At 37.0% G+C, this 72,089-nt stretch overlaps 4 protein-coding genes across 5 annotated transcripts; all 4 read right to left on the bottom strand.

The window, feature by feature from the left end:
- Positions 1–21,135: 21,135 nt before the first annotated feature.
- Positions 21,136–24,330, bottom strand: LOC114183743 (uncharacterized). 2 transcript variants are annotated; one of them, XM_028070873.2, is made up of 7 exons: positions 24,174–24,322; positions 23,325–23,504; positions 23,050–23,235; positions 22,829–22,963; positions 22,382–22,498; positions 21,971–22,075; positions 21,136–21,533 (listed from the first exon to the last, which is right to left on the bottom strand). In XM_028070873.2, the coding sequence occupies exons 3-7, from the start codon at positions 23,194–23,196 to the stop codon at positions 21,369–21,371; spliced, it is 669 nt and encodes a 222-aa protein (XP_027926674.1). In that variant the 5' UTR covers positions 23,197–23,235; positions 23,325–23,504; positions 24,174–24,322; the 3' UTR covers positions 21,136–21,368. The 2 variants fall into 2 exon arrangements, with proteins under 2 accessions (XP_027926674.1, XP_027926673.1); XM_028070872.2 differs by lacking the exon at positions 23,325–23,504 and having other exon boundaries at positions 24,174–24,330.
- A 1,869-nt stretch (positions 24,331–26,199) lies between these two features.
- LOC114185897 (glutamate receptor 2.5-like) lies at positions 26,200–31,120 on the bottom strand. Its single transcript, XM_028073840.2, has 5 exons — positions 30,800–31,120; positions 28,532–29,796; positions 28,127–28,424; positions 27,448–27,848; positions 26,200–26,819 (listed from the first exon to the last, which is right to left on the bottom strand). The coding sequence occupies exons 1-5, from the start codon at positions 31,074–31,076 to the stop codon at positions 26,340–26,342; spliced, it is 2,721 nt and encodes a 906-aa protein (XP_027929641.2). The 5' UTR covers positions 31,077–31,120; the 3' UTR covers positions 26,200–26,339.
- A 27,284-nt stretch (positions 31,121–58,404) lies between these two features.
- Positions 58,405–61,025, bottom strand: LOC146886346 (uncharacterized). Its single transcript, XM_085673405.1, has 3 exons — positions 60,960–61,025; positions 59,450–59,748; positions 58,405–59,380 (listed from the first exon to the last, which is right to left on the bottom strand). Exons 1-3 carry the CDS (start codon positions 61,023–61,025, stop codon positions 58,405–58,407), a joined length of 1,341 nt encoding a protein of 446 aa, XP_085529531.1.
- Positions 61,026–69,191: 8,166 nt separating this feature from the next.
- On the bottom strand, positions 69,192–69,878 carry LOC114184572 (uncharacterized). The gene is made up of 2 exons (XM_028071878.1): positions 69,535–69,878; positions 69,192–69,462 (listed from the first exon to the last, which is right to left on the bottom strand). Exons 1-2 carry the CDS (start codon positions 69,876–69,878, stop codon positions 69,192–69,194), a joined length of 615 nt encoding a protein of 204 aa, XP_027927679.1.
- Between the last annotated feature and the right edge of the window lie 2,211 nt (positions 69,879–72,089).

Raw genomic sequence — 72,089 nt, 5'->3', positions numbered from 1 at the left:
TTCTGCAACGACTGCCAGAACCTCGAGGTAAACCTCGGATCTCTATCCGATATGATACTCTCAAGCACACCATGTAATCGGACTATCTCCCTGACGTACAACTCTGCCAGCTTATCTAGGGACATCTTCTGATTAATAGGTAGAAAGTGAGCACACTTCGTTAGTCGATCCACTATTACCTATATAGAATCATGGCCCCTCACTGACCTTGGTAGATGAGTAACAAAATCCATGGAAATGTTGTCCCATTTCCACTGGGGAATCTCAAGAGGCTCTAACGTACCACCTGGCCTCTGGTGCTCTATTTTTGGTTTCTGACACACTAGACAAGATGCCACATAGTCTCCCACATCAGTTTTCATAGCAGTCCACCAAAAAGTCGCCTTCAAGTCCTTGTACATCTTAGTCATACTTGGATGTATGCTAAGACGACTCTTATGCCCTTCATCCAAGAGCATTTTCCTCAGTACCCGACTGTTGGGTATACACACCCTCTCTCTGAATCGCAGGATGCCATCTCTACCCATCCTGAAGTCTTTCCTCTTCTCTATGCCCAACTCACTAATGATATGCTGCAATTCCTGGTCCTTGCCCTGTTCCACCCGAACCTCATCCATGAATTCATTAGTGATCCTCAACATGTTGCACCTTATGTGATCTGTCTCCATATCCAATCCCAGATTCATATCTCGCAGCTTCTCGATTAACTCCAACTCCTTAATCATCATGGCCGACACATGAGATTTCTTCCTGCTCAAAGCGTTTGCTACAACATTAGTCTTACTAGGATGGTATAATAGCTCAAAGTCGTAGTCCTTCAGGCATTCCATCCAGCGCCTCTGACTCATATTCAATTCTTTCTGATCAAACAAGTATTTCAAGCTCTTATGATCACTGAATACCTAAAACTATGCCCCATACAAGTAGTGCCTCCATTTTTTTAGAGCAAAAACCACCGCCGCCAATTCTAAATCGTGTGTAGGATAGTTTTTCTCATGCACCTTCAGCTGACAAGATGCATAAGCAATAGGCCATTTCTCCTTCATCAACACACAACCTAGACCCTGGTATGAAGCATCACAGTATACCTCAAACATCTTGGCGGTGTCAGGAATAGCTAGTATGGGTGCAGTAGTCAACCTCCTCTTCATATCCTCAAAGCAGACCTCACACTCATCTATCCAAGAGAAAGGCTGGTCCTTCCTAGTGAGTTGAGTTAAGGGACTCACCAGCTTGGAGAACCCCTCCACGAACCGCCTGTAATAACCCGCCAGACCCAAGAAGCTCCTCACCTCAGTAACAGTATGTGGTCGTTCCCAATTCACCACTATTTCAATCTTTATTGGATCCACCGATATACCTTGGGCTGAGATTACATGACCCAAGAACTGTACCTCATCCAACCAAAATTCACACTTTGACAGCTTCCCATACAGTTTATGCTCTCTGAGAATTCCTAGCACCACTCTCAGATGATCTGCATGTACATCCCGATCCTTCGAGTATATCAATATGTCGTCAATAAACACAACAAAAAATTGATCAAGTAGTGGCCCTTGAATAGCAATAAAATCCAAAATTAAACCATATTCTCGTTTTTTTTCATTAACCAAGTACTAAGACCTATAAAAGGCAAATTTTGAAAGGAGAATAGGGTTTTGAAGACTGTTTTCTGAGAGCTTTAGAGGGAGAGCAAAAATAGAGAGTGAAAAAGGGAATTGGGAGTGAATTAGAGAGGAGAAATTGAAGTGGCGATAAAGCAAGTTAGTGGAGATCAAAGGAACCTCCCAAAGTCAAGTTTTAAGCAAGGAAAAATTCAGGTTAGGGGAGCTGAACCCGTATTATTAAGTTTTTGTTGGATTGTATGAGATTGATGACCTATTGCCATGGATTTCGTGTTGGTCAAGGGGTGAATTTGGGGTTGGGTGATTGGGTACTGTTTTATTGAGAATTTCCCTAATTTCATGAATATGATGGGTATTATGTGCTGTGTATGCTGTTATGGTGTGAAATTGGGGTTGGGAGTCTCTATTGCGTCAAAATTATGTTGTTCTGTTGGTGCACTATTGTCAAACTGAATTGGTATGTTTTGGGAGTGTGTTGGGTCTCTGGTGTAATGCTTGTGTGCGTGAAACAATGCCAGAGCCTGTAATTCTCGCTCAGGCGAGATATGCAGGGACTCGTACCTTTTCCTGCTCGAGGTTATCGCTTAGGCGGAGGATTTTGGGTTTGGGCGAGAGGTCATCTCGCTTAGGCGAGTGAGTCTTGCCTAAGCGAGAATTCGAGAGGGTTGGTGATTTGGTTTGACATCCCGCTCAGGCGGGAATCCCAATCTTTTTGAGCGAAAGAATGTCTCGCTCAGGCGAGAGCCTCTCGCCAAAGCGAGAACGCGAAGAATGTTTTGTTGTTGGCTTGTGATGAAGGATTGACCTCAACCAAGGATGGAGGCACATGCTTAAGAAGACTAAGCATGTTTAGAAAGGAAGTTCACTAATCCTTCATCCCTTTCATTTGTGTTTGTTATTTTTGATTCCCTAAGTTGACTTAGTTGAATCAACTTTAGTTGACTTAGTTGAATCAACTTTAGTTGACTTGTTGACCTTTGACTAGGTTTGACTTGTTGACTATAGTTGACTTGACTTAAGCCAACATGCTAATCTTTGTTTATTAGCTTTGTAGGTTAATTAGGAGTAAGAAAGCAATGCTAGGTGGCGCATGGTGATTGGGGAGCATAAATGATGTGGAGGAGATAGTAAAACAAAGACATAAAGCATAAAGTAAAAGGCATAAAGCAAGTGTACCTATGTACCTTTGGTCTCCTTTGTTTTTAGCACACTTTGACCACTTTTGGAGACATATGAGACACCTTCTTGGTCTCCTTTAGTGCTAGAACGAAATTAGCCTTGCACACACCATAGTTAGCTCTTTTGTCTCTCATTTTTGTAACCTTATTTGACCTAGTTTCTAGAAGCTAGGGTTAGGTTTTTGTAGAGACATCCTTAGGTATCTTTTATTTGCTTAGAGGCTCCTAAACTCTTCTATATAAGGGGTGTTCCTAGACATGTAAAAGGGTTGAACATTTTAAAGTAAAAACACTCTTGTGTCTCAACCATTTGTGAGAGTTTCCCCCATGGGGAGTGAATACTTTTAAGCCTTATCTTGCATAGCAAGTGGCGGCACACATCCACTCATCTTCAAGGTTGCCATGGCTTCTAGCCTAGCCTTGTAGTGGCGTGCTTCTCACATTTTTACCATTCCTTTCCTTTCCATTTTATGTTTTCTTCTTCCTTTAATTGTTTTTAGGTTTCTATGGTTTTTGTGCTTTCCATTTCCTTTTTTTTTTGAATCAATCCATCATCTTCTTCTCTTGAGCTTTGTGAAAGGAACCTTCACATCTAGATAGCATGCTATCTTAATGTCCAGTGGGGATTTCACTTAGCTTTCTTAATCAACTCACACCATATTCAATAATCTTAAAAGAAAACAAGAGAATCCTTCATCAACTTGACTCGTAGCTCAGGCGAGAGGTTTGATTTTTTGGGCGAAAAGTGATCTCACCCCAGCGAGTGTAACTCGCCTAAGCGAAAATTCGAGGGCTAGTTTTGTGTGTGGTGCTCGCTCAGGCGAGGTAACCTAGCCTAAGCGAGATGAACTGGAATGCCTAGGCAAGAGTTGGAAGTTTAAGTTAAGGATGGATGGATGATAGGTTTAAAGGCAATAAATTTTGAGGTATTGGATGGATTGAAGTTTGAATGGTGATGCATGATTTATAAGGCTTCTGGGGTATCTTAATGGTGAGCTTGCTGGTGTTCCATGGGTTGTGGCCTGGAACGTATCCTTAGGTTATGGCCCAGGATAGGGGTTAAGCATGTGGCATTCTATGGGTTGTGGCCTGGAATGACTTCCCTTGAGTTGTGGCTCGGGATAGCGAATGAACACGAGGAACCTTTGAGTTGTGGCTTGGGTTGGCGAGTGTTGCCGGTGTGAGTGTGCTGGTTGTGGCCAGTACGGATGGGTCCAGATGGATTGCCCTCCTTAGTGTTTTGTTGACGAGTTTGGTAGTCTTGGGACGTTACGGTGTGTGATCCATAGCATGGTTTCTGCACGTGCTCTATCGGTTGTGGCCGATAGATGTGGCAGCAAGGCGCTTTAAGATACTTAATAGAAGATGTAGAACACTGCTAACATGGTTGTGGCCATGTGGAAGAGCTAGAACGAGTCTCCCTGATGTACATTAATATACATGGTTGTGGCCATGTGGAAGGAAGGTAACGAGTCTTCCACGAGGTGCATCGGTATACATGGTAGCGGCCATGTGATAGAATGGAGTAAGTTCTACGGGAAATGAAAGGATATCATATATGGTTGTGGCCATGCGGTATAAGAGAAGAGTTTTGTGTTATTGATGTATTATTTTTATCAATTATACATGTATATATGTGTTTGGTATATTTTTATGTTTTATCTTTTAGCTCACCCTATCTGCTTGTGTTTGGCGATGATCGTGTACGCGGTACACGTGGGCAGGTGATGTTGCAGGTGGAGCTGGTGAGGCTTAGCTGCGGAGAGGGGATTATCATGGGATCTTTACATTTATGTTTTCTTTATTTTATTTGAAATAGGTTGTAAAGGCTCATGGCATATTTTGACTAAACTTGTAGTTTTGTATTTATGGACGTTTTAGTGAATTAATAAAGTTTTAATTTCCCGTGTTTTTGGGAAATGAGGTATTATTAAATGCAGTGTGATTAATTACTTTGTTTTATTTTATTAAATTCGTAATATCCTGACGGGATGTTACATAATGTGGTGGTGTGTATTTTGTTGGAAATCTATAACTCTGATGTGTTGCATGTTGAGAGTATTTTGCATTTCTTGAAGACTCTTAATAAAATTAAGTGTTGTGTGAGGTTTTTCGTACCTAGGAATGGTGATTCTTTCATCTGTGTGAAGCAGTGGAAAGGGATCCTCTTCGCCTGTATGAAGCAGTGGTAGAGGATTGGTTCGAGTGTTGTACCCTCTCACTTGTGTAAAGTAGTGGGGAAGTGAAAAATGTTTCACCTTATTTTGACTCATTGCGAGTATAGTGTTCGTTGTGCGATGCATCGACATTTTTACTCATAATTCCTTGAGGAATAAGGGAAATAATATGGTTGCAATAGTGGGAAACATTAAACCATTTGTTCTAGGAAACTAGATGTTGTTGTGGGGTGAGAGGTCGCGGAAAACCAAAGCTTGATTATGATCACTATGTTTGTGTGTTCAAACCAAGGGTGGATTGTGATCATAATGTTTTCATGTTACTTAAATGTGACGTTGAATATTATTGGACATGTTTTATTTATGAATTTCTTTTATGGATCTCATTGTTTATGGTTAGCTTACCCCTATTTCTTTGTTTGTGTGTTTGTTGCATGTGCGATGATCGTATAATGTGTGCGTTATACGGGAGCATATGGTAATGCAGATGTTTCTGACACGAAGTAGATTGCGGAGAGAATGGAATGGACTCGGGGGTTTATTATTTCTTTAGTTGATTTCAATCAAACAGTGAAGACTATGAAAATTTCTTTTGTTTTCTAGTATTTAATTGGATCTTTGCTTTTTTTTATTATTACTATCAACAATGGAAGTTTTGGACTACCTATTTATATTTAAATTATAAGTTTTTTTTAAGTGCCTTTTTGTGATATAATCGTTTTACTTTTAAATAAAAAGAGCAATGATATCCTAAATTTAGGGTGTTACACATTTTGTGGACCAATTAGCTCCAACAATATTTATTAGGTTCAATATACATGCACCCATGCTTTGAAGGTCACGTGAGTCACTATTAATGGTGAACAATTTGAGTACCCAAAAATCAGACCCAGATGATCTTTTTGTTGAAAAAGTAATGGGCAAGTCACCATGTAATGCATTAGGGGTCACCAGTTAATGCAAGACTTGTTATCATGTGTGTGATGTTGCTATTATGGGCAAATTATTCCTCATCGATTTCTGTTAGGAGTAAATATACCTTTTATACATGTTACTGAGGTATTCTAGGACACTATCAAGATTTTAGTTGTGGACTTCCTTAAAACAGAGCAAGGAGAAAATTGTTGTGCAAAAAGTACAAGGAAGGTCACCACTTATTACTTCATAGGGTCAACACTAGTTGATCTTTTTGTACAAAAAGTAATGAGCAGGTCACCATGTAATGCATTAGGGGTCACCAATTAATGCAACTTTTGTTATCATGTGTTTAATATGGCTATTGTGGGCAAATTATTCCTCACCAATTTCTGTTAGGAGTAAATATATGTTTTATACATGTTGCAGTATTCTAGGACACTATCAAGGTTTTAGTTGTAGACTTCCTTACAACAGAGTAAGGGTGAAACTGTAGTTCAAAAAGTACAAGGAAGGTCACCACTTATTACTTCATAGGGTCAACACTGTGGTGACGTCCAAGAAGACTTCAAACCAAGAAGAACGTGATGAAGGATTATCTTGTTCCTTTTTAAGATTATTGAATATGGTGTGAGTTGATTAAGAAAGCTAAGTGAAATCCCCACTAGACATTAAGATAGCAAGCTATCTAGATCTGAAGGTTCCTTTCACAAAGCTCAAGATAAGAATATGATGGATTGATTCAAAACAAAAAGGAAATGGAAAACACATAAACCATAGAAAACCAAGAACAATTAAAGGAAGAAGAAAGCATAAAATGGAAAGGAAAGAAATGGTAAAAATGTGAGAAGCACGCCACTACAAGGCTAGGCTAGAAGCCATGACAACCTTGAAGATGAGTGGATGTGTGCCACCACTTGCTATGCAAGATAAGGCTTAAAAGTATTCACTCCCTAGGGAGGAAACTCTCACAAATGGTTGAGACACAAGAGTGTTTCTACTTCAAAATGTTCAACCCTTTTACATGTCTAGGAGCACCCATTATATAGAAGATTTTAGGAGTCTCTAAGCAAGTAAAAGATACCTAAGGATGTCTCTACAAAAACCTAACCCTAGCTTCTAGAAGCTAGGTCAAATAAGGTTACAAAAATGAGAGACAAAAGAGCCAACTATGGTGTGTGCAAGGCTAATTTCGTTCTAGCACAAAAGGAGGCAAAGAATGTGTCTCATATGTCTCTAAAAAATGGCCAAAGTGTGCTAAAAACAAAGGAGACCAAATGTACATAGGTACACTTGCTTCATGCCTTTTACTTTATGATTTATGCCTTTGCTTTACTCTCTCCTCCACATCATTTATGCTCCCCATTCACCATGTGCCACCTAGCATTGCTTTCTTACTCCTAATTAACCTACAAAGCAAATAAACATAGATTAGCATGTTGGCTTAAGTCAAGTCAACTATAGTCAACAAGTCAAACCTAGTCAAAGGTCAACAAGTCAACTAAAGTTGATTCAACTAAGTCAACTTAGGGAATCAAAAATAACAAACACAAATGAAAGGGATGAAGGATTAGTTAACTTCCTTTCTAAACATGCTTAGTTTTCTTAAGCATGTGCCTTCATCCTTGGTTGGGGTCAATCCTTCATCATCCTCCCTTTCTTGGAGAGAATTTGACCACAAATTCTTTAAGCCTTTGTAAATGGAGCTTGACTTGATTTGGGGGAGGTTTTGCGACTCCCTTTTATGAGCTCTTGTTCCATCTTTTCTAAGGGTACTATCCCTAGCTTTGGTTAGGCCATCCCTCTTTTCTTGACCACTCTTCTTCTCATGCTTGCGCATTGGGTCTTCCTTTTGAGCCTTGCAAGAGAAGAAAGAATGGTGATGTCCATCTTGCTTTGAAAATCTTTTTTTAGAGGCAAGTAACACTTTGGAGGTAACTTGCTCTTTTTCTTTTTCATCTTTTCTCCTATCTTTCACTTTATTTTGGTCTTCATTTGCTTGATTGGGTGAGAGAGGTAGGAGTGTGAACTTCTTGCCTTTGAAGGAGAAAGCATAGGTGTTAGCATGGCCATCATAAAAGACTTTTCTATCAAATTGCCATGGCCTACCTAACAAAATATGAGTTTCTTCCATAGGCACAACATCACATAACACCTCATCTTTAAAATTTCCAATTGAAAAGTTAATGAGGACTTGTTGAGTTACTTTAATGTTGATTCAACTAAGTCAACTTAGGGAATCAAAAATAACAAACACAAATGAAAGGGATGAAGGATTAGTGAACTTCCTTTCTAAACATGCTTAGTCTTCTTAAGCATGTGCCTTCATCCTTGGTTGGGGTCAATCCTTCATCAGAACGGATGCAGAGACCAAATGTTGCACCAATCCCTGCGTGTTCAAAAGCCTCTTTCAGTGGATTTCACAAGGAATAATTACCATTCGCAGAACGGAACAAAGAAGGTGCCTTTCGTTGGGAGGGTGGATTTTCGACAAAGACGACCGGCATGGTAGATTTTGCAGGCACAATGGAGAGGTTGTAAGTATTTTGACGCCTATGTGAATGGTATGGAAGGGTCAGCGAGGTTTTTTTTCAAAAACCGCGTCCACTCTCACCGCTTCTTTTTTTCACTCCCACGGCTCAATGGTAAGTTAACATTCATTAACAATCATGTGCCATTGCCTCTTTTCAAAGTATAAAAAAATTCTAAACCCATTTTCCACATCAGGGAGTAAGAAAGTAGTTAAAATGGGTAGTCATTCAATCATTTTCCATTAAATAATGTTATGTTATGTTAGTGTTATAGTGTGAGCTTCAGCACTACACTTGTTTCCTTCTCAAGCATGTTTAGTTAACTTTTAACTTTTAAAAACAATGTTTATTTATAACATTTTTAATTTTATAGTGAAAAACTAATACAATTATAATAAAACAAAATATCTTGGAATTGTTCTAACTAAGTTGAGTACAATTACAAAATTTTTATGAACTTATTTATTTCAAGTATTTTTAAGTTATATAATTTTTTGTGCTTAGTGAAATTAGGATGTCATTTATATAAATTATAAGTTTTTTCATGTAAGTATAACTCTTACGAGTTTACGATTCGAGTTTACTGGACTCTCACAAGTTTACAGTTTACGTAAACTCTCAAGTTTGACAACCTTGGATAATTGTGTTAATTCTAGTTTTTTATTGCTAGTGTCTCATTAAATTCTAAAATTGAGTGGATGATTTCTAGTAGTTTTTCGCATCTTGGTTCAATTAATTTCAATAGTTTTTGTAGGATAGAGAAGTGGCATTTCAGTTTTGGCAAACATTAACCTTTGAGAGTTTTTGTAAGACCCGTAAGATTTAATTAATTAAATAAATAATTAATTAATAAATGCGGGTGGGGAAATGATTATGACATTAAATTATGGTTGGTATAACATGGAAAAGTGCTTGCTCATGTGGTTGAGAGTATTTTGATTATGTGAGAGGACTTGGGTTTGAGTCCTATGTATGCTAACTTTTGGGTGTTATTGTTTTATTATTTAAATCTATGTAATCATGTTTTGCTATAATGTGATAATTGAATTATGGTTGTTAGCAAGAAACATGAATTGGCATGATGGTTTGGCATTGATTTGGCAATTGCATGGTTATGGGTTTAAGCCTTGGAGAAATTACATTACACTTTATATTTTTTGGTATTTTTGGCTTTAGCTTGAATATGGAAAGGTGGAAGGAAAACCCTAAGTAAGTGGGCAGCAGGGGCGGATTATACAAGGAGCGGGGAGGGGCCCTGGCCCCCCAAAATTTTTTTGATTTTTTTTAAAATTATATATATTTTTTTATTTTTTTTTATTTTATATATTTTTAAAATTTTGATTTTTTTTAATTATAAGTAATATATTTTAAAAATTGATAAAAATTAAATTGTGTCTTTTTTAAAATTTTTTTATAAAACACAATATTATGTTAATAAATAATAAAACATAAAATTGAATATAATAAAGAGTATAAATATTTATGTTTAATTATTTTTTTATCTTTGTTTTTTGTCAAAAATGTCAAATTTTGACTAAAAAATTAAAACCAAATTGAGACTAAATCAACTAGAGGACCAACTTACATTTTTGGAAACAAAAACCAAAAAAGTAATTAAAACAAATATTTTACTCAACAGATATTTTTTATTTTATTTTTTATTATCTTTTTAGGTTTTCACAAATTTATACTCATCTTTCAGCCTCATATGTTTTCTTTTTGTTTTTGAAGAAAAAAAAAGTTAAACACAGACTCATTACTTTTACTCTCTCATTTTCATTTGTTTTCTTTCTTCCTTGAAGAAAAAAATGTAACTCTCTTGTCTCACTTGATAATAAACTATTAGGTTAATAGTTATTAACATTATTTTTTATTACATGAATCTTTGTATATTTATTTTTTATTAATATAGAAGAAAAAATAATGTATTATGTGTTTTTTCAAATCGATTTTGTGACTTGATTATAATATATTTTTATTTTAATAATTAGTTTTCTCAATTTTTCATTAGATGATGATAAAATATTCTTTAATATTAACTCTTTTAAAAGTATATTGATAAAGAATAAAACGGCTTTTTTGTATTTAGGGGTCGTTTTAAATTCAATTTTGTAAAAATGGGTCCGTTGAAATTTTTTTTGCAAAATAGGGTCAAGTCGTCGTGGTGGAGGACGACATTAAGGTTGAAGCCGTCCTCCACCGTGCCGGTTTCTTTTTTTTTTTTTCTTCCTAAAAGTGAAATCGTGCTCTCAGAGATCGGTTTCTAATTATTTTAAAAGTGAAGTCGTCCTTGGGTCTGACGACTTCACTTTTTGGGTTTTTCTCTTCTTTTTTTTTTACGCATGACAGCGTCACAATCTCTGTCTGGTGAACACTCATCAAGAAGCTACAATGTTCAAAAATTAATTTGAAACCAACAAAAGATTGAAACAAGAAAACATTCAACGTAATAAATTGACCAACTGAATGGAATATTGCACGTTCCATTAGAACAAGCTGCAGCAATATTGTAAAGAAGTGGAAGAATAGCCACAAGCAAGCACAGAAGAGAACTCATTGGGACAATGATCCAAGAAAAAAAAACCACACAGAATACAATTACGATATGAATAATGAGCTTTATTTTGTCTCGGCTGAGAAAACTAAGAAAATTACAGGGGTCAACCGTTTTGGTCCTTGAATTTAAATTAATATTTTCGATAACGCTTATTAATTAATACAACGTCGAATAATTAATTACAACGAAAGTTAAAGTTTTAATTAATACTTATCATGAAGAAGGTTGACAATGTATTTTAAAAAAAAACTAAATAATATATAATTAAAAATATATATATAAAGCTGAATGTAAAAAATAAAAAAAACAAAAAAATCAAAAAGTGAAGTCGTGAGGTCCAAGGACGACTTCACTTTTAAAATAAACAGAAACCGGCTTCTGAGAGCACGGTTTTGCTTTTTGAAAAAAAAAAAAAAAAGAAACCGGCACGGTGGAGGACGACTTCAACCTTAATGTCGTCCTCCACCACGACGACTTGACCCTATTTTGCAAAAAAAAATTTCAACGGACCCATTTTTACAAAATTGAATTTAAAACGACCCCTAAATACAAAAAAGCCGAATAAAACCATAGATTCATTCTTTAAAGATGGTAGAAGAGAAGTTGTTGATAAAGATGAAAAACTAGATAGATTTTACTTTTTTACATATTTTGAAGTATTGTACTAATGATCTAACCTAACGATCAAATTGTCCAATTAGAAGAGTTATTTTTTAAAGCATTATCTAATGATTCAATATAATAATCAAATAAATATATTGCTTTGGCCCCTTCATATTTTGTGGTCAAGATCTGCCACTGGTGGGCAGCCAAAGGAGGCTAGATAGGCAACCGTAGGTGAGTTAATGGGACATTACATCCTATTCAATGCCATTTTCGTTTTGGGATTAATCACCTATCTTTAGGCATCTTTTAAAAGGCGAAATTAGGACCACTGGTGGGTGATCAAAGGAGAATCTCCCAAATTGCCAAAGTTTAAGCTAAAGGATCCAGGTTAGGGGAGCTGGACTCCATAATTTTTATGCTCATTATTAATAGTGTGTAATTGTATGGTATATTGGATGTTTGTGCTCTGTTAAATTCTTATAATTTTACGTTTCTGGAATTTTCCAGAAACCGCCTGGCGGGTGATGAACCACCGTAAGACGACTCATGCAATTTCATGTGTTTCTGGGTTCTTGGAAGAGGAACCGCCTGGCGGCACACTCCCGGCCGCCAGGCAACGCAAGCCTTTTAGCCATTTTCCTGGGTTTGTTGATGAAGCGCCTGGCGGGACTAGTTGAACCGCCAGGCGGCGCGGGGCAGTTTGGCTCGTTTTGGGTTTTCTAGAATTCTTGGTTAAATCTGATCGGGCGAAAGTTAGTGGGGAATATTATAGAGTGATAATGTTAATCCAACAGTAGGTATAATCACCTAATTAATTGCTTAAGTGAATGGAACAGTGAGTATAAGTTTATGGTTTGAAGGTGTGTTAATCTTTGATTACTATCTGAACTGAATTACCGTGAATTGGACGTAGGAATAATGATCAATGTGATTAAATATGGAATTGTTAAGATTATGCTTGGACTGGCATTGTGATAACGCTGTCGTTGACGCGTTCAAATTAATACTACTTATCTATAACAACTTCAGTATTGTTAAGAAAGTAGTCAACAAAATAGTAAGGGTAAAGTAACCCAAAGTCGTCTCCCAACGAACACAGAATTGATTTTTAACAAATTAGTTCTTATAAAACTATACAAGAGTTAGTCAAATAAAATTATAAAAAAATATAGGGGATTAAGATAAACAAAGATAGAAATAAAATTTAAAAGATAAAAAAAATAAAAAAAATAGTAAAGAAAATAGATTGATTCCATTGCTTTTTCAAAATAGATTCATCATCGGTTATCTAAAGATTATTGCTCAATTAATTATTGTTGTAGATTTACAAATTAATCAATGTAAAGTCTCAATGAATTTGTTGGCGTTCTCACTTTTAACCAAAGTACAGTCTCAATTAAAAGTGAGAACTTTTAGATTATCCATAGTAAATTCAACCAAAGTACAGTCTCAATCAAATTTTACTATGCCTAATCATGTCTATTCTTTTATCTCCTCACCAAATAAAAAGCTTAATTAATCAAAGTAAAGTCTCAATTAATTTTCGTTAGAGTAAATACCTTTAATCAAAGTAAAGTCTCAATTATTGGTAAAAACTCATTTAATCATATGAAAGTTTCTAAATAAAATCAAAGTAAAGTCTCAATTAAATTTAAAAACCCTTGACTCATATGATCAATATGCATATAGATTTAAAATCATTACTTTTTATGTGATTCAAAGATAAAAGACATAGATAAATTAAAACCTCAACAATAATAAAAGGAACAAAGAAATTAATTCATTCTAACCTCAAAATCCATAATGAAATTACAATGGAATCAACCCAAGAAGTTTAGCAATCCATGAAATACAAAAGAAGAATAGAGAGAAGAAAAGAGAGAGAAAGGAAACGAAATTAGGTCCCCCTAAGGGTTCCTAAATTCCGAAGTGCCGAGCTTGTCCTTTTTCTGCTTCTCCCTTGGTCTCTTTATATAGGAATTGGATTGGGCTTTTCTGTTGCTAAAATCTCTCAAATATCTTTTAAAATAAAGATAAAGATAAATATTTAAAAATATTTGGAGAGATATAGACTATTTGACAAATATAATTGGTTGATAATATCAATATCTAATATAATTAAATTAATTAATTAATTAAAGATATATGATAAATTATCACCAATTAGTATTTGTATTAATTTTCCAAATCAACCCTTTGCAATCTCCTTACATTATCTTCTAAATAATCTAATATCTTCAAGATATATTTGTTTGTTGTGGAACTAAAAAGATTCAAGAGGATCTTGTCATATTTAAAAAGATTTGGTAGTTATTATCTTTTAATATTTTATGATATAATTAAATAAGATAATTATTTAAAAATATCAAATAAAATATCTAAAGATATATTTTTCCCAAATTATCTTCTATCATAAAGATAAAGAAAATCGCAAGGTCCAATTTTTTTGTTCCTCTCTTCTTGGTTTAGCCAAACTTCTTCACTTTTTCAAGTTTTTCTTGCCGTCTTCATGCAATGCTTGGCTTGAATTTTTGTGCTTTTGATAATTTCTTATTCTTGGATTTATCTTTAAGGTGTCATGAAGCTTTAATTAATATATTTCCACACCTCCATGAGCTCAACTTAGCTGCAGCTGCACTAACACACCTCAAAATATCCAACGAACATTTATGCAACTAAAAAGCTATTTTTAACATGTTTTTGTATCTCAAGCTCAATAAACCCAATTATAGGAAATCCCAATTAAATCACTCTTTAAGCACACAAATTCAATTAAATACCCAGAATTAAACATTAAATGAGGGCAAAAATACGCACTCATCACATTGCATTGTAGTGGGAATTCACAAAGAAGGAGAAATGGTGGGGTTTTGGGTGCGGGAAAAATCTGGAAAATTGTCCAAATGGTAAGCACCGCCTGGCGGCACAGGGGCTAGCTGCCAGGCGCCAGCGCAGTGGCGGTGCTGCTGCAGGTTGAATTTGTCGAGCGCTGAGGTTGGATTCTATTTCCGTTGGGTTAAGATCAGTAGATGGAATTTTGTGATATTTGGGAAGGTTTGATGTTGGAGTCGTGTATGAACTATAAGGGTGAGAATCACCTTAGGAGGTAGTGATATCAGATATTAGAGGTCTTCCTATATTATGGCGTAATACATATTATGAATACCGAATAAGTTGGGTGCAAGGGGGGGTGGGTTAGAGAATTAACCAAATATGGCGAATTAGAGATCAAACAGTGTAACAGGTCAACCTCTTATTGGTAAAGGACCTAAGAGCACTAATAGGTAAAGAAGGAAGGAGCTGAATGTTATGATTGAATGGGTTCTGTTATCAAGTTATGAAGTAAGGATTGGACCTCACCATTGTTAGTACCCACTTAAGTTAGATGATACCAGGGATTGAACAGATGGAAATGAGGTAAGAAATTGTGCTAGACATGAGCAGAAAAACTAGTACGTGTTGTACTGTCATGGCGCCTAGCGGTGGGACGTGAACCGCCAGGCGGTAGCGGGATCACAGTGGGATCTTGAGGTTTGGTGCGCCTGGCGGCGGGGGCAGTCCCGCCAAGCAGTCGCTGCGGCGAGAGGAATTTTAAGGCGTTGTGCGCCTAGCGGTACGCGACACCCACCAGGCGGTCTGGAAGCTGGCAGTGCCTGGCGATACGTGTCACGCGCCAGGCGATTGTACTACTGCAGCATGGAATTTTGGTTGTGGCATCATGATCTACAAGTCATCTAGCGGTGCTTTAAAGGTGGGATTGTTATTGTTCCTTGAGTTGTAGCTCGGAACATATCCCTTGAGTTGTGGCTCGGGATAGGGGTTAAGCACATGGTATTCCTTGAGTTGTGGCTCGGAATAGCATCTCTTGAGTATTGGCTCGAGATGGCGGATGAACACGAGGAACCCTTGAGTTGTGGCTCGGGTTGGCGAGTGTTGCCGGTGTGAGTGTGCTAGTTGTGGCCAATACGGATGGGTCCAGATAGATTACCCTCCTCAGTTGTTGGCTGACAAGTTTAGTAGTCTTGGGACGATACAGACTATGTTCGTATATGGGAACTCTACCTGGCGTTACGGTGTATGATCCATAGCATGGTTTCCCGCACGTGCTCTATCGGTTGTGGCTGATAGGTATGGCAGCAAGTCACCTTGAAGTAATCATTAGACGATATAGAACACGAATAATCTGATTGGGGGTCAGATAGTAGGAATTAAAGTATAGACCAGATGTAGAATGTTTAAGTATTCCTAGTGAATTGTGAATATGTTTATGAAACTATATAATTATATATGTTTTATCTGTTAAGCTCACCCTATCTGCGTGTGTTTGGCGATGATCGTGTATGCGGTACACGGGAGCAGATGTTGTTGATGCAGGTGGCTCTGGTGAAGCTTAGCTGCAGAGAGGGGATAGCTTGGGGGATTTATGTTTTGATTTTGAATCATTTGTAAACATTTATGTTCTTGGACTTTTATTTTACCAATTGATGAATACTTGTTTGGAATTTTCATTATCGATATATGAAATAAAGACTTAAATTTCCCGCGTTTTGGGAAATGAGGTATTATTAAATGCAACGTTATTATGTATTTTGTTTTACTTATTTACAAATTCGTAATATCCTAACGGGATGTTACAGTTTTGAGCTTCATATTGTGTGATTGCATTTATGTAGAGTTGCATTTTAGAATTTGCATTGATTCTTTTTTGTTTTCTTGACCTTGGATACACTCTAAACTTCATCTAGGCCATATTTGTTCCAACCACCTGGCCAAATGAGACTTACCTTGATCTTTTGTCATTGCACCACAAATTTTGAGCTTGAATAGACCTTTCTTGATTGATTACCCCTATTACAACCAAGAAGACTTGGAAAACCATGATTTACCTAATTTGTGAGTATGGGAAGGTCAAGGGGCATTATGAATTCCAAGTGTGGGGATGTGAAATCTGTTTCGAAAAAAAAAAAGGAAAAATAGAATTGGTTAAGTGATGAAATAATAGTTGAAACAAAAGTTGGAAAAAAGAGAGAGAGAAAAAAGTGGTTTGAATTATTACAACAAAGAATGAAACTTGATGACAGATTCATAGAGTTGAAATTGCACTTGAATTTCATGTTGTCACCTTGCTTTTCTCATGTTGAAAAGTTCATAGCTATGAATCCCTTTCTAATTCCTACCCAAAAATTGACCACTTTACAAGCTAATATAAAGTCCTAGTGATTTGAAGTGTTCTTTGGATTGAGTAATGCTAATTAGAAGCTTTTGAAATTCCGAAGTGCCGAGCTTATTTTTTTTTCTGCTTTTCCCTTGGTCTCTTTATATAGGAATTGGACTGGGCTTTTTTTGTTGCTAAAATCTCTCAAATATCTTTTAAAATAAAGATAAAGATAAATATTTAAAAATATTTGGAGAGATATAGACTGTTTGACAAATATAATTGGTTGATAATATCAATATCTAATATAATTAAATTAATTAATTAATTAAAGATATATGATAAATTATCACCAATTAGTATTTGTATTAATTTTCCAAATCAACCCTTTGCAATCTCCTTAAATTATCTTCTAAATAATCCAATATCTTCAAGATATATTTGTTTGTTGTGTAACTAAAAAGATTCAAGAAGATCTTGTCATATTTAAACAGATTTGGTAGTTATTATCTTTTAATATTCTATGATATAATTAAATAAGATAATTATTTAAATATATCAAATAAAATATCTAAAGATATATTTTCCCAAATTATCTTCTATCATAAAGATAAAGAAAACCGCAAGGTCCAATTTTTTTGTTCCTTTCTTCTTGGTTTAGCCAAACTTCTTCACTTTTCCAAGTTTTTCTTGTCGTCTTCATGCAATGCTTGGCCTGAATTTTTGTGCTTTTGATAATTTCTTATTCTTTGATTTATCTTTAAGGTGTCATGAAGCTTTAATCAATTTATTTCCACACCTCTAAATGAGCTTAAAACTTAACTTCAGCTGCATCAACAAACGTTAAAATATCCAAAAATAACTTATGCAGCTAAAAATCACTTTTTAAGACATTTTTATCACACAAGCTCAAACAACCTAATTATCAGAATTATCAATTAAATCAATCTTTAAGCACACAAATTCAATTAAATACCCAGAATTAAACATTAAATGAGGGCAAAAATACGCACTCATCAAGTCCTAGTGATTTGAAGTGTTCTTTGGATTGAGTAATGCTAATTAGAAGCTTTTGAAATTCAAGAAATTGTGTTTTTACATGTTATGTTGAGTGATAAACATAAGCCTATACACATTGAGCTTTCGAGTGTAAACACTAGTCTTGAAAGTTCAAATATGAAATTGTTAACTGATCTTGATTGTTTTATACTAAAATTGTATTAAGCTATGACATTTTGATTTTTTGGAATTCATGAAACTTGAAATTGGAGGTTTGATGGCCATATGGTTATTTTAGCTAAAGTGATGCAACTGAATTACACAGGTTTGTGATTAAAAAGTTAAGTGTGCATTTTTTTTTTGGGAGGTTTCATTTTTTGGTTTTAGAGAGTGTGTTGTTTTTTTTTTTGTTTAGTTTTTGCCCAATAGGGCAAATAGTTCAAGTGTGGGGATTTCAAATTGCCTAGGGCTATCATGCAAGTTACTACACCAGTTTTTATAATTTTGTGTTAGCAGTTGCATTTATTTTATGAATTTAAATTATGCATTTATATCTTTGGTTAGATTGCATTCTCCTTTTCATTGCATCATTTCAAATTTATTATCACCATTACATCTGCATTTTACTATCTTTTTTACATTGGTTTAACATCTACATGACCATTCCTTTTTATTAGTATAGGCGAGACTTGTTTCATGGATTGATTCTCCAAAGTTCTCATTTTTAGTTCTTAAAGAACTTTCATCAAACATTTATAAAAAGTATTGTATTGCATTATTTCCTGCATTTGTAATTAAACTCCATTGCAGATTAGTTAATAATCTTTGTTTCCTACTCATTGTTGTTAACATCTACATTGCATTGGATTCGATACCTTGGTTACCACTATATTACATTAGTGGGAAAACCAAATTTTTGTTTAAATCCTAGTATGACATAGGGTTCAATAGCCAACAAATAACAAATCTCACTAGGATAAGCTTCTAATGACTCTGATATTATCTTAAGAAATTGATTTAATGACTAAGTTGGCTTTTTAAAATTGACTAATAAGGTGAGGTTTTCACCCCGCTTATATATTGTGAATTTGTCTCATTTTTAGTTGATGTGGGATATCCAACATTAACATTTCTTAAATCGATAATTTTTAGTTTGACCAGGTTTTTTCTCGTACCTTTTTTTCTTGGTTTATCTTTTATCATATTTGAGTTACCAAATAATATATTGGCATGTAGTGCATTCCTTTCTACTTGGTATCCTTGATGATGATATGGATATTAAGATTATGCGAAGACATGTGTTTGTGCATATGCTTTGGTTATTGTTTGTATTTAGTCCAAGATTGAAAAAGATTTTTTATCAACAATTTTGAAACAAATCCATCAATTAGGACAATGTTATTTTCTTCAAGTAACTTATGTTATTCATTGATTTGTATATTGATGTTTTTATCTTCAATCATCTTCCAACAATAGTAGTTTCTGATAACAAACCATTGTCAGACGACATCTTCAATAATGTATTTGAGAATAAGAGGATCCAAATATGTTTGGCTTCCTTGTAGGAGCAATACACATCACATAGATTGTTAGATAATGCACTAAGCAAAGTGTTATGACATACTTTATTGAAGTGTAACTATTCTTCAATATGCTTTTGTAGATGTATTGAAGTTGGATTTGGAAGTTGTAAGGGTGAATTCAATTCCACACATGACCAACAAAGCATGCATACTTTCATGTTAGCATTAACAACTTTGACAAATGAAAACTTCAATCTTCAATTTGTAGCAACAATGTTTGGCTTCTTTGGTGTAAAGTTAGTGTCAATGTATGGCAAATGTATTGAAGTTGGATTTGGAAGTTGTAAGAGTGAAGTCAATTTCACATGTGACCAAAAAAGCATGCATACTTTCATGCTAGCATAAAAAGTTTTGACAAATGAAAACTTCAATCTTCGAGTTGTAACAACGTTTGGCTTCTCTAGTGTAAAGTTAGTATCAATGTGTGGCAAATGTATTGAAGGTTGCTTTGGAAGTTATAAAAGTGAAGTCGATCCACAAGTGACCAACAAAGCATGCATACTTTCATGCTAGCATAAAAAGTTTTGACAAATGAAAACTTCAATCTTCGAGTCGTAATAACAATGTTTGGCTTCTCTGGTGTAAAGTTACTATCAATGTATGACAAATGTATTAAATTTGGATTTGGAAGTTGTAAGAGTGAAATAAATTCCACACGTGACCAACAAAGCATGCATATGTTCATGCTAGCATAAAAAGTTTTGACATATGAAAACTTCAATCTTCAAGTTATAGCAACAATGTTTGACTTCTCTAGTATAAAGTTAGTTTCAGTGTTCATGATGTTTGTGTCATTAGTCCCAAGGCCTTAAGATTATAATTAAAGTTTGATGATAATATAGACAAGGTGGTTTCTTAAGACAAATGTTGTCCTTAAGAATTTATTTGTAATATATTACATAAACTCCTCAGGATACAAAATTTTTTCAAGTGAAACCAAAAATCATAAGAATTAACGAGAAAAAGATTCAAGATAGAAGAGACGAGAGTGAGTGAAAGTGTAATTTAGAAAAGAAGACATCGAATTTTTGAGAGTGAACACTTGACCCACACACATTCTCACTAGGTTACGGAAGAGACGGATGAATGGGATAGAGAAAGGAGAGAAGCAAGGTTCATGCTAACATGAAAGCCAAGGGTCCCACAAGTCAACATTCATGTAACGCAAAAGGAAAACGTCCTACAAACCAAGGGTCAAATGTTCACAACAACAATAACAAGAAAATATGGATAAGACTCCAAGTATGTATATCATCCAAATACAAAAAGAAAATAAATAAATAAAACAAATGGTGCATGGGACATGAACCTCCTTATGCACACGGGAAAATCATCAGGAAAAAGAACAAAAACATACACTGAAAGCTGAAATGAGAACCACAACTTTATGCGTACAATACCCATCACTTTTCCTACCCACTTCGTGTATATGAAGAGTTATTATAAGTAAACCTCTTGAAAGTGTGAAAACTAAACAATGTAGTATTAGTTGCCTTTTCTAATACCCAAAATGCATAACTATCTTACTTGTCCAAGCAAGAGTCAAATACAGAAAGAGCAGCCCTCTTACGAAAATGCTTTAACTTAAAAGTACTCAGACCTCATATTTTATGTACATTTTAGGGTTGGAAATATCCACGTCTTCCAACGGTATTCGCTGGGCCAAAGGATGTACACTCCCCAACATCTCCAAGACAATAGATTTATCACTGCCAAACCAGCCCCAACCCTTAAGGACTAATTTGAAGTTGAATGACCTGTTCAAAGACCGGAAGTGATGGATAAACAAAAAATCAATTGCAATTCGGATAAAAGATTTGACAACGAGACAACTTTATGTAAAGGAATGTCAAAGAACACGAGATTTCACTCAGGGATACAACAGAATATTGAAAAGACATTGTTAAATGTGTCAACCGTTTCTGTTTTCAATAAATAAAAACATGTCAAGATCTTCTAACCCCCGGGTTCAATTTGATGATTATCCGAGCAGAAAACAATAATTCCATCCCCTGTGAACTGGAATTCCACAAGACAGTGATTTATTTACTCCTGACTTTAACTTTCAAACTCCAGTTAACCTTGCCCTCTGGCAGGGGGATGGATTTTGGTAATCGTAGTGGCACCTCATATTCTCCCAATGTCGATAAAGGTGATGGAAGATGCAGGTTATCAGGTGCAATGTTCACGCAAAGTTGTCTCGCCACCTTAAATTAGGACAATATATAAAAGTCAGTAGCAGAGAACGAATGAAGAAAAAAGCAGTAAAAGGAACAAAGAAGCGTACCCTTCTAGGAATGAAAACATTTGGCATACATTTTGGTAATTTCAGACATTTGATCTAAATATGATTTTCTTTGAAATAGATCCTAATCTCTGTGATAAGACACTAATCCTAATTAAATAAGGAAACACATCATGAAAAGTGAAAACCATTCATAAGTGGTCGATATTCCAAAATATTTTTAAGATACAACAATAATATTATAAAATATTATCCCGATATCTAACAATCATTCTCTATTACATTCTGAATATTGACAAGGGTATACACTCTAACAGACTATACTCTTAACTTTAATTTTTTACTTATAGCTAATATCAACAAAACATTTCAACTACAAAGAAAAAGAACAAATATTACCTCAGCCACAAGATTGTCTTTTGTCACAGGAAAACGTAACTCCAAGGGGTCAGCTTTGGATTCACGTGACTTGGCCTTTTGAACATCAATTAACCTTCGCAAGACCTATTAGATCATCACATCCAGGCCCATTTAAAAAATTAAATATTAACTTGCTAGTTTTAAAATGAAATACTATGAAATTATCAACTATACATTTCTATTTTTGAAACTTAGCAAATAAAATCTTCGGTATCATCCCAAAACATAGTCTAAATGGAGGTTTTAATCAGTTGTACATAAAAAAAATGTAAGAGCAGTTAATCTGTATTCTAAGCAAATATTACTAGAAAATGAAGTTAAATTCCCCAAGAAGGATTGCAGAAATAGTCTAAAACAGCAATGAAAAGCTTTAAAGAGTAGACTACAAACCAGCTTAGCTTTATCAAGACGTAGTGCAGCTCTTTCATACTCTTTCATCATATCTTCCTTTGACTCTTTAACTACAGTGAGATCTTCTTGTTTTTCTTCCTCAGTTGGTTGATAGATCTGAATCATTTAAAATATAACACTGCCAAATGGTGAATACAGAGAAGAAAGTTATGTAGACTGCCTATGCACCAAGACAAAGCTTGGAATATTGATAACATGAACCACACGCATTTACATAAACAGAGAAAGAAATGTAAAGAACACGGTTGTCCAAAGAATCAGATATCTGCAGCATTATCATATCATGAATTTAAAAATTTATTCCAAAACGTAGTAAAATAAATAAAATTGAAAGTGGAAATCAATTTATCTAATGATGAATGACATTGACCAGGAAGTAGCATATATAAATAAGTAAAACAGAGATTAATGAAAAAACACAAACACCTTGCGCTGCTCGTTGAGAAGATAAGCAAACTTATCGATGTTAGGGAACGCAAGGAGCTTGGGCATTAGGTGGTTGCGAAAATATCCAGGGGCAACCTTGACAGTATCACCTGCCTTTCCCAGCTTATCTATGTCCTGTAAATTGGAAATTCAAACTTTCAGAAAATTGAATTAAATGCAATCCCATTAAACAAGCATCAGAACTAAAGATAAATATTTACAGTTGTAAGGATGACTTGGAGCTTCCTCTTGTAACGAAGCCCTTGTGAAGCAAACAGGAGTGGGTTTACCACAACATTATCATAACTGATATCTCTAGATCTAACGATCTGCCTAACACCATGTCTGCCAAATTGAAGATAACCCATTCAGATTTGGATTCAGATACACAGTCACCTTTTTTCTCACTGTCAACATTCAAAGACAAATTACTATCAATATGACAGTTTCAAACCAAAAAAACTCATCTCTTCAAAACTAAACGCTTTGGTTGGACCTTCTTAAGAATAACAACAGCAATGGATCTTCCCGTGCTATATAATTTCACATAATACTGATGTTATAAGAGCCAAACTATAAGCCAAAGACCGTTGGATAACCCATGGTCAAACCAATCAAACAACAGCATTGATGCCTCACTGGTTTGATTTCCTGTCAGTCCTCAAAATATGGTAACCTTACACATTAAGCACACAGATATAATCAGTCTCCGAAAACCAGATGTCCGCTGGTAACATTATCGACAGTATTATAATAACAAAAACAAGTTCCATGCTTTTGTTTTTTAGTTTGTGAACCTTGTTTTTATTAAATTACTTCAGATGCAAACAAGAAAACCAACAGGTAGAGTTACTATAGCATCACAAATTCAACCATGAACACATTATGAAACCTTAGTGTATAGTTTATTTCTGAAATGTTCACGCATTTCATCATATATATATATATATATGGCATGTGAGTGAGCATGTTCATTAAATCCACAAAGTACATATAACGCCCCTAACACAAAGCCCCGACCAACTCTAGCATGTTCACACATTCTACCCAAACATAGATTGGAAGCAAAAATAAATAACAACACAGCACAAAACTCTGCCAACAAGAACAAAAACACAAAAACCGTCGAGAACACATATATTGCAAGGAACCACTTCAATTCTTTCTGGCCAGGTGGAATGTGAGTTGAATTATATAACTTTTTATGGCAACAGTAGCATTCACGGGTCATGGTATTCATAAAGCGATTAATTTTAGGACACTGATTCAGTGTCGAGTTTCGATGGCAATCAACTAAGATGAACTAAAGCAAATTGTTAATAGCTTCAGATCAATGGAGACTTACCGTAGCCAAAGAACTCGATTAGGGTGCGGGCATTCAAAGCCTGAAACTTTCTTCACCGGGCTTCGGTGAAACGCAGAGTTTTGAGCTGAAACTGAAAGGTTCAATGTTGGACCTGGTTACAGGGTTTAAAGATGCTTCATTCAGGTTCAACAAGGTAAAGTCTTAGATGCTTACGAGGGTAATTCGATGGACATTTTATTTTACAGTCTTCTTTTTTTTTTTAATTGTTTTTTAAAACTAATTTTAGAATATATTTATAATAGTTTGTAAATGTTCCAAAACTTTGGAATATATTAAATATATTTTAAAAGGAATTATGATCTACTTGTTAATTTATAGCGAGATAAACAAAAAAATTATTTGTTTATAGGTTCAAATTAATTTATATTTAAACTAAAAAAAATTATAGATAAAATTTATTAAAGAAAATTTATGTAAGTTAATTGAATTATTTCTTATAATTTTCTTCTCTTAAAATACTTATGCAGAAGTTTTTGTAACTATAATATATTAAACTTTTAATACTTACACAGGTAAATGTTTTAACTCATTAGACTTTATCCATGCTCACATTTATACATGCCATCACTTGTCATTTGATTTCCTAATTATATCCCAAGATTGTCCTAATTAAATTAGAGGAACCATTAATTTTATAGCTCACATTATTTCAACACACTCTATGACAGTAGTTTTGTGGTCTAAAAAGGCATTTAAGTCAAATAGTGAAAATTATAAGATATTAAGGAAAACATAAAATTATTCCAAAATAAAAGATGCACATATATGGAACTTCAAAGAGTCATAAGATGGGTTCAACTTCCAATTCATTAAAAATAATTGGAAAACAACTAAGAACGGTGTTATTCAAGCAATCAATTACTTCTAATATTTCGGACATATAGAGAGGGGTTGCAAAGCTTCATTTATAACTCTAGTATCGAAAGAAAAAAGTGAACAAATAGGTCTTTATGTAATTTAACCGTGCTGAGTATAGTTACTAGTCAAAGATAATTAATATGTATAGTATGTTATAAAAATTCATAATTAATTTAGTATGATATAATTACATACTAATTTATTTATTTTGAAAATATACAATTTTCTTTTTCATAATAAAACTTATTTAATGTATACATTATTTTACATTTTTGAAATAGTTTATAAATTAGTTTGTCAATTTAAAACTTAAAAGAGCTAACGTTCCAACTAGTTTGAGCATTGGTTTATGCCATGGAATAATATGGATTTATACAGAGTTAGTGCAAAATTAAAAAAACCACATATTCTTTAAACAAAGGAAAGGATGGAGTAAATGAGTAAATAACATTAAATTTTTGTGTAAATAAATCTTTTTATTTTCCTTACAATGTATACATTTTTTTATTATTTTCACTTCATAGAAGATCATCCATGTTTTCTTCGGTTGATTGAATTAGTCTGGTCAAAGTTTACCTCACCATTATTTTCAGCTTGATCTATTACTGGTTATCCTTAGTAAGTTTTGGGTGGTCTTGTTTTTTAGAACTCTTTCTACCATCATAAATATTACCATCATAAGCTAAATTGAGATTATAGAAAAAATCATTTCGTTCTTTTTCTCATTTTTCTCTTCTTTTTATTTTATCTTTTATAGTACTTGAGGTTCCTCCCAGCATACCATCTATATTTACAACTTAATAATATGTGTATTCAATAAACCCTATATCCTATATTCTATAAATTCCATGTGAGCTTTATGTAATCATTTTTGCCCCTGACTAATGAGTTGGAAATATTTTTTCACATCTCACCAATATTTGAGAGCAATCATTAATAGAAAAACTCTATTGAAATTTTTCCAAACATCCCTGAAATATTTTGTTTTTTGTTTTGGGGAGAATGAGGTCAACTGAGAAAGAAACCAAAAACTAACAAGAAAAAGGTATAAAGGACTTTAACCTTTCATTCTCTTTCTCTCACTTTAATTTTTTTGTAAAATAAAAATAATAAACCACTTCCACAATGTTCATGGATTACTCCTTGGTAATATGGTGCCTATATCTCTTTATCTTTGTATATCATAACACCACATTGTTAAAGTATCACCAAAACAAAAAGTGTATTGAAACCATTTAAATCTATGGTAATAGAATGTTTTTTACAACAATATAAAAAATTAGTTTCTTAGGAAGAATGAGCAGCCAATACAACATCGGTAACCTCAAGAACCATGGTGCTTTGTTGACTATTAATGCTAGTCTCCTCTGCATTTCTGGTTATTTGGGTAGTAATTCCACTTCTAATACTCCCCCATTCTAGCCTTGGACAACTCCATGTAAAATATTCACTTGTCCATCTATATGTTCTCCTCAATTGTGTCAATGTTACATGCATATAGTTAGTGAATGTCTCTACATTATTCATGAACACACAAATCATATTATATAACAATGCTAAAATAGAAACAACACCACATATGCAAAATAGGCCAAGGAAAGGTTGAAATCCTGTTGATGACACATCTTTCATCTTGCTTTGTAAAGGAGAGCAACTTGAATTGCCTCCTAACATCTCTTTTTCTAGTTCTTCTATCTCTCCACTCTCGATCACTTTTAGCAATGCCTCAGATATGTCGACAGCTAGATTGGAACCCTTTGGAAATACCTGAGTAATTAAGCACAAAATGTACATGCTAATTAGGGAAATTTTCAAAAATAGGGAAAACCTTTTTTTTAAAAAAAATAGTATATCTAATGTTAAAGAAAGTGTCTAGGTTAGGAATGATAAATTTACTTAGTGAAAAATTGATTCAACTATGTTGTTGTGTTATTCATACAATCAACAATACAACTATAGACTCACATATCCCTAATCATTGTACTCATAACAGATAAAAAGTTAAAAATGACTAACACATTAACGACCCATAAGACTCCAACGACTAATATATTAATTACTCATAAGACTCAAACAACGAATATGTTATTTACTCATAAGACTCTGAGGACTAATACATTATTTATTCATAAGACTCCAAGGACTAATACATTATCTATTCATAAGACTCCAAGGACTAATACATATCTATTCATAAGACTCCAAGGACTAATATGTTTAAGTTTATTTCAAACTCAACATAAGTGCACAAAACATAATAATAGTGCTTAAATGTTAAGAGTTAATAGAAGAACACTATCATTATGTTAAATTTCAAGTTTCCCTAACAATTACCCTATTTTTCACTAGTACCAAGAATATCATAAAATAGAAATAATGAGGGAGAGAGACCCACAAAACCTATGCCACCAAGCTTGAAAGTGTTCCCTGCTTTGATGAGACCCCTACATGAGTACTTTGCCAGAAATACCTTTGTATGAGGCGTACTAAGGAAAGCGGCTTCAATATACTTATTTTGAAAGGCCTCAGGGTAATCACTTACAGAGTAAATTTTTCTAATGTTCTCTGGCTTGAACTTTAGTACCTCGGTCAAATACTTCACAATGAATGAATTTCCATTACAACCAACTGGGGAATTTTTTTGTTGAAGGGTTTGAATATCTAAAACAGATGGTACTAGTTGTGAAAAAGTCATCATGGAAGTCAAACTTGCTGTGAAAGTACTAGTTACAATGAGGATGACAAATAACCATGGCGCCATTACAGTTCGAGCCAAAGGGCTTCTAATTGGTTCTCCTGCACATTAGATTTGGAAATGTTCCAAGAATTAGGGATAAGATTGTGATAGAAAAGCTTTGATCAATATCATATCATATGTATAGTGAATATTGCTGATGAAATAGATAAATCTATACATTTATTTTCATAAATTTTTGCCACTATTGCTATAACTCTGTTTGCTTCTTACTATGTTTGAATTACCATCTCAAGTACCTCAAATGAGTATTCACTTCACACTCTCCAAGGAAGGAAATTTCCTCTTATGAAGTTGAACTTTGTGTTAAAGGACTTACTGTGTGCATAGAATATTACAGTGACTAAAAACCAAAGCATGGATCCCAATCCTTTTAGTTCTGTATTAACTTGTCGCTCAATCAACCAAATGACCAATCCAACAAAAATGTGCAATGCTGCCATCATCAACCACATCTCTTTCGTGAAGGCATCTAGAAACATCCATGCTTCCTTTGATTTTGTTGATTGCTCTGGAACCACCATGTTCAGGCCAGATTCAAGATATGGTTGTGAGAAGTCCACTAAATGATATCTATAAGCCATTATTGATGTATCTCCGACAGCAGCATCCAATGTCTACACCAAAACAAAAGTTAAAATTTGTACTATGAAATGCAAAATTGCAAAAGAAATGCAAGAAAGAAAAAAAAGGGATTGTTGGTACTAGTTAATTATTACCATACCTTATTATAGACTTTCTCTACCATTTCATCATAAGAACCATTGAAGGGAACAAACGTGTATTTCAAGTCATAAGGTAAAGTATTAATGGCTGCTTTGAAGACATCAATTGAGAAACCAGTGATAGAAGTGTTATTTGTCTTTTGATTATATGTCACATTTACAAATTGATGAAAGACACCATTTGCAGGAACTGCTATTTGCAATGTCTTTTCCTTAGTGCTATAAGTCCATCCCTTAGGAACAAACTGCAAGCCACCTGGCCAATAAATTGTACTCAAAACTTTAGTGGAAGAACCATGTGTCTTCATTATCTCTGTTTCCTGTTGTGTAACAAGGTTTTTAGTCAAACCTAGTTCTAGAGACCATAATCCCAACTCTCTGTAACTTTTACCTATCACATTAATTATGCTGAAGATTGGTGATTGTTGTATTTTTCTATTGTTGGAGAGATTAGTTCTGGATGATTGTTCAAGGCTAAAATTCCATTGTAATTTCCTTGTAGCATGAGCAACAACCCAAGTTGCATCGTAAGATTGTAGTGCAAAGAAACTCGGATTAATATTATCTTCTTCAGCAAACTCTAATGCAAACCTCCTTCGAAATTTAAACTTGAATCTCCTAAATTTCTCACTTGTTTCAATGAAATGTGTCTTAAATCCAATAACTCCTTGCATGTTAACGATAGAAGTTGAGTTAACCGAATCAAGAAGGCTAGCAACCCCATCTGGGATAACCCAAACTGAATCTTTTTCCATCAAATCCATTTGTTTTGCTTTCTCAAATATTATGTTAGCCATCTCCAAAGAAGATTTCACAATCAAAAAGACCCTATTACTTTTTCTTTTAAGCTTTTTAAGCCCATTTTCAATGGTAGATTTTGGGTCTGAGAGGGAGGACAAGGAAGGCAATGCTAAATGATTATCAATCTCAGAACCAACAAGTCTAAGAGAATAGGAGAGGTCAAGTAGCATCCCTGGATCAGAGGAAAACGTGTTACTGAGTTCATAAATTGTTGTCACCTTTCTCCATCTAAATTCTCCTACAATGGCTGAAATGCATTGCATGTGAATCTTGATATCATTGCCAAATTGGATGAAGTGTGGCAATTGTGGAGATAACATCTCTATGTTGATTGTGGGAGAAGTTAGAGACAATATAGGAATATTCTTTATGGTGTCATTTAACTCGCTTGCAATTGTCGCTTCATTGTGTGTTATTGTTCCAATGAGGGCAAGCACTTGCTCATTCTGTGTGAGATTCAAAGCTATACATATAAAAGCATAATAATGTTACATTTAAGTTGAAGAACAATTAAAGGATTGAAACTATTCTAAAGTGTGTTGTAAACATATGTAAGTCACTTGTGATAACTTTATCAAACATTTAACCTTTATGTATCAATTTGTTTCAACTATATTTTATAGCTATATTTCTTACAACTATATCAATTTTCATATACAACTAGTAATTTCTTTATTATACCTAGGATTAGATGTTAGGATTGATTTGTCGTAATAGTTAGACAAAAGAAGTCAATTAAAAAGTAAATGAAAATTCAAAGATCTAAATATAAAAAAGAACCCAAAAACTCTTTTTTTTCAATAGTAACTAAAATTTATCAAACAATTTATATAATTATGAAATAATTTATCCATTATCCATCCAACTTGAAATTTTACTTCACTAATTAAGTTGGTTTAACAAACCTCAACCTTTTGTAAGCTCAATTAAATTCATACATACAATTAATTACGGTTAAAGGTTTTTCAACATAGTGTATGGTTGTGTTATTATTTATGTAACCATTATATAGTTTCATCTAGTACTTATTAAAATGATATTAAAATATTATAAGGGAACTAATTCTTAGAGGTACATTTTTAAGTTCTATGTGTACTTGTTATATGTTACATGAAAGGATGCTCATTAGTTTCATGGCATTTAAGGAAAGAAGCATGTGTGACTTTATATGGTTTGAATTAATTTTAGTATTTTTATTTTGTATATATGATTTATTTTAATTTTAGTAATTTTTGAAGGATGAAAAGCCTTTTCAAGATATATATATAATTTTGTAAACTTGAGAGAGAGAAATCACAAGAAATAAATATTTGGAGAATCAAATTGATCGTTCACCACAGAGAAAAACACGAGAAAACACAAGATAGGAAAAAATAGAAACAAGAGAAATTAATGTGAGCATAAATGGTGTTGTTGAAGTTTGTTCCGAATTTACAGAAACAAAAAGTTGGTGGAAGGGACATTACCACTGGCAATTGTTGTAGCCGAAATCCCCTTTGAATTTTGTATATTCAGTTCCAGGTTTGAACAAGTGAAGCTATTGAACTCTTGGACTGCAATTTCCATGGCTACTTTCTGTTGCTTACCCATTAGTGAATCCAAATCAAGAACAACACCTATGTTCTTAATGGGAGTGCTTAGGCACTGATGTGTTGCTTCATTAGCCAGTACAAACCTTGGCCATGCAAACAAATGCAAGACAAAGAAGAAGATAGATTGTGACAAGGGACAAGTCCTTCCCATTGGAGAAAGTGATAATCAAGAGTAAACGTACACTTGCACTATTATATAGCCCCCACATTCTTTCATTCACTTCTTCGTAGTTTGACTCCAATAACACCTTAACTAGTCCATTCTATTTTATTTTGTTTCCCTACTTATCAAGACATTTACTTCAAGCTATCACCCATATTTCAAGAGATGGAGTTGACAAAACTATATTCCCATGTTCACTATACAAGTTTTGACAAGATATTTCAAGGGATTGTTTATTTTGATTGTAGCTTAAACAAACTTTTAACATTTTCTTTTAAGTGAAAGATAATTTTATTTTGATTGTCTAAAATTATTATATCCGAGAAAGTATTATTTCGAAATATTTAATGAAATAGGATATACATATTCTACCTTTGTATGTTAACATTGTTTAAGCTTAAGAGAAAGAGATTTCAAGAATGTATGAAAACTGGTATTTTTAAGATTTTATAAAAGACAAATTATTTTTATTAGTCATAAAGTATAATTACTCATTTTGTCTATGTTTTTGTCTAAAAAAGTTTGGTTGGTTCTTCATTTGGTTATGATTTGTGAAAATTGATGTATTTTGGTCTTATTTTTTGAAAAATTGATGCAATTTGATTATTTTTGTTACATTTTTTGGGATGGATCATCAATTTTTCATCAAATTTGACACTAGAATTATATTAATTATACCAAGAAAACAAACCATCTTAATAACAACTGCAATTTTAATGAAAAAATCTTTAAACTATTTTAAAAAATTTAATAGAAAAGACCATTTTCACAAATTTAGACCAAATTGATACTAACAAAAACAGTGACAAAATAGTGATTAAACCTAATTATATCTATAAAAAGTTCTATTTTATCTTAAAGCCATTGTCTCATTACAATTTTTCTTTTCTTATCATTAGCGGAAGCACACGAATTTTGTGCATTTATATTCATAGTTTTTTTACATTAAAATAAAAAAAATAAACAATTTTATAGGAATAATTTTTAAACTTTTAAGCAGAAAAGTTATTAATTATTTTGAAAAGGAAAAAGTATATAATTAATGATTTTATTAAATAAGAAAAATATTATAATTTATTAAAGAATAAAATTGTATGATTAAAAAGTAATATATATATATATATATATATATATATATATATATATATATATATATATATATATATATATATATATATATTTCGGTTTTCAAAATAGAACTTATTTTTCAAGATAGATAACTAAAACATACTCAGCTCTATTAAGAAAAAAACATTTTCCTCTTTTTGTGAAAGTTCCTTTAAGAAAGTTAAAGAGAAAAATTATTATTACCTGGAAAAGTACGCAATGCACTACTTGAACCAATAAATATATAAGAAATCCAAAGTGTTTGACTAAAGTGTTTGAACCATTTAAAAGTGTTTGCTTCTAAAATAAGGACCAATCAGTGTTGTGTCACATTGGAGTTTGAATTGGTCATTACTGGGAACATTTCTAGCTGTTGCTTGCTTCGATTTCTTTCTATTTTTTCCTTTCCTTCTTTCTTACACAAATAGTATCTTTTGAATATTCTAGGTATTCAACTCTTCCTTCAATTTTGGGAGATAAGTTAATGTCAATTGGGTTGAGAGAAGAGTAAAAAAGCAAAAAAATAAACTAAAAATAAAATATGAAAGGAAAGTGTGTGGAAATGATGAAAAAATATAAAACAAATATGTGCACTCATTAGAAATCGTTTTATACATAAACAAATTAATTTGAAGTAAATTGTTTATATAGATTCTTCAAATTTTCATTTTTAACTTAGATGCATAATCTAATTTTAGTTTATGGGAAAAAAATCTAATTTTATTTTTAAAATATTTAAGACAAAAGTATATCCAAACCTACCTTAACATCCATATCTTTTTGTTGTTTGATTTATATAAAGAAATAAAATGATTTTCTTTTGTGTGAATGTGTTGATATACTTATGATATTTGATTATGGGAGAGAATTTGTGCATGGACGCTTAATTATTGATTTAGTACCCCAATTTATTATTTTTGTTCATTCTAGTCTTCTTATTATTTTTGGGTTCAATTTAAATTTCTAATTTTTTTAAAAAGGTTTAATTTACTCTTATTATTATTTTTTTTAATTTAGTCTTTTTTTTAAATGATTCAATTTTGTCCTCTCTAAATTGAGACCAAATTAGTAATTAAACTTAATTACAACTTATATGTACATGTTAAAATCATTTTTTAGAATTTAAATATCAATTTTAAAAGTATTTTAGAATATAAATATTAGAACAAAACATTTAATAATTATATTCTTATAATATTTTAAATAATTGTATTCTATTTAGCAATTAAATATAAGAATTTTTTTTAATTTATAATTAAATTTAATAACTTATAATTGAATTTAAAAAATAATTAATAAAAATGTCAATTTTAGAAAAAAATATTAGTAGAATTTGTGTAAAAGATATTACATTTGGTGTCAATTTGAAAGGGAGAAAATTGATTTATTTTAACAAAAATTATAACTAAATTGAACAAAATTAACGAATATAGGAATTAAATTGAAAAAAAAAACATAACCACAAACTGACATGTGACATTGATATTGACACGTGACATAATTATGACTTGACACATGGACAATTTTTTTTTAAATTAAAAATATTAAAAAAAAATCAGGAGGTGACATGTGGCATGTATTATTCAAAAACGTTAACTATTTAAATACAGTTAGTGAAAAGAACCAAATTAACCAAAATTTGACGAAAATGAGGACCTAATTGAACACAAAACGAAAATAAAAACTAAATTGAATAAAAACAACGAAAATAGATCAAATATATATTTAAGCCTTTGAAATATTACTTCGTATTCAATTTTATTAAAATCATGTTACTTTTATATACTTTTAAAAAGTTTTATATTGAAACATAATTTTAATGTTTTTAAATGAATTGGTTTTGAGTAATGAAATTATTATAAAATTAAAATTGAATAATGTTTTTTAAATATTAACATGTCATGTTGTGAAAAACATCTTCTCTATACATTGTCATGTTTCAAAAGCATGGATTACCTATACAAGTAAATTATCATTTCAATATTTAGAAACTCCATATTAAGATAAAAGCACTCAAATTTACTAATTTCGTGATATTGATGGAAACTATTTTCTTGTTATTTCCAAAATCATTAATTTTACAAGAATAATAATTGTACTTTAATTACTTATAAGACTTTATATCATTTAATTATATATATATATATATATATATATATATATATATTAATTAGGTGTTTAAGATAATAATACTTGTAATACATAAATGAAATATGAAATAATATTTGAAAGATCAATAGTGAAGGTAAGGAATTTGGCACCAATTATTTTAGATATTGTATTTTGGTTCAACAATCAAAGCATATCCAGACAAAGTAAACAACGGTGGGTCTTACCTTCAGTTATGAACCAAATTCTAAAGTTTCATATTAGGCTTTGGTTCTTGCTAGAACTGAAACCTAATACACTATTTTGACAAGGCTTCATCAACTCCACATTTCATCCTCCGTCACCTCAAAGATCCTTTGAAATCATCATCAACCTTTGTCTTCTCCATCATATTCCCACCTACGTACACAAAAAGGCACGATATCTATCATCTTCATTTCTACATTGAGAACTCAAGTCACGCCATAAGAATCCATATTTGCAAAACTCTCAATCCAACCAAAAACCCCAATCTGCAAAAATCAAGGCAACGAAAAATCCCAACCGAAAACATTAGGGCAACCAAAAATCACAATCAAGGTCCATGTAGGTCACCTTCGCTGTTGTGGAGACTAACTCTCATCGTAGAGACTTGTAGTAGGAAGAGAAACAAAATCAAAGAAGAGAAACGAATCAATGTCACCGTTGTGAGTGACCTTCGCCTCTATGAGTGACATATAATGTCGTGGGTGAATTTGGCCGCTGAGGAGTCTCAACAAAAAATAAGAACTTGATATAAAATGGTAGAAAACAAATTGAATGGGGCGAAAAAAAATCCACTCACCGTTCACTCGAAGTTGAGCAGCGGCAACGACTTGGGTTTGACAGTGTTGGGTGGAGGTGCTCAAGAACAAGCGAAAAGCAGGGCATCGAAGAGTGGAGGTGCTCGCTGACGGCTAGCGTCATTAGTGAAAAAAGAAGGAAGAGCAAAGATGTTAGTTTTGAAATGGTTGAAAAGCCAAGAAAGGGGGGGTTGAATTGGCTAGTTAAAACTTTAGGCTATCTTTGCAAGCTAAAAGCCACCTTTAATTGAATCAAATAGATCACCAAGTTAGGATACAAACAGTACTGAACTATACACTTTCAATCGATCAAAAACAGAGTTAACAGATTGATTTTACTAAACAGATTCTGTTCTGGTATAATCAATCGATTGAAACTGAAAAACAGTCGACTGAAATATTGGGAAAAATGCAGAAATGCGAATTTGAATTTTAAACCAGAAACAATGCTCAAGAATGATCAAGATCAGTTCCAAATGATTATACAAATATGCTCAATGCTTCAGATGCTATGAAAATATGCAAGAACATGAAAAAGATGATTAAAGAACAAGTTCGTGAAACTTTAAAATGAAAATGCAAGAGAGAAAGGTTAGAGAAGAGAGGACACCAAGAATTTTTATACTGGTTCACTCAAACCTGAGCTACATCTAGTTTGTCAAGCCAACCTTAACTTGACTTTGCACTATTTCAAAAGTTTTACAAAGTATTTACCCTTACACTTCCAAAATATGCAAAAACACCACAAAAGACTCTTGAATCACACAAGAATCACACCAGCATATCAAGAACCCTCTTGCAGACCTGGAAAACCACCAGGCACACACACAAAGCTTGAGAAAGATCAAACCTTAGTGGTAGCACAACCTTGCCTACCACAAACCACTTTCTCCAAGCTTTAAACCAAGCCAAAAGCTTCAAGAATTGATCCAAGATCAATCTTCAACAGCTGCAACACTTATGATCACGAAGGAGAGAGTTTCCACAAGTTTCCAGAACCAAATCGTGCTCTAAAATGATCAACAGGCCTCTCTTTCGAAAATCACAGCTTTTATAGTCAAACTGTTACGAAATTCAACAGGTTGATTTTCAAATCAATCGGTTGATTTCACTTGACTTAAGTGAAATCAGTCGATTAAAAACTAAATCAACTGATTAAATTTGTTGCAGTTTAATACTACTGCAGCCAACCTTTTAACCTGTTAAAAAACTATTCAACAGATTAAAAGAGACATTTTAACCTGTTGAAAAACCATTCAACATATTAAAAACACAACAAAGACCAAACTACATCTAATTAATGCTTTAAGGTCTACAACATGAATTACAAACAACAAGTACACTTTCTAATTGATGTAACTACATGGAGAGCACATGTTCCAGCCTTGATCACTATGGATATCATCAAATCTCCTTTCCTTCATCAATGTAGGCTTCATTCCAATGGTTATGACATCAAGATAGTTCAAAAGAGCTTCATTCAATCTTCATCAAATCTTCAAGAAGCAAACCACCTTGGCTTCTCATGTCAACAAAAGAATGGTGGTACAATGGTGGTTGTAGTGGTAAAGGAGGAAGGAAGGAAAACACCTTCTACAACGACGAAATGTTAGGCGCGAGTGTAAAATTTCAGAAAAAAATAACCCAGATGATTAGGCTCCGAGTATTCATAAAACCAAAGTCTAAACCTTTGATCAAAAAAAAAAAAAAAATATATATATATATATATATATATATATATATATATATATATATATATATATATATATATATATATGGTATTTTTGAAATTAATGGAAACTTTTAGACACTACTTCTCATATAATCGAAGTCAAAACGTGTATATACTTTGGTTTTAATTAAAACAAAAGCCTAAATGTTCTCAATAATTTAAAAAATACCAGTACGTTTTGGTAGGTTCGATTTTCTTAAAATCGAGGCATATTGAACAAAATTAAATGAGCTTTTTTACTAAACTTCTTTTCATTGGGTATATATGTATGCTTTTCTTATTTTTTTTTCTTTTGTAATAAGACCTTAGTAAATTACATTTTGATAATAGTCCTAAAGCTTGACTAGCAATAAAAAGTACACCCTTAATCAAGTTAGAAGTTGTTATCTACTAGGGGTGGGTATGGATTGGATTTTTAATGATCCAATCCACATCTATTTTAGATCCAAATAATTAGATTAGATTTTTGACCCAAATCCATATTTTTAACAAAAGTAGTTTGGATTTTTTAAAAATCTAGATCCAAATATTTGGATCAAGATTTAAATCCAATCCAAATATTTTGATCAAGTTCAAAATCCAGAATCCATTTTTTATAAAAGAAATTTAAATTAAATTTTTTAAAACTTGTGTCATTAAGGCCCGGATGACCCGGATGGACCCGACGACCTGGACGACCCAAATGGGCTCGACGACTCGAACGGGCTCAACGACCCGAACAGGCCGGACGGACCCGACAACACGAACATGCTCAATGACGCGAACGGGCCGGACGACCCGAATGGGTCCGACAACCCAGATGGGCCAGACAGGCCAGACGACCCGGATAGACCCGTTCAAACAGTCGGGCCCAATCAGGTAGTCGGGCACGTTCGAGTAGTGGGGCCCGTCTGGGTCGTCGGGTACGTCAAGGTCGTCAGGCACGTCCGGGTCATCGGACCGATCCGGGTCGTCGGGCATGCCGGGTCGTCGAGCTCGTCCGGTCGTAGGGAGCTTTTGGGTCGTAATGCCCGTTTGGGTCTTCGTTTCGTCATGTCATCCAGGTCGTAAGGCCCGTGTAGCTTGTCAGGCTCGTTCGGGTCGTCAGGCCCGTCCTGGTCATCAGGCCCGTCTGGGTCACCGAGCCCATCTAGGTCGTCTGCCCCATTCAGGTCTTTGGGCCCGTTCGGGTCTCTGGGTTTGCCTGACCCGTTCAGGTCTTTGGGCTGCCTGACCTGTTTTCGTCAGTGGTCCCGCCTGGTCCATTCAGGTCTTCGAGTCCGCGTGACCCTTTCGGGTCTTTGGGTCCGCCTGACCTGTTCGGGTCTTTGGGCCTGCCTGACCCGTTCGGGTCTTTGGTCTAACCCAACTAAAAATTTAAATTGAAAATTTGGATTGGATTATCCACATTTAAAAATCTTGATTTATAGAATGGATATCCAATCCATAAGATATATAAAATGTAAATTAGATTGAAACCCAGATCCATTAAATGGATTTTAAATGGATTGGATTTTTAATAAAATGGATTATAAATGGATTGGATTGGAGCAAAAATGGATTGGATCAAGAAAATTAGATTTTTTGCCCACCTCTATTATCTACCTAGAAGCACCCTCGATAATTGGAGAGCTCTTTCCCATGGAAAAATATCAAGGAACAAATTCTTAATAAAAGGAATACTTTTATGTCCCACCTTCATTTCGTGATTTCCTTTCCTTGAGTTCTTCATACTTCTCATTCAATAATATTTTAAATATCATCGTTTTCTTTTCCTTTTCTGGTCAGTTTTTCCAAGTTCTATCCGTTATCTAGGGTATTTTATTGGAAAATATACGTATAAAGCATACTAGATAATATATATAATGATGGATGATGTAGCAGCTGAGGCATAAGTTTTGGGGATAATTAATAGTTCATATACATTATCCGGCAAAACGGTTATTACAACCACACAAATAAAACAACTGTAAGAATATGCCTGGAAGAAAAGTCAATGGATGCTTATGCAGCTCAAGAAAGTGATTTTTTAACTTTCTCTACACAGGGAAATTTCCAAGCTGTTCTAGAGAATCTCTGGAAGTTTACTTCCCCAATATTGAAACTTTCAGCAAAATGACACCGTCACTTCAAATTTCAAACCTGGGAACTAATTTCTAAACAAGTACACTACATCACCAATGTATACATTAAAATAGAGTTCATTATATGCTATACAATGAAATGCCAAATATATTTTCCGAGCTTGTCCCATTTCCTTACACAAGAGCACTCTCGCATTGATGAAAAAAAAGAAGATAAGAAATGACGGTGGTAATTTTGACAGAGATGAAACACTCTTTTAGAATATATCTTAATATATCTTAATAAGCTTAGAAAATTGATATATTAAACCAAATTAATTTTATTTTATTTTTAATTAATGTGAATTAGTTAAAGTCCTATGTCAATGGAAAGTAAAACTAATTTATAATATATAAATGAAACCAAACTTTATTTACAGTTAATTTTATAAAGTGATGTTAGACTTAATTTTTTTTATAATATTATAAGACCATAAAAATATATTTTCCATACATATATTTCATATATATATATATATATATATATATATATATATATATATATATATATATATATATATATATATATATATATATATATATATATATCATTTAAATCATTTATTTCTTTCACACAATATATTATATTGTTACAAAACTGATTAAGAACCTATAAATGAATTGAGGCTCGTTTATTATAAAAAACAAAAAAAAAGTACTAAAAGTAATATTAATAATTGATAAAATTAATAATAACAAATAAAATTATGTCACATTTTATTTATTTTTATTTTTCATTTATGTTTCTGCAGAGAACAAATAAGATAAGTTAGGCACAAGTGTCACCTTACTCATATAGTCCGCTATCTCCTTAGTAGGCCTCTCCCTGGTTGGCATATGTTTGCTTGGACTCAGGAGGGGTTACCTACAGAAGGGACTCCGAAGCTCAAGTCAACGAAAGCTCTCAGAAAGTCAAATCAGGTGATTAAGGAAGTAATGAATGCGTACCTTTAATTCGTGGGGTCCATGCATATTTATAGATCATTAATTATGTCTGGCCATGTCATGGGCTAGGCCCTTGCTTGGGTCGTAGGTGGGCATGGGCTAACCAGGCCCTTAGTTCGATTGTTGGAGACTGGTGACTTGTATTGGAGTGTTTTATTTTTTACTAAGTCCTTGGTTGTTTGTATAGAGTTGTCGGCCTGAGTCGGTTACCCTTTAACGGCTTAGGCCACTATAGTTGTTTTCGGCTTGTTAAATCAATGTCGCTTCTTAGTAGTTTTAGTCCGGGTACCTTAACATATACATGGTGTTGCTATTATTCGGCGTAGGCCAACTAGGTGCAGTACACCATTCCCCCCAGCCTTTGTCAATATAGTTATGTCGGTAAAGGGTGATAAGTGTCTGCTGTCTTTCGTCTAGGCCGACTAGGTGCGGTACACCAGTCCCCTAGCCTTTAGCTGTGATAAATAGTGTTAAGGCTAAAGTCAGGAAAAGGTTTGTAGCAGGTAAGGGGGTGTTAGGGGTCTAATCAAAAAGGGTTTTGAGCCATCGTTCCTGATACTCATGACCTTTGGTGTGCTTTGTGTCGATTGGTATGGGTTGTGACTTTTGGCGGGAAGAAGTTGTATCGTTTGGAATTCATGCTTATAAATGTGGATTTCGCGAATGGTTTGCGTTTGTTAGTTCATTTGTGAGAATTTCGTAATCAGAGACTTGCGTGCGTTATATTTGTCCAACTAGTTCCTTGTTTCTGTCGACAACTTTTCAAAAAAGGTATGTCAAGTAGTAGTGATACTGTGTCGTTGTCTTCTTCCAGTTGTGGGAGTATGGAGTCTGGGAGGAGAGTACTAGTCCGGTGGCTGTGGTGGGTAGAATTCTGATGGAGACAATGACTGAGGTGAGGGAAGACCCTCTTGAAGAAATAGTAGAGAGTAACTGGTCGGCCAAGGCCAGTTATGAATGGGTAGCGGCTGATGTTTGTAACCATTCGTCCTTGTTCCGGTGGTCTCGTCTGCTGAATTCTTGGTTGAACTGTACCTCTATTATCGCGAAAGGCGTGGACCGGGGTATCGTTTCGCTGGAGCGGGTGAGCGCTATTGAGCGCGTCTGTCACGGCCAAGAAGGGGCTACTGAGAAGTTCTTTTATATGTATATGTGTCATTTCTCCCAACTACATGTGAGGTTGTTGCTAGATGACTTCACCATAGGGGTACTCCGTGAGCTCCACGTGGCGCCTACCCAGTTACATCCGAACAGTTGGGCGTACTTACAAGCCTTTCGTGTTTTGTGCCAGTCACTGTATCTACGACCTTCTCCATGCGTTTCTATATTTTTATGACACGAGCCCCAACAGCCGACTACTTGGTTATCCTTGGTGAGCCGTCCTAGCATTAGCAGACTGGACGGTTTTCATAGTCCTTCAAGCATTTCAAGGATGACTATTTCAAGGTTGTGGTGAAGGAGGAGGGCAAGTCACATTTTCTTAATGCAGATGGGAGTACAAAATTTCCATTTAGTTGGACGGGTAGCCCTTCTCGATATAAAGATATGGGTACCGACGAGTTGTCGGTGGCGGATAGGGAGTTGGTGGAGGTCCTGATGAAGTTTTCTCATAAACTGCCCACTAAGGGCTTAGTTAGGGTTAATAATTCAGTTCACCCGATTATTGATATTGAGGGTATCTGTTTATGACTTAACCTATCTTGATGTTTCTAAGTTAAACTAACCGGGACTTGGTGTATTTGTGTAGGACACATGGCTTAGGCTGGGAAGAAGAATTTGACGCCTTTTCAAGCATTGAGGAAGGAGAGGGCCGTGAAGGCCAAAACAGCTGGGAACACTGAGGTTCCAAACTTACAAGAATCGTTGGTTGAGGTGAACGTAAATGGCGGCACTAAGAGGAAGGCCGAGTTACCGACTAGGCCCGGTAAGGTCAAGGACGTGAAGAAGGTGAGGGTGGCTTTGCTTGGGCATGGGTCATCGAGTGGAGCCAAAGGACCAGAAGCCGGTTGATAGAGTTGCCGAAAACGTCCGTTAGGAAGGACATTGATATCAACATGCTGGAGATAGTGATTAATTCTATTGATAGTATGGAGCCAGATCATCTAGTGAGGACGATGGTGGAGTTTGGGAGCAAGGCGCTAATTTTGAGTCGCCGGGTTGGCTTATTGTATCGTTGGGAGGTAAAGGAGGGGAATCGGGAAAAGGTGGAGGAGTTGCAGGGGAAGGTTGAAAAGTTTGCGGAGGAAAAGGCTGGATGGAAGAAGGAGAGGGAAGGTTGGGAGGAAGAGAAGAAAAGGTTGGGAACTTGGAAGGTTCGCTGTCTGGATTTGGAGAGTAAACTTAATGGAAGGATAACGGACCTAGAGGCGAATTATGATGAACTAAAGGAAAAATATGAAGGCGTAGAAGTGGAGCTTGATGACTTGAAAGGCTGTATTATCCAAGAGCACATCAATGGGTTCCAGAAAGGATTGAGGCAGGCGACCTTCTTTTATCAAGATATTGATGCAGCTGATACTAGATTTGATGTTAACAAGGATGTGCTGGATGGCCAGCTTGTTAATGAGGCCGAAAGCAGTCCCGAGGAGGAGGTCGAGAAGGAAGCGGCGGGGGAGGAGAAGAATGCGGAAGCTGTCGTGGAGGGTGATGATAACAAGGCGGCGTAGGACTTTTATTGTTTATGATTTGAAACTAGTGACGAGTTCTATGTTTGTAATAATCCGTACACTATTTTACTTTTCTTTTAATATGATGAATGCTTTGGGTATGCTATGTTGTTTCTTTGATGCCGATAACTTGTGTGATAGCGGTGCGTTAGCGGTCTTGTATAATTGTGAGTGGGTGTTTTGATGTATGTGATGTTTGGCAAATTTGACTTTTTATTGAGGGTATTCGACCCTGACCATTTACTTGTAGTAAGTGTGGGAAACGAATTAACATCAAGTTAAGGGTGTTCGACCCAGACCGCCTATTCGTGGTAAGGGTGGGGAACTTAAACGAATCAACATAAAGTTAAGAGTGTTCGACCCATGCCGCTTACTTGTGGTAAGGGTGGGAAACTTAAACGAATTAACATAAAGTTAAGGGTGTTCGACCCAGGCCGCTTACTTGTGGTAAGGGTGGGGAACTTAAACGAATTAACATCAAGTTAAGGGTGTTCGACTCAGGTCGCTTACTTATGGTAAGGGTAGGGAACTTAAACGAATTAACATCAAGTTAAGGGTGTTCAACCCAGGCCGCCTACTTGTGGTAAGGGTGGGGAACTTAAACGAATCAACATAAAGTTAATGGTGTTCGACCCAGGCCGCTTACTCGTGGTAAGGGTGGGGAACTTAAACGAATTAACATAAAGTTAAGGATGTTCGACCCAGGCCGCGTACTTGTGGTAAGGGTGGGAAACTTAAATGAATGCAAGAAGTGAAGAATAATCGTGAAGTTGGGAACCCTTTGTTTATTCATGAAATTTTGGGTGCCTCGTTAAAACCTCCCCGGCCAAAACCCTCCTTAGGGAAAAAAGACCAGGTGAGGAAAAAGAGTACACCCAAGGTTACAAGTGTTTGGTACAAAACATGTCCTTAACTAAAGTAAAACTTTAGATGGGATACATTCCATGTATTGGGTATTTCTTCCCCAGACAACTGCTCTAGTCGATATGCTCCTCCCCTAGCGTCTTCACGTATTCGGTATGGGCCGTCCCAATTTGCGGAGAACTTGTCATCCTTCTTTCTTGCAGTGCTGGCCATTCTCCAAACTAAGTCTCCTTTTGCGAACGATCTCGGGCATAGGTTGGTGTTATATTTCCTAGCGGCTTTTTGTTTGGCAGCTAAGTTACGTATTTGAGCTTTTTCTCTTAGCTCGGGTAGGAGGTCAAGGTGGGTGGCCATGTTTTGATGATTTTGGGCTGAGTCATATAGTTCTCGGCGCAGGGATGGTTCACCAATTTCAATGGGTATCATGGTGTCTGTGTCGTATACTAGGCTGAACGGAGACTCGTTTGTTGCTGATTGATGGGTACACTGGTAGGCCCATAGCACTTCTACTAGTTCTTCGGGCCATCAGCCTTTGGCGTTGTTTAACCGCTTGCGTAGCTCCACTAACCTTGTTTGCCGCCTCGGCCTATCCGTTGGTTTGTGGGTGTTCAATAGAGCTGGTTACGTGTTTGATGCCCAGATCGGCGTAGAACTTAGCGAGTTCTTTATCTATAAATTGTTGGCCATTGTCGGTGATGATGGTGTGTGAGATGCCATATCGACATATGATATCCTTCCAAACAAATTGTTGTACTTGTTGGGCTGTAATGGTGGTAAGCGGTTTGGCTTCTATCCACTTGGTGAAGTAGTCTACGGCTACTATCAGGAATTTTACTTGGCCTTTGCTGGGGGAGAAGGGGCCGAGGATGTCCATTCCCCACTTTGCGAAGGGCCACGGGGATAGTATAGAATGAAGTTGTTCTTGTTTCTAGTGAATGAGGTTGCCATGCTTTTGGCACGGTATGCATTTCCTGACGAAGTCTTGGCAGTCGACCTCCATGGTTGGCCAAAAGTAACGGGCGCGAAGGATTCGGGTAGTCATGGTGTGCGCACCGGAATGGTAGCCGCATATGCCCTCATGTAATTCTTTAATTATGTACTGAGCTTGTTCTGCCGTGACGCATTTGAGAAGTGGATGGCCATATCCGCGTTTGTAAAGGTCGTCGCCTATCATCGTATACCTAGCGGCTTAAGTTATCCAAACTCTGTCGGCATTAGGTGGAGGGTTACAGGTTTTGAGATACTGGATGTAAGGGGTTGTCCAATTGTCAGCTTGGTCTTGGGTTAGGTTATGTAGGGATTTTTCGATGAGGATGTCGTTGGGGCCTTCTAGTACGATGCCAGCACCTACTCCCTTCGGGTTGGATGAACCATCAACATAAAGTGTCCATTGGTCCGCTTTAGGAGTTTGTTGGAGGTCGTTGACAAAGTCTAGAAGGCATTGAGCTTTGATGGGGTCGTGAGGTTCATAACGAATGTTGAATTCGGATAACTCAATGACCTAGGATGACATCAGCCTTGCAAGGTCTGGTTTCTACAATATTTTTTGAATTGGGTAGTCGGTTTTGACGATTATGTTATGATTTTGGAAGTATGGGCATAGGCAGCGGGCTGCATGTACCAGGGATAGGGCCAATTTTTCCACCATCTGGTATCTGGTTTCGGGGTCTTGCAGGGTTCTGCTGATGAAGTAAACAGGATGTTGGTTGCCGCCGACATCTTGGAGCAGCGCGACATTGACGGTGTGATCGGTGGTGGTTATATAGACCAATAAGGGTTGATGAGTATCCGGTTTATGAAGGATAGGTGGTGTGGTGAGGGTGGTTTTAAGCTTCTGGAATATTTGTTCACAATTATCATTCCACGTGAACTTGGCAGATTTTTTGAGCAGTTGTATGATGGGTTGGGTTTGTTCGGCTAATTTGGGAAGGAAGCGTGAAATGGCTGTGAGGCGGCCTATAAGGCGTTGTACCTCTTTGACGCTAGTGAGGCTTTGCATTTTGATGATTGCATTGCATTTTTTTAGGGTTGGCCTCTATACCGCGTTGGGTTAGCATGAATCCAAGGAATTTACCGTAGTCGACACCGAATACGCACTTGTCGAGGTTGAGGCGAAGGTTATACTGTCGTAATGCAGAGAAGACTGCTGATAGGTCTTGAGCATGTTGGTGATGGCTTGGGGATTTGACAACCATATCATCAACGTATACTTCAACGCATTTGCCCATTAAATGACTGAAGACTTTGTCCATCAATCGTTGGTAGGTCACTCCAGCGTTTTTAAGGCCAAATGGCATGACCCTATAGAAGTAATTGGTGTCGTCTGTGATGAAAGCAGTTTTGTTCATGTCGAATGCGGCCATGGGGATTTGATTGTAACCGGAGTATGCATCAAGAAAGCTGAGGATCTTGTTACCGGCCGCGCCGTCAACAAGTCGGTCAATATTGGGTAAGGGGTAGGCATCTCTGGGACAAGCTTTATTAAGATCCGTGTAATCAACACACATTCGCCACTTGCCGTTGGCTTTCTTAACCAGGACCACGTTAGAGAGCCAAGTGGTGTAGTGAGCTTCTTCGATGAACCCTGCGCTCAGTAATTTATCAACCTCGACCTTGGCCGCTAGGCGTCGCTCCTTGCCGAGTTTACGTTTTTTCTGGGAGATATACCAGGCCTCTTTGTAGATAGATAACTAGTGAGATGCTACTTAAGGGTCAACTCCAGGTAAGTCGGCAGCTGACCAAGCAAAGAGGTCCGTGTTGCCGACTAGGATGGGTGTGATGATGTCACGCTCTTCATATTCTAGCCCGGTGCTAAGTTTGATGAAGTGGCCATTTAGGAGCTCTAGGGGGGTGGTCTCTTCAACAGGTTCGAGGCGAACATCTCGGCCCACTCTGAGGTCTAGATCGTCACTCGATAGAGCGATCTCAGAGCTGGGTGGCCGCTCGATGTGATTGGTTTACTGGATGGGGAGTTATGGGCGTAGGCTAGCCATGTAGCATTCGCGTGCAAGGCGTTGATCACAATGAATGGTGAGGATGTCGCCAGATGGGGAAGGAAACTTCATGGCCAGATGAGGGGTGGAGACGACAACGCCAAGGGTGTTGAGCGAGGGGCGGCCGAGGAGGACATTATAAGACATAGGTGCGTCGACGATGAGGAAGCGGATAGGAATGGCCTTGGTTTGGGCTCCATCACGGAAGACAGTATGGAGGTCAATGTAGCCGCGGGTGGAAACTTTTTCCCCAGAAAAGCCATAAATTAGTTCATCGTATGGGACCATGGCGGTGTTTGGGAGTTGCAGTTTCTGGTATGTTGCCCAGTAAAGGATGTCGACGGAACTGCCTTGGTCGACAAGGACTTTTTTAACTACGTAATTTTCTATTTCAATAGTGATGACCATAGGGTCGTCTTGTTGGTGGTCGAGGCCATGGAAGTCGTCATCCGTGAAGGTTATGGAGGCATGCGGCGTTTGTGATGGGAATGGGTAATATGGTTGATTGATTGGATATGGCGGAGGTGTCTCTTTCTGGCAGAAGAGGTAGAACCTCCACTAGCGAAACCACCAAAGATGGTGTTGATAGTGCCACGTGGGGGAGGGTCGGCGGGGTGACGTCGGTGCGAGCCGGTTGGGGGTCTTGGTTCATGGGTTGGTTTGGGTGTTTATCGTTGCGAGAGTCACGGGGCGGGTGTCGGTGGTCGAAACGAGGAGGATGATGGGATCGAGAAGAGTGGTCTTCTCTGCGCACAAAGCGGCGAAAGTGGCCAGCACGCACCAATTCTTCGATTTTATCCTGGAGTGCCTTACAGTCCTCTGTAGTGTGGCCATGGTTGCGGTGATAGCGGCAGTATTTAGTCATGCCGTTGGGGGGAGTGGTCGTTCTGCGTGGTGGTGGGATAAGGTCGGTCTGTAAAGCCTCATCAAGGAGGCGAGATCTGGGAACATTTAGGGGAGCGTATCTGGTGAAGCGGGGTTGTCGGGGTTCTCAGGGTTCTCAGGGTCTCAGGTCAGGACGGGGGGGGGGGGGGGGGGTTGCGGGGTGGGGTTGGCGGTAGAAGGTGCGTAATCATTGCAAAACTTTGTATGGAGGGTTTGCATTTCCTCCATACGGACGTAATCGGTGGCACATAGCTTCAACTCGTGCATAGAGGCAGGTGGGTGGAGGTAGACGTTGTAAGATCTGCAAAATTTAATTAATAAAATAAATAATTAATTAATAAATGCGGGAGGGTAGTTCATTTATGACATTAAATTTTGTTATGTATGACGTGGAAAAGTACTAGCTCAAGTGGTTGAGAGTACTTGGTTTGTGTGAGAGGACTTGGGTTTGAGTCCTATGTATGCCAATTGTGTTGTGGTTGTTATTATTGTTTTAATGGTATGTTGGGTCACATTTCGTATGAGATAATGCTTGAATTGTGTGTGTTAGCAAGAAACATAAGTTGGCCTGGTGGTTTAGCTTTGATTTGGCATTGGGAAGGTCATGGGTTTGAACCTTAGTAAGTTAAATTTAACTCTTTTTGTTAAAAGATTAGTTATGGGCTGAATAGGAAAGGGTGGTAAAGACCTAGCAGAAAGGGGGCAGCTAAAGGGCTGATAAATAATCAAGTAATGGCCCTTGAATAACAAGCAATAAGACCCAAAATTTAATCACATTCTCGTTTTTTTTTCATTTACCAAGTATTAAAACCTATAAAAGGCAACTTTTGAGAAGAGAATAGGGAGGCTGTTTTCTGAGAGCTTTAGAAGGAGGACGAAATTTGAGAGTGAAAAGAGAATAGGGAGTGAAGTAGAGAGGGGAAACGGAAGTGGTGGTACGGCCAGTCCTTGGACATCAAAGGAATCTTTCAATTTCAAGTTTTAAGCGGGGAAATTTCAGGTTAGGGGAGCTAAACCCGTAATATTATAATCTGTTCTGGTTGTATGAATTTGATGATTTTCTGCCATGGATTTTCGGGTTAGCCATGTGATGAATTGGGGTTTGGGTGAATTGGTACTATTTTATTGGGATTTCTACCTAATAGCATGAACATGATGGGTATTCTGTATTTGAGTGTGCTGCTGTTGTGCAATTTTGGGGTTGTGGGTCTCTAATGCGTCTAAATTGTGTTGTTCTGATGGTGCAATGTTGTCAAGGGTCGCTGGTGAAATGTTTGAGTGCATGAACCTGTGACAGAACCTGCAATTCTCGCTCAGGCGAGCTAAGCTCGCCAAGGCGAGATATGCAGGGACGTGTACTCTCTATCTGCTCGTGGCTATCGCCCAGGCGGAAAAATTTTGGGGTTTGGGCGAGAGTTCATCTCGCTTAGGCGAGTGAGACTTGCCTAAGCGAGTATTCGAGAGGGGTTGGTGCTTTAGTGTGACATCCCGCTCAGGCAGGAATCCTAATTTGTTGAGCGAAAGTATGTCTCGCTCAGGCGAGAGTCTCTCGCCTAAGCGAGAATGCGAAGAGTGTTCGATTGTTGTTTTAACTGGTAGCTCAGGCGAGAGGTTTGATGTTTTGGGCGAAACATGATCTCGCCCAGGCGAATGTAACTTGCCTAAGCGAGAGTTCAAGGCTGGTTCCGTGCGTGGTGCTCGTTTAGGCGAGGCAATCTAGCTTAAGCGAGTTGGATTGGAGAGCTTAGGTATAGGGTTGGAAGTTTACAAAGGATGGTAGGATTATGTACTTAAGATGTGTAAGGTTATGTGGGATTAAAATGTTTGGTGGTGGAATTTGGAAATGTAGGAACTAACATGCTTCTAGGGTATCTTAAATGGTGAGCTTGCTGGTGTTCCATGGGTTGTGGCCCGGAACGTATCCTTGAGTTGTGGCTCAGGATAGGGGTTAAGCGCGTGGCATTCTATGGGTTGTGGCGCGGAATGACTTCCTTTGAGTTGTGGCTCGGGATAGCGGATGAACACGAGGAACCTTGAGTTGTGACTCGGGTTGGCGAGTGTGCCGGTGGGAGTGTGCTGGTTATGGCTAGTACGGATATGTCCAGATGGATTGCCCTCCTTAGTGAGTCACTGACGAGTTTGGTAGTCTTGGGACGTTGCAGACTATGCTCGTATTTGGGAACTCCACCTGGCGTTACGGTGTGTGATCCGTAGCATGGTTTCCACACGTGCTCTATCGGTTGTGGCCGATAGGTGTGGCATCAAGGCGCTTTGAGATACTTAATAAGAGATGTAGAACACTTCTAACATGGTTGTGGCCATGTGAGAGAATTGGAACGAGGTTCCCGAATGTACTTTAATATACATGGTGGTGGCCATGTGGAGGGAAGGTAACGAGTCTTCCACGAGGTGCATCGGTGTACATGGTGGTGGCCATGTGATGTAAATGGAGCAATGTTACTGTGGGAAATGAAGGGATCTTTTACATGGTTGTGGCCATGCGGTATAAAGGAAGAGATTGTGTTATTGATATGTTCTTTTATCGATTATACATGTATATGTGTGTTTATTATATTTTCATGTGTTTCATCTGTTAGCTCACCCTATCTGCTTGTGTTTGGCGATGATCGTGTACTCGGTACACGTGAGCAGGTAATGATGCAGGTGGAGCTGGTGAGACATAGCTGCGGAGAGGGGATGATCATGGGACTTTATTACCATGTTTTCTTGGTTTTGGATTTTTAAATGATATGTAAACTTTTGAGAGACACTTGCTCATTATTTCCCTTTATAAGTCATGGAACGATGTTTTATTATACGATAATAAAAGTTTTAATTTTTCCCATGTTTTAGGAAATAAGGTATTATTAATTGATGTGTAGTTAATTCCTTTATTTTATTTTATTAAATTCGTAATATCCTGATGGGATGTTACAGATGTTGTTGGCGAAGGGGCCGGGTTGAAGGGTGAGGGCCATACACTGAAGTATCATCTCTTGATTGAGATGTGGGGTGCGAAGGGCAGCCTTGTTGAAGCAACCGATAAATGCCTGGAGCGTCTTGCCTTGTTCTTGCATGACGCCGAGGAGTGATATTGTAGTAGTTTGGTGCGGGCGGCTGCCAGCGAAGTGAGTGGTGAACATGTGTGAGAGGGTGTCGAAGCTGTCGGTAGAGTATGGTGGGAGGGTCGTGAACAATTCGAGGGCAGGGCCTTTGAGGGTGGTAGGAAAGGATTTGCAAACGATTGCGTCATGGGAAGTGTAAAGGGCGAAATGGGTAATGTAGACTTTGAGATGTTCGTCGGAGTCGGTTTCACTAGTGTAACGCTCCAGTGTGAAGGGTTCCCACTGGGTGGGGAGGGGGGTGTTGGCAATGAAGTCAATGAAAGGGTGACGACGTCTGGGTAGGTGAGATGGAAGCGGGTGAGGAGGTATAGGGTGGTTGACGAGGGTAGGAAAAGTGGAGGTGAAGTTGTGAGGAGGGATGTGGGTAGTAGGGAGATTATGAGGGTTGTAGGGTGGGATATGAGTAGTATGTAAGGTGGTGGGCATGTTGTAGGGGACATGAGTGGTGGGGAGGGTGGCGGCGGGAGTGGGAGCCGCAGTATTCCTTGGGAGGGTGGAGTGGAAGTGAGTAGGATGGGCTGAGAGGATGGGAGTTTGTTGGGTGGTGGTGAAGGTGTGCGGGGTAGGATTGCACTCGCTTTCCTCTTCAGTAGGCTGGAAAGCCGAGGACCCTGCAACTTCAGATGCTTCCTTGGCCTTTCCTTTTTGAGTGGGATCGGCTTCGATCTTTCGTCTTAGGCGCGAGTTTTCCTGTCGTAGTGCTTCCATCTCATCAGTGTTGTGCTTCTTCAAGTCAGCCAGCTCCTATTGCATCTTGGCATGATCGTCTAGGATGGCGGCCAAATCCAGAGAGATGTTAGCAGGTCTTAAGGGGCAGCTTCAACTTGCTTGTTTACTCCTGCTCTGTTGCGAATAGAAATCATCTTCGGAGAAAGCGGGTAGTAAGGTACTATCTCGTGCCCCACGGTGGGCGCCAATTGTTCCTGCAGAGAACAAATAAGATAAGTTAGGCACAAGTGTCACCTTACCCATATAGTCCGCTATCTCCTCAGTAGGCCTCTTTTCAGTTGGCATATGTCTGCTTGGACCCGGGAGCGGTTACCTGCAGAAGGGACTCTGAAGCTCAAGTCAGCAAAAGCTCTTAGAAAGTCAAATCAGGTGATTAAGGAAGTAATGAATGCGTACCTTTAATTCGTGGGGTCCATGCATATTTATAGATCATTAATTATGTTTGGCCATGTCATGGGCTGGGCCCTTGCTTGGGCCGTAGGTGGGCCTAGGCGTAAGCCCAGGCCCTTAATTCGATTGTTGGAGACTGGTGACTTGTATTGGAGTGTTCTGTTTTTTACTAAGTCCTTGGTTGTTTGTATAAAGTTGTCGACCTGAGCCAGTTACCCTTTAACGGCTTAGGCCGCTATAGTTGTTATTCGGCTTGTTAAATCAATGTCGCTTCTTAGTAGTTTTAGTCCGGGTACCTTAGCATATACTTGGTGCTTGCTATTATTCGGCGTAGGCCAACTAGGTGCGGTACAATTTATTTAAACAAACTCTTTCTTTTATTCTAGTTCTTCTTCTTTCTTTTATTTTTTTCATTCCATGAAATCAAAGCATAAATGATTAGACATGTCAAAGTGAGCCAACCTGGCTCACACGGGTTGACTCACCACGAGCCGAGTTGAAAATGAGTGAACCCAATCTGGCTCACTTTGTGGTGAATCAAAAATTTTTCAACCCGACTCAACCCACCACGGGTTGATGGGTTAAGTGGGTTGGCTTAGTGACCCACATAAAAAAATTATTTATGTATTTATTTTTAAGTATATTGAAATATTTAAATAATTTATTAAGCAATCTATGAGATGAGAATCACATTAAAATCAAGAACCAATGTTTTCATCATGCTCACCACCAATATATGATGAATTGTTTCCAAGAAAGTGTCCATATAGTCCAAGAAAATATGGCTAATATTACACATTGTTTGTCATGCTATTCAACAAAATATAAATAAAAAAACTACACATTTTTGTCATGCTAATTTAGAAAAAATTGTTTATAAAATGGTTGCTTCAGTAATTTACTATAAAGATTATAGTTAAAGATTAAAGTATCAACATATATAACTTGACAATCAAATTAATTAAACATTCAAACTATTCAAATATTATTGAGCAACATTCTAGCATTTAAAAATATGAAATTGTGAACATATATAATTAGTAGTAGTAAATAATTATTAAAACAAATTTAAAAAAAATGTAAAAAAATGTTGGTGGGTTAAGTAGGTCAACCCATCTTCAACTCGGCTCGAACCTGTTTAACCCGTGGGTTAAGTGAGTCGGGTTGAATTCAACCCACTTTTGAAAAAACTGAATTTTTCTCAACCCAACACGACTCGAACCCTGGTGAGCGAGGTTTGCTCACGAGTTGAAACCCATTTTGACATCTCTAAAGATGATGGACCAAATTGTTGAATTTTAAGAATTATTTTTTCTCTTACATCATCCATTTATCTAAAATGTCAACTTTGTCCTTTGTTTTCACCTCCTTATGAACACTCTTCATCGTGGGTTGAATTGTTGAATTCTAAAAATTACTTTTTCTTTTACATTATACATTTATCTAAAATGCCAACTTTGTCCTTTGCTTCCACCTCATTATGTACTCTCTTCATAAAAAATGAAAATGCTATAATATTTTATCTTTCAATTTTTTTTCCAAAAGGTATCAACTTTATAGCTCTTTTGTAACTTATGTGCTCTTTTGAAATTCCAAAAGGTAATTTCAATTTGTGTTCTTGTATGGAACCTATATAACCTACAAAATTTGGTGTGACTCCAATGTTTTCCTAAGATGTCACTGTGTTGTCCTTGAATATCCCTGATGTGTCGTCCATGACGTACTTGTATGAATGAATGATACAATCCAAAAAAGGACGTGATAGCTGCAATCACTCCAACACTCAAAGTCAGCGAAAATACTATAGATAAATTTAGTAAGAACAAATTTTCAAAATACCCTTTACTTGGAAGTGAATCACCTTTATATACCCGTGATCCTTGTTAACTATGATGACTTATTTTAGGAATGTCTGAATCTGCTAATAAATGCTTTGTTATAACAGTTAACAGATGGGAACTCCATGGCATGGTGGGTTGTTGTGGCTTTGGCCTATATCATGCCACCTTGTTGTAGTCAAGATAATCTCAACCTACTATAGACGAGGTCATCTAAATTTGCTATAGTCGAAATCATTTAGGCCTTATGTGGTATACTTAGTACACTGGCCCCGTACCCGTATCCATATCCGTCGGGTATCTGTTATTGCGGGTACCCGTCTATTTTTTTTCATATCCGCGGATATTCACGGGTAACCGCGCGGGTATTTTAAAAAATAAATATTTAACCATAATTAGTGTTTGGATCAACCAGTCCCCTTTCTCCGATTGATTCTTGAAAAACAAACAAATAAAAAATCAACTACCAATTTATATTGTAGTTTATTTTTGAATAAAATATTAAAGAAATTACTAACTTACCAATGTCCACCTCTTGCAACATTGTATAAAGTTTCATGTTGTCCAATTTTAATCTAGAAGAGCTTTAAAACATAAGAAGTCAGTAAAAATTTCTAACAATTACTTAATTAAAATATCTAAGTAAAAATGTTAATTTCATTACCTTCCATATTGGTCCATAACCAATATTGGAGACACATCAATGCCTCCACATTATCTGGAAGTAATTTACTCTGGGATAAGAATATGACCACCATTATTGAATCAAGACTCATAATGTTTTTTACTAATATATATATATATATATATATATATATATATATATATATATATATATATATATATATAAGAGTATTTTTCTGAATTAAAGTTTAGCGGGTACGAGTATTCACGTATACGGATACTATGATACCCGTACCCGCCTCGTTAACATGCAGGTATCAAAAATATCCGTACCCGCAGGTAGCGGATATCCATTTTTAATATCCGTTTCCTACTCGTTGCGAGTTTTATCTGTGGATACCCGCGGGTACGGACTTTTTTGACATTCCTAAACAAGACGCTTAAATTGATATGCCCCAAATGTGGAGTTAACAACTATGACCCAATTCAAATGTATCACCTTCCTAAAGGTTGATAGGGTTAGGGTGATAGGAATTCAAGAGTACGATATTTGGTGGCACAACAAACGAAGACTCGCAATATCAAGTCTGCTAGATTGAAAGAAATCTAATAATGATCAAGCTTGAAGTATCCACTTGTTAGCATATCCTCTCAACTATAAATAGGGGAGTGGGGCCCAAATGTTTTCACTAGTGTAATAGTTTATAATACCTATCTGAGATAAAACCTATCATCTGTATAAGAGAAATGATACAATGACTACTAATTTTTAATATTTCTCTTACCACATTACGTGTCATTTGTTATTAAATTTTAATTTATTTTTTCCTTAACTTAAAAGCTACAAACGAAAGTGAAAATCCAGTCGCTCGTGGTGCCAAACACTCACACTACCATTACACCATTCTTTAAAACAGAACTCATTTCCTCTCCATCCTAAAAAATTCCCAAACCCCGGAAGCTTCCACTGAAGAATCCCAATGTAACGTCCTAGCCGGAAATTACTATTTAAAATTAAATAAGAAATAAGATTTATAAAACAACGCATTTATACTTGCAATTTCGCAAAGACGCGGGAAAATTAAAAGTTCAATATCGCTTCTGTAGTAATTAAAATCGTAATATTCAGTTATTACAAAATCAAACCATAAAAATTACAAAAGAAAATCAAAATAAAACTGAGTAAATAATCCCGTCGTGATCCCCACTCCGTCTCTACGTATCCGCCTGCTCACCTGCATTAACATCTGCTCCCATGTAACAAGTTACATGATCATCGCCACACACACACAGATAGCGTGAGCTCATTTAAATAAAACCAAACACATAAAATATTAAATACAACACCACAACCTTAAAACCCCGAGTTAGTATTCTTCTCCTTTTTTTTTCCTTTATTCTCCACTTCCAGCACTTACATTTAGACGTATCATTTCTATACCCTTCAGGTGAGAACAATGATCGATCTTTGTTGCACGAGTGTCTACTCGCCCCTTCGACTACAGGCCACCACCTGATAGTCCATACGTGGGAACAACCTTGCCACAGCATCTCACCGTGACACCAAGTGGTGCTCCCCAAAACAAACATAAAGTTTGTAGCAGTTCCAGACTACCAAAACTCTATCAGAATACTCTGAAGAGGGCAATCATCCGAACCTCGCCGTACGAGCCACAACTCGCACACTCCACTAGTCTTCCTAAACCACCAGGCTACAACCTAGAGTGGTCACGTGTTACTCGAATATGGGTTACACTCGTAACTGGACCCCCAGCCAAAGCCTCGCATCATGAACATCACCTAAAGCTGTGTAGAAACCTTTCAACGCGCACCATCACTAAACCAAAACCGCTTGGCGCGCATCTCATGTCGCCAGGCACACACTAGGTCAGACCGCCTGGTAGGCATCACACACCGCCATGCGCCATGCGCTTGCAGCATCATCACTGCATCGTCACCGCCTGGCGCACCTGCCTCGCACCGCCAGGCGCCATTCACCGTCACCGCCTGGCGCACCTGCCTCGCGCCGCTAGTCGCCACCGCACCATCAGAGTCTCTGCTGCACCATTCTACAGGCGGAACCCTCCCTACCGACAAGCGCTATGACCATTGTCGCTGATTGCGTTCCGTCCGCCTGGCGGCTCACTCGCGCCGCGAAGCGCCATACCAGTAGCGCACTTTTACTTGTTCCTTGGCACTTAAACAGATCCCCAAGGGATCCCAATCATACAACATAACAATTTACAACACAGCCTGGTTTTCCAGTCATACAACTATAATAAGATTACACCACACCCATTCAAACATGCCATCAAATCAAGTATTGTCATGCACCCGTACTCTCCTTCACTTACCCCTTTAAACATGCCACATACATTCCACATACACCCCGTTTTAGGATCATACAGTCTGATATTTTTATAAACTCATGACACCACACTTTTGTCAATATTGCATATGTACCTCAATAAAAATTCACAAGCACAAAACCACGACTAGGGTAAAGTTTCACCATCCATACCATATCTCACATAATTATCTCACTCGTACCCAATTAACATACATTCTGAATTTAACTTACCACATGCACCCAATTACGCTTCATTAGAAGTTACTTGAACTCATCAAAGGCTTATTCATGTATTTTACAAACTCCAAAATCAACAATATTAAGTAATGTATATCTCTAGCTACTGACCGCTAAATTCAGTCTCCACCGTTCAAAGTGAAGAACCACATGTTATGGACCACCTGTAAAAATTGCACCTAAATCGAACGGTTAACGAACTGGGAAATGAAGTTTTACGAAAACTGCGCGAACTAGAAAAATTGGTGGCGCCTAGCGCCCAGAATCAGACGACTGGCGCCCGGCGGGACTAAAATACTGCCCAGCGGTTACTGTTACGCGAAAAGTACTAAAAACAGCATTTTTCGTGAATCAACATACCACGCACCTCTGGTGTGGCGCCTGGCGGCCAATATGGTGCCGCCAGGCAATTCCTACACCTGCGAACCTTTCCTCCTTCACAACAACTCTGATTTCATTCAATTTATGACTCAAAAGGTTGTACTCACATGTTTAGGTTCATGATCCATTCCTAAAACTTCCAATAAGTAAAATTCCATTAACCTTTTCCCTTTAATTTAGTGCGACTATGAAATTCCCAATTCATCAACCCACCAATTGATATTCATGAAATTTTCAAGTTCATGCAATGTCAAATCAATTTAGTAACTACAATCCCATAATCGATCATGGCAATTAAATATGTACAATAGAAATACAACCCAAACACCACGACATCGCTGACAAACCAACCAAAACGAAAAAATAAAAAGACGCACGTTGCGTCGCCTGGCGGCTGGCGAGCCACCCTCAACCGCCAGGCGGTTCATAGGAGAACCCAGAAAATAGGCTGAAAACACATAAGCCGCCTGGCGGTTCATGCCCTACAGCCAGGCGGTTTCTGGAAAAATCCAGAAACGCGAATATAACGAGAGAAAGCAGGTTCCACGGTCTCAATATGGTTCAGATCATACATTGATATCATTGCGAAATAAAACAAGCAATACGAACTCCCCTAACCTGAATATTTCTTGCTCAATTGCTCTTTCAAACCCCTTTTATGATTCCAATTTGATTTCAAGCCCTTGTCTCCACCCAATTAGACTCACTCACTCTTTTTAGGTTCAATTTTATGCTCAGAAACCCTCCGCAATTAGCATTCAAATTGGCTTTAATTGGCTTTCAAGGCTCATTACGAGTTGTGTTTTACAACCCACCTTGGCTGCCTCCTAGGTTTCCTATGCCTCTTGACATCCTTGCCAAAAAATGTTTAGCAAAAAGAAAGTTAATTTTGTTCAAGCCAAGGTTTGAAACCCTAACCCCAAAATTGCAATTCAAGTGCACAACCAATTTAACTATGTCATATTTCATGATAATATTCATACATGAAAGATTATATCCTTACTTATCACACCCAAGCATATCTTGAAAATACTAAAAATTAAATAACACACAATTGACAAACATAAGACTCAAACCCAAGTCCTCTCACCCAATAGAGTACTCTCAACCACTTAAGCTAGTACTTTTTCACATCATAAAGGTTAACATTTAATGCCATAAAGGCTTCTCCTACCCGCATTTATTAATTAATTAATTAATTAAATTTCACGGGTCTTACATTCCCCTCACCTTAAAAATTTTCGTCCTCGAAAATTAGTGCTTATCAAAATTAGTTGTGGTTAAGACTATCTCATTAAGTCCTCCATCTCCATGATCAAACCCTCATGAACCCAGATCTTGTCAGCTTCCAACACATCCGAAGGATCTGCAATGTACTTCCAACACATGCCTTTCCTCTAAATTGCAGAATGTCGTCTTTACCCATCCGCTTCAGGAAATACTACACTACGCAGTCTACAGTCCATGATAACGTGATTGTCCGACAACCAGTCCATGCCAAGTATTACGTCCAGGCCCTCCAACGGTAAACAAACAAGATTCACTTTGAACTTGTGTCCTGCCACTTCAATAGAACATCCGGTGCAGACTAAGTTGGTCAAGACTCGTCCCAAAGCAGGTGTCGAGACCGCCAGTTCGTACCCCAAATCCTGGACCACTAGTCCTAGTCTACTCACACATTCTTGTGAGATGAACGAGTGAGTAGCTCCAGAGTCAAACAACACCAGAACATTGTTATCAAACAATAAGCATCGGTCAAGTATGAGATTACCTGACTTAGTGGCCTCAGTACTGGTTAATGCAAACACTCTCCCCGCTACTCGAGGTCGATCAGCTATCACCCTCTGCTGCTTCTGCGATGATGGTGTTTCTCCGGTCGCCTTCTTGTTTGGAAAGTGACTCGCATAATGTCCCATCTTCTCGCACTTGTAGCACTTCACATGTTCATTACTAGCACCTGAACTGCCCGCAACTTTAGTACAATTCCTGCGAAGGTGCGGCCCACCGCAGTTATAGCATCTCAGGCCTGAAGATGGCGACGAAGATCTGTCGTATGGCGCCTTCTGATGTTTGGTCTTAGAGGTATTCTTCTGTGTCCTCGTGACCCGACTGGATCCAAACTCTAACTCCTCCACAGTCCTAGCCTGCTCCACCAGAACTGGAAACTCTCTGATTCGTAGTGGCACCAGGAATCTACGTAGCTCATGCCTCAAGCCTCCCTCAAACTTGCGACAACGCCATTCCTCTATGATCCCTTGCGAGTAGAATCTCGCCAAGTACTCGAACCGGTCTATGTAAGCCTGTATTGGTTTACTACCTTGTTGGAGTGTCAGAAACTCCGCCTCAAGTGCATGTTTCGCCGAGTCTGGAAAATACTTCTCTAGGAACCTCTTCCTGAAGTTTACCCACTTCACCTCTTCTTGTCAGGTCTGCATTTGTTGCTGCATTCCTGTCCACCAGTACTCAACATCGCTAACCAGCAGGAAAGTGGCAAAATTCAACTGTTGTGCCTCTATGCACTGCAGTACTCGGAATATCTTCTCACACTCCCTGAGCCAAGCATCGGCCTCATCAGGGGTAGCTTTGCCGTTGAACTTGGACGGCTTGTGTTTCAGAACATCCTCCATAGTCACTGCTCTAGTGGGTGGCACTATGGCTCTAGGCTGTGGCGCAACAGGCTGCATGGCATCAACCATTCTGTGGATTGCTTGGGCAATCTCATCGGCGCCTGCATCGTTTCTTCTTCTCCTATTTGCCATAGCCTGAATGCGCCATATATTAACTAATAAATCAAACAATTCATAATTCATTTTCATAACATGGCAAAACAACACAAACACACGTCAACACGATAGGCTCACTCCCCAAAGACCCCAAGAAATCCTTGAAATCATGGCTCAGATACCAAATGTAAAATCCTAGCCGGAAATTACTATTTAAAATTAAATAAGAAATAAGATTTATAAAACAACGCATTTATACTCGCAATTTTGCAAAGACGCGGGAAAATTAAAAGTTCAATATCGCTTCTGTAGTAATTAAAATCGTAATATTCAGTTATTACAAAATCAAACCATAAAAATTACAAAAGAAAATCAAAATAAAACTGAGTAAATAATCCCATCGTGATCCCCACTCCGTCTCTATGTATCTGCCTGCTCACCTGCATTAACATCTGCTCCCATGTAACAAGTTACATGATCATCGCCACACACACACAGATAGCGTGAGCTCATTTAAATAAAACCAAACACATAAAATATTAAATACAACACTGCAACCTTAAAACCCTGGGTTAGTATTCTTCTTCTTTTTTTTCCTTTATTCTCCACTTCCAGCACTTACATTTAGACGTATCATTTCTATACCCTTTAGGTGAGAATAATGATCGATCTTTGCTGCACGAGTGTCTACTCGCCCCTCCGACTACAGGCCACCACCTGATAGTCCACACGTGGCAATAACCTTGCCACAACATCTCACCGTGACACCAAGTGGAGCTCCCCAAAACAAACATAAAGTTTGTAGCTGTTCCAGACTACCAAAACTCTATCAAAATACTCTGAAGAGGGCAATCATCCGAACCTCGCCGTACGAGCCACAACTCGCACACTCCACTGGACTTCCTAAACCACCAGGCTACAACCTAGAGTGGTCACGTGTTAGTCCAATACAGGTTACACTCGTAACTGGACCCCCAGCCAAAGCCTCGCATCATCAACATCATCTAAAGCTGTGTAGAAACCTTTCCTCGCGCACCATCACTGAACTAAAACCGCTTGGCACACATCTCACGTCGCCAGGCACACACTAGGTTCAGACCGCCTGGTGGGCATCACACACCGCTAGGCGCCATGCGCCTGCAGCATCATCACTACACCGTCACCGCCTAGTGCACCTGCCTCGCACCGCCAGGTGCCACTCACCGTCACCGCCTGGCGCACCTGCCTCGCGCCGCCAAGCGCTTCCGCACCATCAGAGTCTCTACTGCACCATTCCGCCTGGCGGAACCCTCCCTACCGCCAAGCGCTATGACCATTGTCGCTGATTGTGTTTCGTCCGCCTAGCGGCTTGCTCGCGCCGCTAGGCGCCATACCAGTAGTGCACTGTTACTGGTTCCTTGGCACTTAAACAGATCCCCAAGGGATCCCAATCATACAACATAACAATTTACAACACAACCTGGTTTTCCAGTCATACAACTATAATAAGATTACACCACACCCATTCAAACATGCCATCAAATCAAGTATTGTCATGCACCCGTACTCTCCTTCACTTACCCCTTTAAACATGCCACATACATTCCACATACACCCCGTCTTAGGATCATACAGTCTGATATTTTTATAAACTCATGACACCACACTTTTGTCAATATTGCATATGTACCTCAATAAAAATTCACAAGCACAAAACCACGACTAGGGTAAAGTTTCACCATCCATACCATATCTCACATAATTATCTCACTCGTACCCAATTAACATACATTCTGAATTTAACTTACCACATGCACCCAATTATGCTTCATTAGAAGTTACTTGAACTCATCAAAGGCTTATTCATGTATTTTACAAACTCCAAAATCAGCAATATTAAGTAATGTATATCTCTAGCTACTAACCTCCAAATCCAATCTCCACCGTTCAAAGTGAAGAACCACATGTTATGGACCACCTGTAAAAATTGCACCTAAATCGGACGGTTAACGAACCGGAAAATACAGTTTTACGAAAACTGCGCGAACCAGAAAAATTGGTGACGCCTAGCGCCCAAAATCAGACGACTGGCGCCTGGCGGTTACTATTACGCGAAAAGTACGAAAAATAGTGTTTTTCGTGAATCAACACACCACGCACCTCTGGTGTGGCGCCGGGCGGCACCATATTGTACTCACATGTTTAGGTTCATGATCCATTCCTAAAACTTCCAATAAGTAAAATTCCATTAACCTTTTCCCTTTAATTTAGTGCGACTATGAAATCCCCAATTCATCAACCCACCAATTGATATTCATGAAATTTTCAAGTTCATGCAATGTCAAATCAATTTAGTAACTACAATCCCATAATTCATCATGCCAATTAAATATGTACAATAGAAATACAACCCAAACACTATGACATCGCTGACAAACCAACCAAAACGAAAAAATAAGAAGACGCACGTTGCGTCGCCTGGCGGGCCACCCTCAGCCGCCAGGCGGTTCATAGGCGAACCCAGAAAATAGGCTGAAAACACATAAGCCGCCTGGCGGTTCATGCCCTACAGCCAGGCAGTTTCTGGAAAAATCCAGAAACGCGAATATAACGAGAGAAAGCAGGTTCCACGGTCTCAATATGGTTCAGATCATACATTGATATCATTGCGAAATAAAACAAGCAATACGAACTCCCCTAACCTGAATATTTCTTGCTCAATTGCTCTTTCAAACCCCTTTTATGATTCCAATTTGATTTCAAGCCCTTGTCTCCACCCAATCAGACTCACTCACTCTTTTTAGGTTCCATTTTATGCTCAGAAACCCTCCCTAATTAGCACTCAAATTGGCTTTAATTAGCTTTCAAGGCTCATTACGAGTTGTGTTTTACAACCCACCTTGGTTGCCTCCTAGGTTTTCCTGCCTCTTGACATCCTTGCCAAAAAATGTTTAGCAAAAAGAAAGTTAATTTTTTTTAAGCCAAGGTTTGAAACCCTAACCCCAAAATTGCAATTCAAGTGCATAACCAATTTAACTATGTCATATTTCATGATAATATTCATACATCAAAGATTATATCCTTACTTATCACACCCAAGCATATCTTGAAAATACTAAAAATTAAATAACACATAATTGACATACATAAGACTCGAACCCAAGTCCTCTCACACAATCAAGTACTCTCAACCACTTGAGCTAGTACTTTTTCACATCATAAAGGTTAACATTTAATGCCATAAAGGCTTCTCCTACCCACATTAATTAATTAATTAATTAATTAATTAAATTTCACGGGTCTTACACCCAACCCCATTCATTTCCGTCCGTGAAAGCTTGTGTTAGGCATTGTCGAAGGTGGAATTTTCAAACCCCACTTTCTTCTTCCCGAAACCCTACAACAATTGCAAAATTCCATCTTCGCTTTCACTTTCAGTAAGCGTCGTCAAGAATGAAAATCAGGTATGCCAGTTTGTAACTCTTCCACTTTCTTTCTTCTTTTCCACGCATGAAAAATCAGTATTCATCTTCTCCTTTCATCATGACTTCCACGTTTGTGCTTGGTTACCACAGATCGGGGGTTTGGGACACTTTTTGTTTGAATTTGAAAGGAATCCCATTAGTGAAAAAGGTTAATTATTTCTCCATTTTTCCTTAGGATTTTTACCCATTGATTGATTGCAAATAAATGGTCATTGTGTGAATTTTATGGTTTTAAGATAGTTAAATTATGTTTTTTTGCATCTTCATTGATGGATTGCAAAGAAATGACCATAAAATTCATTTGCACACATTATAGTAGCAACTGAAAACTACCCAAAAGGATGTGTTCTTGAACTAAGAAAGAAAAGATTAGAAGAAGAGAAAAAGGAGAAGAAAAAAGTCGTTGTTACGGCTGCTTGTGAAGGTGTGAATGATCCAACTACGACCAAGAAGGCTTTGAGGAAAAAAGAAGTTCTCAAACCCCCTCCTGTTGAGAAGAAAAAGAGTAAGAGGAAATAAAAGTCTACAGGGTTGGGAACACCTTGTCCTCCATTGCCAAAACATGCATGTACTGAAGCTTTAGACTTGGATAGCTCATTAGAGGCATTCTTTAATGCTTATGGAAGATTAATGGAGGTAAAAATATTACCTTAACGCCAGAAGAAGTTGTTTTAGTGTCGAAATCTTATTGTATGTACTTAATGAATTTCAATCTAGAGTTATGGTGATGGGTCGCCAACTAGACAATGTGCTAAGAAAAAAGATGCACTAAGTCAATAGATAATTTGAAGAAGGCACTTACCACAACAAATAAAGAGAAGTAGGATGCACTGAGTCAGCTGGATTATGTGGAAAAAGAGATACCCCAACTCATATCTGAGCGCAACTCTATTTAAATCTCGATGCACGGAGGCCGAGAAGGAAAGCAAAAAGTTCCTTGCTGGTCACTAAGGAGCTGGAAGAAGAACTCGCAACAAAAAACCATGAGCATGCATCGATCATCAAACTTGTCAAGGAGTTGGAAAATAACATATTATCTCAGCATCCAGAAGGTTTTCACAGGGCTCTACGTCAAACGTCACTTTTGTTCAATGGAGCCTTGATAAATATGAGCACAATGGAGCCTTAATACCTATTGAAGAGATAGGTAATGCTAAGCCCAACTCCACAAATGCCTAGAATCCCCCTTCTCTTGAAGAAATGTGAAGACCCCTTATCATAAAGTTTATGTTTTTGTTACATTATGTTTTTTGTTTTCTGATGTTGCCCTAGTAGTTTTTGCACTAAATGAGCCTTACTTTTTAAGGCATTTTGATTTAGACAGGCACCATAAGAAATAAATCTTTTGATCTTTACTATATACGTGCTTATCTCATAAAATATTATAATAATCGTGAAGTATATATAGTATAAGCAGTAGGAGAGATGATCTTTGTGATTAAACTTCCTTACTCAAATATAAGTAACAGAATCATCTCGATGAATGAAACTTCTTACCCAATAATAGTATAAGTAATGGGAGGGATCATCTTAGTTGATAAAGCTTCCTTACCCAATAATAATATAAGTAGTGGGGGGAATCATCTCGGTCAATGAAGCTTCCTTACCCAATTGAGTAGGAATTTATTTTTAGAAATATGTAAACTGATATAAATAAAAATGATGCATCATCTTATTAAATGGATGCCTCATTAAAACCTTCTCCGTCAAAACCCTCCTTAGGGAAGAAAGAACGAAGTAGGAAAGAGTATGCACTCAAGAAATACAATAGAATGATTAACAATAATAAAATTTCAAGTGCGATCCATTTTAAGCTGTCGATATATATTTTTCAGCATATACACTACTTTGTTGATCACCTCGCAGACGCGAAAAGGCCATTCCCAATTGGTTGAGAACTTTTCATCATGCTTACGGGGCTCACTCGCCATTCTCCAAACTAAGTCCCCTGGATTATATGATCTCGCCTCCAACTTATAATTATATCTCTAACTAACCCTTATTTAGAATTATATCTCCACTCATCTAATCAATAAACTCATCTAATGTAGATGTCTCGTGTACTCTATCTCTCGCCATTCCCAAAGGTCTTAAAGCTAAGCTACCACATATTTTCATTATATCATCAACATAATAATTTAAATATAATGATGTGATCCCAACAAGGCTTATAGCTTGGGTCAATGCCTAGGCCCAAATCATGGTCAAGGCCCAATCCATGGCCATCGTGCACCTTCAAACCCAAGCCCATCAAGAGGCCCAATAACAAGGGGCATGCTAAAAAAGATCAAATTGGGCTTCATTCAAGATGGCCCAAACCCACATGGACTTCTCATACTCTTCACATGGGCCAAAGAAGATGTGAAGATTTGAAGAGGTGTATCAAAGAGCAATAGAATAGCAATAATATTGGCCCATTGTTTAGGCTTTGCTTTCTAGAATAATAAGTCAAACAATGAATAGTTGAATTGATAAAATTGGGCTTGACTAAGCCCAATAGGAGATTTGGCCATCAAAAGAGCTAAGGTGGACTAAGTGGAAGTCAACACTTCTTCTTACAACTCATGGATCTAAAGCATCGAAGGGTTAGGAATGCTTCCTCCTTTTCCAAGTCATCATCCAATGGCCAAGATCAAGCCTTCTTCTCCAAGCTAGCATCAAAGGCCAAGATGCTTTCTCCTTCTCATCCAAGGGTCAAGATTCCTCATGTGTAATGGCTTGAGTATAAAAGCCTTAATTTTTCAGCATTGTACTCACTCTTGAATTTTTGTGCAATAAACACTTTGAGTTGAGAACACTCCTCACTATTGCCATTTGAGAGTCATCTTTTAGAAAGCTTACTCTTTTTACCTCTAGCCCCCTTGCTAGGCTAGATCCACCTATAAATCATTCATCCTTTCACCTATCCATTGCAAGCAAGAGCCTACAAACTTGCCTTCCACTCTTCCATGCTTCCTCCATCATTTCCGCTGCACTTGGAGCTTCATGTCTCCACCAAGCTCCATCATATAATCTTCATCCATTCAATTTATTTTACCCATTAAAAATATTTTTTCATATTTCTTACAATGGTTGTTGTCTTGGGTTCCCAAAACTTCAAAAATATCTACCCAAGAGCTTCAAAATTATTCAGAAGGATTCACATTTGTTCAAACTTTTAGTTCAAGGTGGCTCTAAAAGTGGGGAACGAATAGAGCCTATAGACATATTGTCTAATTTGTGCAATGAAAATTAATCAGAGTATAAGGAAGAGATTGCACACATAAGATTTATATTAGTTCATTCCACGCACTAAGGCACATCTAGTCTCTTAAGCAACATGCTTAAGATATTCCACTGATCAAAACACTTGATTAGAACGAGTATCACCCTCTTCATGATGCAACGAGAGTAACCCTCTCCAAGCTAATATTATAAACATCTTCAAGTATCTTTCTCAATCTCCCTTGAGATTGAGAACTCACAAATGAAATGACAATAACACTCAAATTAAGAGAACACTATCAAATCTCACAAAGTATACTTCACAATGTAATGTGAAGAATTTTGCAATGTTTAATCACACAATCCAATATATCTCACAAATAATAGGATTTAATTCTATGATCTTTGTGTGTATATGAATTTTATCTCGATAATGTATACTGCTTGTTCTCATTCTATATATGTTCAATTGTTCTTTCTCTTCTTTTTCATCTAGGCTTTGATATTTATAATCACGTAGTAGAATATGACTCTTAATATGTTTCCATCTTTGAATATTTTATTTTTACTTCAATATCTTCATCTATAAGGAAGGTATTGATATATCTATCAGGGTATTTGCATATTCTTATTATTCAATATTTTCTTTCTTGTATTTCTTCAATTTGAATTTCTTCGTTCTTCAATTCGTTTTACCATTGTGGCTTTGAATGTAATCTTCATGATATTCTTCAAGCAATTTGTAATATAAAGAATATTTCCTTACTCTTGATTGATTTAAATCACATAAGATATAAAATTCTTCAATATTCACAATCTTCAATCAACATAAATGATATTCAGATACGTCTCTTCTTCAATCAGATCTTCAACCAATAAGATTTCTTCTCATTCTAGATAAATCTTGATATGATACTTGTTGATTTAATCTTCCTTTCCAACATTCAGATTTTCTTTGAACAAATGATAATTACGCTTAATTATTTGTCTTGTTTGATGAATCATTTGGAACCCTTTGTAGACTTAGTTTGGTCAGCTTTGACTTTCTTGTGTTGTCTAGTTAACTCACATTTGACTTGCCTACTCAATATCCTTGCTTGACTCATTGGAATTGACTTTCATCTTGAGTGGTCTTACTTTGATTTTTACTCTTCTATTCAACTTACAATTGACTCATCTACTCGATATACTTATTTGATTTCACTTTCTTCTTGTCTAGTCTTACTTTTAATTTTAATCGTCTGGTCAACTTATATTGGCTCGTTTGGTCACTACGTTTGACTTCCAATTCATCTGATCAATTTAATTGTCTGGTAGTAGTACTCATCTATTGACTTCACTCTTCGGGTGACTTCATTGACTTTTCTCATCTGGTTGTTTTGACATTAGTCTTCTCATCAATACAAATTACCTTATCAACTTTGACTTGTTTGGTGAAGTTACCTTATCATCAGATTCATGTCTTTGACTTGACCCATCTACTTTTCACTTCCAAACTTGTTTCATCTAACCTTTTTATTTCATCTATTGTCTACTAATTTTTGTTTTGATAAAACTTGCTTGAAACTCATGAACACATATTAGATAATCAAATATATATCAAGTATAATCATTTCTTGTATTTTCCAACTCATTAGACACTATAGCATCTAAGAAGTATAATCAGTTCTAACAAATGTGGTTTGTAGCATCTAGTTCTAACAATTTTTCCCTCTTTGACGATGACAAAATTATAATTATGAAAGATAACAATTAGCTGATCATTTTTGAAACATTTATAGTGTCAACAAAATTTAATTAAATTATATCACTTGTTACAATTTAAACATGTTTTGTGTACTTAGATTATGGATTACAAATTTCTTGTTGAGGTTTTTAGATATAATCATCTATTAGAGCAAACATCGATATCAGAGTAAGCAAATATCATAGTAAAGTGTATAGACTAAGGTACCACTTGTTGATTAAAAACATAGTAACAAAGCTAAATATAATAGACTTAAATACCACTTGTTATAGACTCTTATATACTCAAAAACCAATTGTTGAAAAATAATTTGGAAAATAATTTCTTTTATTAAACAATAAATATCAGAGCAGGATTATTAGAGCTTTTATTAGAGCTAATAACTAGAGTATATTGGCATAAAGATCAGAGAAAATATCAGAGAATGGAAATGCTAATATTTTAGAGATGTGTTTCAAAGATTAGATAATGAAGGATAAGACATTCAATTTTGATAAACTGAGTGCAGAAATAAATGACAAATTGCTTGTTATACTAGCAAATGAAAAATATATTACGGTTGAGAGGGTTTGGATTGTGTGTCAAAAGAGGATGGTTTAAGACTCTAAATGAACTAAGTAAGAGTAGACTATGGTTAGTGAGAGTTTCAACGATTTGTTGCAGTCTCTCTGTTTGCTTGTGCTCTAATTCCTTCATTTTCTTCTTCAGAACAAATTCCAAAATTTCATGTATATTTTCTTGAAAGAGTGGTTGTTGCTTATCCTTATTTTTTATCCATATACTAACAACGTAAGAGGCATTTATTTTCTTCTTTTTGTAGTTTTGTGATGGGTTGTTGGTTGGAGTTAAAAATAGTCTTCGTGAGGCATTGAGGAGGACTCCTCTCAGTAGATGATAATTCCTTGTAGGTTCCATCTCTAACCTTGTAATATCCTCATATTCTATTGGATAGAGATTGTAGATAGCAGTAGATGCTCTCCACCACAGTTATAGCACCGTAATTTCTTGGCCAAACTTTGTGGCCTGTCGTACGGCTTCTTCTACTACCGTGAATTAGTGGTATTCTTCTAAGATCTAGCCACTCTGTTGGGCCCTGTCTCTAGCTGCTCAACAGCCTTGGCTTGTTCCACCAAGACTGGAAACTCCCTGATCCGGAGAGGTACAATGAAATGACGAAGCTCGCGTTTCAGCCCGCCCTCATATTTTCTACATCTCCACTCCTCGGTGACGGTGGGCGAATAGAACCTCGCTAGATACTCAAATATGTCTGTGTATGACTGCATAGTCAGGTTCCCCTGTTGGAACGTGAGGAATTTTGCCTCTCTCTCGTGCCTGACACTGTTTGGAAAATACTTCTCCAGGATTCTCGTTCAGAAAGAAGTCCAGGTAACCTCCTCGTCCCTGGTCTACATGAGCTGCTGCATGCCTGCCCACCAGTATTCAGCGTTCACCACCAGTAAGAATGTAATGAAAGTCAGCTTTTGTGCATCAGGGCACTCTATAACTCTGCAAATTTTCTCACACTCCTTGAGCCATGCGTCAGCTTCGTCCAGAGTGGATTTGCCCATGAATTTTGAGGGCTTATGCCTCATAAAGTCCTCCATCGTCACAGGGCGTGTGGGTGCTACCACGTCTCTAGGTTGCGCTGCAATGGGCTGCATAATATCCACCATCTGATGTATCGCCTGCGCGATCTCATCGGCCCCAACATTATTCCTCATCCGCCTATTTGCCAAAGCCTGAGCACGCCACATATCACTGTTCACATCAAACAACTTTGGTTAAGACTTTATACCAAAAGTTAGTTAACAATCACAATCAATGATCAAAATGATCTCACAAGCAACACACAGTCAGCTCACTCCCAGAGACCCTAAAAATCTTTTGAAAACCATTGCTCTAATACCTCAAATGTAACATCCCGACCGGATATTACGGATTTAAATAATAAAATAAAGAAAAGTAATTAAGCCGCAATTAATAAAACCCCATTTCCCAAAAACGTGGGAAATTTATAACATTTTATTAATTGCAATTAAAACCAAAGTTCATAATTCATAAAAACTGAACATAATAATAAAGCCTCCCATACGAGTTTACAAGATATTCGAAATTAAAATAATATAAAACTCCTAGGCTTTTCCCCACTCCGCGGCTAAGCCTCACTAGCTCCACCTACAATTTCATTTGCTCACGTGTACCGCATACACAATCATCGCCAAACACAAGCAGATAGGGTGAGCTAAAAAGATAACACAAGATTATATATAAATCAACCATATATATATATATATATATATATATATATATATATATATATATATATATATATATATATAGTACATCAACAGAAAAATCCTTTCGTTTATTCCGCATGACCACAACCATATATAAAAAACATTTCACCACATGGCCAGAACCATGTAATCTCAATGCACAACAAGGAAGACTCGCCCCGTTCCTTCCGCGTAGCCACAACCATGTAATATCAGTGCACAACAAGGAAACTCGTTCCCTTCCTACCACATGGCCACAACCATGTAATATCAAAGCACATCAATGAAACTCGTTCCATTCCTTCCACACGGCCACAACCATGCTAGCAGTGTTCTACATCTTCTAGTGAGTATCTCTAGGCGCCTTGCTGCCACACCTATCAGCCATAACCGATAGAGCACGTGCGGAAACCATGCTACGGATCACACACCGTAACGCCAAGTGGAGTTCCCAAATACGAACATAGTCCGTAACGTCTCAAGACTACCAAATGCGTCAGCTAAATACTAAGGAGGGCAATCCATCTGGACCCATCCGTACTGGCCACAACCAGCACACTCACACCGGCAACACTCGCCAACTTGAGCCACAACTCAAGAGTTTCTCGTATTCATCTGCTATCCCGAGCCACAACTCAAGGGAAGTCATTCCGGGCAACAACCCATAGAATGCCATGTGCTTAACCCCTATCCTGAGCCACATCTCAAGGATATGTTCCGGGCCACAACCCATGGAACACTAGCAAGCCCACCAACGAGATATCCTAAAAGCCATGTAGATCACACCTTGCAATTTCCATCTCATCCCTTTAATACAGCAGTAACACCTGCCTTGAAACGCACAATAGCAACCTCGCTCGCTTAAGCTAAGAGCCTTTGTTCAACAACTCCAGATGGATTGAGCTAGACCCACTAGCTTGAGCGAGCCTCTGGAACCTCTGCAGCCTACGAAGTCTCGCCTAAGTGAGCTCCTTCTCGCTTGGGCGAGACCCTCACTCGCCCAGGATTAAAATGCCTCGTTTAAGCGACGAATTCAACACAACAACGAAAACAACACTGGAAATATCGCTTAGGCAAAGGACTCTCGCCTGAGCGAGATGCCTCCAAAAACACCCTGTAACATACTCGTATTCTCGCCTGAGCGAGGCACACTTGCCTAAGCGAGATGGCCTGTCGCTCAGAACCAGATTCCCTCGCCTGCGCGAGATACTCACGTAACAACGGGAATTACGTCTATGCTAATCTCGCCTAGGCTCGCCTGGCTCGCCTGAGCGAGAAATGCAGACCCCAAATCTATTTACGCACGCACACAACAACCATGATCAATTCCTCACTCCAAATCATTCCAGAATAGTTTACACATATTGCAACAACACATAGGCATAATTTAGACTCCATATGGTTCCCAAAATTCCAAGTTTACACAATTACATCATATTCAGTGCATAAATCCATTATATTCCTACATTTAGGTCACAATTCCTATAAAACAGTACCGAACCCACAACCCCCAAAACCCCTAATGTGCATCACGAATTTCAGTGCATAGTTTCATCAAAATCATGTCATTACATACAATCAACACAAAATTTCGAGTTCAACTCCCCTAACCTGAAGCTCCCTTGCTTAAAACTTGAATTGTGAGTATCTTCTCTCATATTTTACCTTTTATAGGTCTTAGTACTTGGT

Source organism: Vigna unguiculata, chromosome 5 (genome assembly GCF_037176805.1).
Source record: "Vigna unguiculata cultivar grain cowpea cultivar isolate G323 ecotype 2 chromosome 5, ASM3717680v1, whole genome shotgun sequence".
In the NCBI taxonomy this organism is placed as follows: Eukaryota; Viridiplantae; Streptophyta; class Magnoliopsida; order Fabales; family Fabaceae; genus Vigna; species Vigna unguiculata.
The sequence above is the reverse complement of the archived record's forward strand: the minus strand, read 5'-3'. Positions and strand labels throughout refer to the sequence as shown.

Coding starts and splice junctions, on each gene's coding strand:
- LOC114183743 (XM_028070872.2), bottom strand. CDS start 23,196: ATGGGTTATCTTCAATTTGGCAGACATGGTGTTAGGCAGATCGTTAGA. Junction 22,964..23,049: donor TCCAAGTCATCCTTACAACT/GTAAATATTTAT, acceptor TCCAATTTACAG/GACATAGATAAGCTGGGAAA. Junction 22,076..22,381: donor GTCTTGATAAAGCTAAGCTG/GTTTGTAGTCTA, acceptor ATGATCTAATAG/GTCTTGCGAAGGTTAATTGA.
- LOC114185897 (XM_028073840.2), bottom strand. CDS start 31,076: ATGGGAAGGACTTGTCCCTTGTCACAATCTATCTTCTTCTTTGTCTTG. Junction 27,849..28,126: donor TGTAATATTCTATGCACACA/GTAAGTCCTTTA, acceptor TCTAATGTGCAG/GAGAACCAATTAGAAGCCCT. Junction 26,820..27,447: donor AGCTTGGTGGCATAGGTTTT/GTGGGTCTCTCT, acceptor TTAATTACTCAG/GTATTTCCAAAGGGTTCCAA.
- LOC146886346 (XM_085673405.1), bottom strand. CDS start 61,025: ATGGTCATAGCGCTTGGCGGTAGGGAGGGTTCCGCCAGGCGGAATGGT. Junction 59,749..60,959: donor GTGCAGTAGAGACTCTGATG/GTGCGGAAGCGC, acceptor TGGCGCATTCAG/GCTATGGCAAATAGGAGAAG. Junction 59,381..59,449: donor CTGCTGGTTAGCGATGTTGA/GTACTGGTGGAC, acceptor GGTAAACTTCAG/GAAGAGGTTCCTAGAGAAGT.
- LOC114184572 (XM_028071878.1), bottom strand. CDS start 69,878: ATGTGGCGTGCTCAGGCTTTGGCAAATAGGCGGATGAGGAATAATGTT. Junction 69,463..69,534: donor GCAGGCATGCAGCAGCTCAT/GTAGACCAGGGA, acceptor TTTTCCAAACAG/TGTCAGGCACGAGAGAGAGG.